Genomic DNA, 72,089 nt, shown 5'->3' with positions numbered 1-72,089 from the left:
AAAAGAAACTAAGTGTTGCTTTCAATCTAGTCCATGCTTTTATTGCTTCCAGAATAAAGTGCATTTTCAAATGAAACAGCGTATGAAACTAAAAGATTATAGTTTTTAAACCAAGAAGACGATTAAAATTGTTTTAGTAAAAAACTTTTTGTAATATTTGAAACTAAAATTAAAAAACTTATTAATACTTCTGGTTTAAATCTATAACTTAGGTTTAAATTTAAAAGATTTAACGTTGATTTTATCGTAACAGATCTTTATCTAACATATATGCAAGTCAAATCAGTCTTGTTTTTTTTTGAAACATTTTTATTATAAACCAGATGCATTTTAAAGTTTTTTTAAAGTTTTGTCATGTATAAAAATGTTTAAAATAAATGTTAAATTAAGTTTAGTATTTCATTAGTATTTATTTAAATTCTTATATTACAAAAATAACATAAACTAACCATGCTAAGCGACATTGAAAATGTGTAGAGATATACTAAAGTCATTGCTCCTTTCTTTTTAGCTATAGCTATAGGAAATACCATTAGCTTGATTGCTAGCAACTTGAAAACATCTGAAGCTGTTAATGATTCAAAAAAGCCCATTGTATCTTGTAAATGTTTTTTATTGTTAATAAAAGTTCCTAATAGATTTTTTAAGAATTACTTAAACTTCTTAACACTACAGAAATAAATTGTAGAAAACAGTTTGAAACTGATAATTCTAAAGTCATACTTATTAAATCTCTAACTAAGTACAAAAAAAAGTAAATTGAAAAAAAAATCATATTTTTGTTATAGGTAGTTCAAGTAGCATTTAAACTTTTATGAGAAAAAAAATCGTTTTTATTATATTGATATAAAAGAAAAAATTTCAACCTCACCAGTTTTGTAAAAAAACTAAACTTTACTGCTCGTTTTTATGAGCTTTTTAAATTATGATTTTTAAATAAAAAAATAGTTAGTATAATTTTGATACATAAATCATGACGAAGTTTAAGTTTATAAAAAAGTTACTTCAGCAATTTAACCTTAAGTGTTTATAAAAATTCCTAATTGAAATTAATAGTTGTCCTTTTACTGTAAAACATGATAATTTTTTTTTTCAAGTATTTAGACTTTCAAAATGTTTTAATAAAAAAATTACAAAATGCATTATGTTGAATTTATCTACAAATTAACTACTAATGAATTTAATCGACTTTTGACTATTCATCGTTAAATAATTTTTTATACTTATCATTCATAACCTTTTATGAGCTCACTTTTCATACATCTTAACTTTTTACAAAAAAAAAAAACTTTTTAAGAAATAAACAAAATAACAAGGTTTATAATAAGCAACTCAGTTTTGCTGAAGTACTAATTTAACAACGTAAATAAACTAAACAAACAGAAAAATACAGTTAATTTTAATGGTTTTATAATTAATTGCAAAGTTGTTTAATAGGTGTTTAGAACTAAACCAGTAGTAAAAGTTAAACTAAGTTTTTACAATTACTCAAACATAAAATAATTAAAATTTGTTATAAAAATATTTTGAGTATAAAAAACATTTACTTCAAATGTTTGTGTTAAGTCTTTTTATGCTTTTAGTTTTTTTTTTTTACTTTACAAACTATATGATTTTTTTTAATAGTTTTATGTACCATAAAATTAAGTTTTCAATCAAATTATCTAAAATCTATAAGTTAAAAACAGTAATCTAGTTAATCGTTGAAAAATACAAAACCATTAGTTTTTGTTATTCAATCTTTAGATAAAAACTTACTTAGTTTCACTGAAAAAAAAACTGTTTAAATCAAAACACATTGTTCTTAGTTTTACTTCAGAATAATCTTATCTACCGTAAGCATAATGATTTATGGACTAATTATACAATTATACAAAAGTTTAATTGTAATAAAAAATCTAAAACTGCTACTTGTTCACAACAAATAAACCTTTACAAATGTACACTTGTGTAAATACAGCAAAATTTGTTGATAAATAAAGTTTTCTCAAGGGATTTATAGTCGTTATTTTGCAGTTGTCAAGTGCAATCAAAGTATGTTGTATTAAAAATAGTTAATAAAAGTAATCTTAACTAAATGTAACATTTTCTAAACTCTCTTTTACTTGAATAATTTGTAAAATTACGAACATTTAAGTTTTTTATAAAAAACATTTTAGAACAATAACTTAAGTTTTTTTTAACTTGCCGTGTTAAAATAAGAACTTCCTTAAAAATAAAAATGTATACTTTAGTACCTTTACTAAAAGTTACATACATTTAAGTGATAGTTCACTTTGTAACTTTAGAATTTTAGGCATATTTATAACCTTAGTATTCTTATTTATTTTGTTTATCATAAACTTTAAACAGTTAACTCAAACCTAAATGTTTTTTTTCTAATCGTTATTAATTACTGCACCCTAAAACTTTTATATACAGCAGGTGCACGAGCACGACTATTCAAATTCGGACAATTTAAACTCCAATAGTTTAATTTTTTTCAATAAGGGTTAAAATTCAAAAAGTAATATACAGTAATTTTTAGTGGTTTTTAAAATTCTTTTTCATTACTTTATTCTTTTTGCAAAAACAAAAAAAAACAAGTATTTGTAAGTACTAAAAAGACCTACAAACTTTTTTTATATCATATATTTTTTTTAAAGCTAATCTTACTGTACAATAAACTCTATTATTACCACGTCATAATTATTAGAAATGTTTTCAAATTCTAGATTTCTGTTCAACAATGTAATAACTTTAGCTTACTGAGGAGTATATGGGGTTTTATATCTCATATACAAAACCGTCGTCTACACTATTGTTTTTATATAATTAAATAAATATTTAGCTCCAATTCAATTTGTCGAGCACTATCGACCAGAACTTCTTATAAAATCTTTTTTATGTATTTATATATATTAATTTTCAAGTTGTGGTCCTATTACACTTTTAAAGAATTTAAATTGTCGGAACTTAAATTATCAAGTAACCATTTACAACGGTGTCTTATTACCACTAACTTTTAATTTATAGTACCTATTCTAACCCTTTGATATTATTTTTTTATACTTCAAACTTAAAGAAACTGTTAAAATAAGTTACTGTTCTTTTAAAAGTTTCACCGGTGTAAAAAATTATCTGCTCGAACATTAAGATACGTGCAAAAATTACGAATAGTTCAAAATGTTTAAAAAAAATATAACTATCCTTGGAAAAGTAACGCTAGGCAAAACACTAAAAGGTACAAAAATGACTTTCTATAACATATTTTGTCGTATAAACACAAAAAATATCTTAAATAATAAAAACATAACTCAATTTGTTAGTCAAAAGAAAACAAAACACAAACAATTATTCAAAACTTACAATAAAACAAAACAAAAGAAGAGTTGTAGAGGTAAAAAGTCAAACAACCTATCAGTTATGCCATGCTTACTTATTTTGTACTTTTCGTCAAATGATTAATGGTACATTAATAAAAAAGCAATTTTAGATAAAAAATTTTCAACAAAATTATAAAAAAAAAATTTAATAGAAACTAAATTATAAAAAGGTAAATTTAACTCCGACTATGTTTTTTAAAGTTTTTAAATGATAATTTCACTCCCATATTGCTAAACTTTTTTGTTAACATTTCCCATAAAAGGTTAATTTTTGAAATTAAAATTTTTCAAATACCATTAAAAAAAATTTTTAAGAGACTATTTAAACTAGTAAAACTTAGAATTGATTGTATTTCAGACTTAATTTGCTTTTCTAAATACTGAATGTCAAAATGTGAAAGGTTCACTTTTGCACAAAGCGTCATAATTGCACGAGGACACTTTTGCACGAAGTCTATTTTGCGCGAATGGACACTATTTCACGGCGAGTCTTTTGAGCAAGCCTCTTTTTAGCACGAGGGGACTTTTTTACACTGCGTTACTCTTGCAATAGTAGACAATTTTGCACGAACGTCACTTCAACACGGGATGATGTCGTCATGCAAAGAAGTCGCCATGCAAATGTAAAGCAGTGCAAAAGTAAACCTTCGTGCAAAAGGGTATCCGTGCAAAAATGACCCTCCGTACAAAAGTGTCCTCTCGTGCTAAAGTGACGCTTGTGCAAAAGAGTTGCTGTGCGAAATTGTCCACTCGTGCAAAATGACACCTAACCGATCAAATAGTTTCTTAAAACTTTATCTTTAAACACTTACGGTATTTCAACTTTTAATTTATTTCAAAGTAGATGTAGTTTGATTTTTAAACAGCAACAGTATTAAAGTTAGATTTTTTCTGTTCATTGAGAGTATAGAAATTAAATAAGTACTCAAAAAAAGTCTAATCTTAAAATTACAATTCTTTTTTTTAAATACTTTGCATTTTTTAAATAAGTATCACTTATATAAAAGAAATTACTAAGCGTCAGAATTTAATTTTTGACTGGTTTCCTTATTCTTGTGCGACCCCTAAAAGTTACTGAAGTAACTGTAACAATAAAGAAAATAACTGGAACTGTTTGACTAAGTAATTTATTTACATATCATTGAACATGTGTTTCTATTACTAAGACAAGTAAACTACTAATTTTGATTAGTACTTTATTATAATTTCTTACTTTTTAAATATTCCGTTATTCAAATTAGTTTCACAGTGTATGACAAATTTTCACGTAGTCAACAAAAACAGGACTTAGTTTAATGTTAGAATTATTTTACTAAAAAGTAAAGAACTTGGTTACTTGTTTTTATTTTGCATTCTGTTTTACTGGTATTTTCAAATTGCTTAAAGTTGGAAAAATTTTATATACCTGAGAAATTTTAGACAGTTATGTAGTAGACAGGTACGTAAATCTATAAAGTGTACTTTTGAAAGCTAATATAAAAAATGTTCTATTATTGAACAAATACGTTGTGCAACCTCCTTGTGAAAAAAGTCTAGACACGCCCTTGCTAACTGTAAACGTAACAGCTGAATGAATTAAACAAAATATTTCTTTAAATTTTCTTTAATTTTTTTTTAACTTTGACAATAGATTTTTCTTAAAGTAAAACTTAAAATATATTTTATTTACTCTACAAGTTTAAGCATTTGCTTAGCTAAACTCAAAGCAAAATATTTAAGATTTATTTTACCTTTTACAAAAAAACTTAAGTCAAAACTAGAAGTACTAATTGTGCATCAAAAGTAGCTTTTGAATTATTTTCATAAACTATTAATTTAACCAATAGAATTATGGTAAAAATTACTTGAAGTTTTTTGATGAATAGATTAATTTCAAAAGTACTAAAATCTTATAATGTTCAAAATAAACTTTGTAGATTTTTTTTAAGAATTTTTGATTGGTGAGTTAAGTTGTTCATGAAAAATTTTAAGACAACTGAAATTTTTACAAAGTTCAGAATAAGTTTTTTTTTATCATTTTGATTTTATCAAAAAAAAAGTGTATTATAAAAAAACACCTAGATAAACAAAAACGTATTTAAAATATAGAAAAAAATTCTAATAAACGATCATTTAAAGTACTCTGTTAAATTTTATTTAACTATTTTTGTTTTATAAATAATTAAAACTTAGTTACTGCAGTCATTTTATTTATTATGTACATTTTTTGCTTTTTATTTAGTGTTAAAAAAACATTTCTATTCTTCTAAAGTTCCCGATAGTGTTGTTTCTATAAATATTGGCGGCTTATTTTGTTTTTTGGCTATATTTTTGACTTTAACTTTAGTATCTTTAACAACATCCACTTTAGAATAAGTTGGTACATTTCTATTCATCGATGACATTAAGTAAGACTTATTCGATTTCAGATTTGTATTTTTGAGGTTTTTAGTAGTCGATAGATTTGCTTTTGTTGTTGTTTCTGTTGGAAAATGTTAAATTTAACATTCTATAAGAGAATAAAATAGTAAGAAATTAAGTTTTAAAATTACTTTTCTTTTCAGTCCATAGACAGTCGGAGTCAAGCCCTTTGACTTCTAAAAATATTAAATGCTTTTATTTTTAAATAAAATTTAAGTATTTATCTATAACTAAAAATACTGTAAAAACTTATTGAAATATTTACTAGTTTATTCCAAAAAAATTCTAACCTGTTATTACAAAACACTTTTGAATACTTAGCTTAATATATTGTATCTTTTTGTAGAACTAACTCAAACAAATAAAAAAGTACTTTAGCTAAAGAGCCATTATATATATGACAATACAAGTATTGTTATTTAGAAACGTTTTTAAGTTGTAATAGTCTTAATTAGTTGTAAATTATTTTAGTGTATTTAAGCTATTTTTTGAAGTTTAAGATATACAAAAACATTTTTTTAAATAAAGTTAGGTATAGTTAACTAAAATATTTGAACAATTGTACTTACTTGATAGTTTTGAAACAACTTCTTGTTTGTATTGTGAAACTAAAAAGTAAAACAGTTAAATCAATCTTTATTGGAATTTTATTATAAACTAATAACGTTTCTTTCAAAAATGTTAAGTGTTTAAAATTGACTTAAGTTAATATTCGATAACAGTTTTTTAGTTGTGTTACAACACAATACTTGCTTTAAAACTAAAGTAAATAAATTGATTAGACCAATATGTTTTGCAACTAACATTGTTTAAAGTATTAGTCAATAAAAAGTATTTTATTTTAGAAGTTTAAAATTTTGTTAAATATTAATTTACAACATAACAAATAAGTTAAAAAAGTACTCTTTAATTTTTCTTAACTATTGGAAAAATTAATCAAAGTTCTTTAAAGTTTTTTATTAATCTAACCGTGCTTTAAATAAAAACTAATAAATATTTTCTATTAAAATTCAATGCTCATTTATATATGATATAAGAAATAATCAATGAATGTATAAAAAATTGTTGTTCACTCCTAAAGTAAAATCAAAAATAAACTTTACTACTATGTATCATTAGAGTGTATTTTGATAAAAATCTATATAAACTGTTAACACTTTTTTTAAATGAAAAACCATGTTTTTTTTCTACTTAGAGTAAATAAACTAAGTATGTTTGTTTTGTAACTTAAACTATAAGCATATATACAGTACTGAGTATTTTAATAAATCTTACTTTGCTTCTCATAAACTCGAAACACTTTTCCTTTTCGTTTCTTAATGCTTTGAAAACATAAAGTTTTCTCAAGCTCACCTAGACCTGTCTAATAACAAAAAGCATCAAAGCTAAAAAACAGTTTAGATTGTGATTTTCTAGAGTAACAAAACTAAATAACTATTACGATTATTTTTAACTTTAATGGTTAACAGTCATCATTTTTTGCTAAAAAGATAATCCTTTCTAAAACTTTTTTTTTCTGTTCATACAAACTATCTTTAAACTTATGCTAAGTATCTCATGAACTAAAAGCAACTTTAGATACCTTTTTTCCTTCAACAAGTTTTTGTGACATTTCGAGCACTGTTTTGGCAACCAAATCTAAAAGTTTGATTATTTTGTTGATGCTTTTTAAAGTTTAGAATTAAATACAAACTTATAAGTCGAGCAATTTGTGTGAGACAGTGGTTATAAAACTTCAGGTTATGCAGCATTCCATCCTCTTTAAACTCATTTGTTTTGTAAATAAGCAGGTTCGCCTGTTCTTTCAAGCTTGCAGCACCGAAAACAAACGATTTAAAGGACATGAAAGATTTTCTAGAAAAATATTCAAGGTTTAAAAAACCATTTTCACAGCTTTGAAAAAAATACTTACTCGTCTAAATCAAACTTGCGAACTTTAATTGACTCGGTAACTGATTGAGATGCACGTCTTTCTTCTAAAATTGTTAGAACTTTATAATAATTAATTTAACCAAAAATACATTAAAAACAAACATATTAACTATATTTCTTTGGTTGACATGCAAAGCACAGTATAAACAATTTTACAGTTGTAATCTAGCATTTTTTAGTAAATAATAGTTTTAATAAATCAGTTCAATAATTTACATAAAATTCAAACTGTGCTGTTCAAACATATTAAAATTTAATAAGTAGCGAACCGGCCGGCGATAAAGTTTGAGCCCAATCATTGTTTACATTTAAATTTTCAAAAAATGAATCTTCAACTGGTTCACAAGCTTGCAACTCATCCAGGCTCAATCTCTAAACAAAATATGTTTACTAATAAGTAATAAAAATATTTATTAAATATTTTACTTGTATACTCTAGTATTTTCTTATAAAACTATTTACAGAGTTTAAGTACAAAAATTATGCAGTACTCAAAGATAAATAAAACTTATAAAAAGTATAAAATAAAAATAGAAAAACAAAAATCAAATGATTTTTTCCAACATATAGTGTTAAAGTTTAAAAAGTGTTTATATGTTTATTTAATTTGGTTATGTTTTCAAACAAAATAACTTTGTTGGTTTTGCAAATACGAAAAAAAACAATCAAAAAATAAGGTAATTAGATGAAAATCAAATATTTAAGGTTCCATACTTTTTACAAACCTTCATAAACTGTAAAAATAAAAATAAAACCTAACTGAGTTTAAAATAAATAACTCAGAATTAATTTCAACTATATTGGAGTTAAAAGTTTTCCACATTTTTATACCTTTACAGACTGTTTAAGCATTCTAACTGATGTTTCTAAATTATTTCCAACTTGCAGAAGTACAAACATAACATCATCTGTTAAAAAATATATAAATTTTTTTTAGAAACTAACTTATTTGTACTTAATTTTAATTTCCAGTTTGTTGACTAAACCATGATATAAAGTTTTTTTTTTATAAGAAGTTATAAAAAAATAGCTGCTTTATGATTCAATTAAAACTCAACAACTATTTTTTTTTAATATTCTACATCTTTCATTTTTTCTAGGTAATACTTGTTATATTTCAATCATCATCTAAATAAGTAAAAAATTCAAACTCACCTAGATAATTTTCTTTACTATTTTTACATACACTTTCGGTTGAAACGAGTTTCAATAGATTAATAGCTTCGATAAACTTTAAACTGTTTTAATAAAATTATAATATAAGCAAAGCAAAAAGTTTTACTTTTACATTCTAATTTAGGTATAAAATAAAGTAATAAAGTATTAAATCCTAGAGGTCTAAACAAGCAAAGCCTGTCGGAAAATGAAAAAAAATATTTTTTACACAAATACTTATTTGACTGACCAAGTTCTGCTTCTCATAAAATATGAACAGTTCTACAAAAGCTAGTTTTGTAAATTTTGACTCTGTAGAGCTATTCACATTTTATGAGCAGCAAAACTTGGTCAGTTTAAATTATACTTTAGTTAACATTTAACACACACGACCATTACTATCAATAAGAAATTATAAAATGAAAGTTGACGTAGAATTATAAAAACTGTTTTATTTTAATTTCAAAAACTTTATAAACCTATAAATTTATAAATGGTTTTTATCTTAGATTGTACAATCCACTGGTTAACACGAAAACGTATGTAATTCACCATATGAATACTCATATACGTTTAAGATTATTTGTTATCTAAAGTTGAAATTATTAGTAGCATTGATAACACAAATTCATGGAAACATTAAAAAACCTGAGTTGTTTTTACCAGTCAAATATAATAAGCTGAATTTCTTAGATATTTAGAATCAAACATTAATAGATTTTGATCATTTTTTACACTATCCCATAACTTTGCACAAAGTATAGCAAATAATCAGTTTTAGATAGCTTTGAAACTTTTTAAGCTAAACTGGTAAAAACTTTCCCTGACTTTATGTATCTTTTTCAACTTAGTTTAAAAAAAAACGAGAACTTATTGAAACTAGACGAAATAGTTGATTGCTTCTGTAGAAAATAAGAACTTTAAGAAAGTAAGTAAGGTATCTTAGTTTCATTGTAAAATCAAAACTAATGCTTTGAAATTGTCTTTAAATACTTTCAAAGCTTAAACTTAATACCAAGTAGTTATTAAAAATGATTAAAAGTAACGATACCTTAATTACGTTTGACAAAAAGTTTTTTTTTCTCTAAATTAACTTTACTATTTTCTCTTACTTTAAATAGGACTCTTTTTTATTAAAACCAAATATACAAAAAAAAATCAGTTTATGACTTTTTTTTTAAATTAAAGCTTATATACCTATAAACTAATACTAAGTCAAACAAGATTCATTACTCTAAAAATCGTAAAAATTCTTATTTATGATTTTGAGTATCTGTAAAACTTCCCTCAAAATAGTTTCGTGACAAGGAATATATTTTTACATTGTAGAATAAAAAGTTTTCTATATTAGTACTTTCTGAGGTATTTCATATCAGTATCATAGGTTTAACTTACTCGTCAAATTGCTTTGGTATACCTGTGTATTTATTAGACAAACTTCGATATTTTGAACGTATATCAGTCATTATACCTCTTTAAACAAACTTTATGACATTAATTTTATAACTTGTTTTAGAAAAATAGTTTTCAATAACTTAAATCGTTTTAAAATAATAATAATCAACGTCATAATTCAACTTATTAACTAAATAAAATTATGTAAATGATGAACAATTTATACTTATCAAAAATAACTAAATAATAATACTAATGCGAATTAATTATTCTGCTTATTACCAGATTTCGGTGGGAAAAATTCCGATGTTGTCAAATATTAATAAGATAGTAAAATGCTCTCTACAATTTTGTTTATCTATTAATATCCTGATCTATTAGATTAAGATTCTACAATATTGTATAAAACTTGTACATGCATCAAAATATAAACAAGTTAAGATGTTGCAATTTCAAAACTTTAAAATTTATAATTGTATAATTGGGTAAAATATGTATTAACTTAAATAACAAAAGGATTCGAATTATTCCAACCATTCAAATTAAATGGAGTTAAAAGTTATCTAAAAGTTTATTTGAAAAAAATTAATTTAAATCAAGTATGAACAAAGCATCAACAAAACTCAAAACCCATGAAAAAGTTAAAAAAATATTTTGTACTAGTATTGTATACTTATTTAAGTCTTATCTTCTTTGCATTTACTATTAGAAAAATGTTTCTATGTCTGCATGACTTCATAATTATGTTCTTTTGTATATGCGATTCGTAACGGGTTCGAGTATGGTAAGGCTTCTTTTAAGCACAACCTGCATGTTTCTTTTACTGATTTAAATTTTTTCTTTTTTGCACTTTCCAAGCTAATTTGTAGTTATTTTTTTGATTTTTCAATTAGTGCATTAGTTTTAAAAATTCTGTGGCTTTTGATGTACTGGAGGTAATTTATGTCATCTGGTTTATAGTTGATTGTGGTTATGTGTGTTGCTATTCGTTTTTTTAGCTGGTTTGCACTTAGTCCGATATATATTTTTGATTTATTTTATATTTTATTTTTAACCTGGTAAGTAATACTTTCTGTCCTAGATTTTCCTCTTTCCAGGGGGCATGTTTGTTTCTTTCTACAGTTGCATGATTCATCTTTATTTTCTTTGTTGTTATTTTCAGTATTTATAAATAGTTTATTTTTTTATTTTTTTAGTTTGCTATTTACTCCAAAATATTTGTTGACAAATTTAAGAATTATTTTTGTTTCTACGGATTTACAGTACAATTGAATCATATAATTTTTCTTTATATGTTTATTTTATGGTCTTACATTCTTCTGTGAAGTTCGTTTTATAGCTTTATCCGTTTAACTTTAAAGCACCATTATAGTCTTTTTATTTATGTTATTGGTTAGGTTTTTGTTACCTGAACTTTTATAAAGTCTGGTCTCTTACATTTTTGGAATTTTTTGAGTATGGTTGGTGGATGGCTTGATTTTGAATTCATACAATTTGTTTTGTTGTTGTAAAAATTACATAGCTTTACTAACAATATTATAGTTTTAAGTATCTCAAATCTTCCCTTGGTTGTGTGATGTTCTTCGATATATAATAGAACTATTGCCTACTGAAGAAGAAATTTTGAAAGTACTTTAGGCAATATAACGAGTACTTATAAATTAGTAGATATTTTTGTAAAATAAAAAAGATTTTACAAAAACTAAAGCTTTACTAATAAAGTTAGATAATTTGCTCGAAAATATGGAAAGTTTTGTTTTGTATGCTTTGGCAATGTATCAATGTACACTAGTATTAATTATCGCAATTTAAAAGCTTCAAAGACTTTTGCTTGACTATCTGCAAATTTTTGCGATAAGCCCAAACTATGTATTTACAAAAAGTCAGCCGTGTATGAGGGTAGGTATCAAATACAGACGAAGAGTCAGTTTTGCACGAAGAGTAACGTTCGCGTGGTATCAAGTTTGCACGGTTGAGTTTTTTGAAACATAACAAAATATTCTTCAATTAGGATAAGTTGAGTTGTAGATCTACTAACTTAAGTGCACTAAATGTTAAAGTGGAAAAATTTAAGCAAGCGCTTAAAACGTAAACCTATGTCTTCAATAGCTGGGTATAACTATAACTATTTTTGTTTAAATTTTTTTAATTTACATTAACTTTAGATTTTCTGATTCAATAAAAGCAAGCAGAAACCTTCGGCGTGATACGTAGTTTTCATCGTGAGAACAAACTAGTGCTAAGCAACTAGCATTGAGCTTTTTTTTTAATATGCCTTTAAAAAGTTCTATCTATTTGATTTTTGTTTTTTGTTAGATAGCACTTAAAAATAATTATTTTAATACAATTTTGCAGTAAAAGTTTTAATAATATGTTCGGTCTGCAAAAGGCTTAGTCTGGTGAAAAATATGACCCGTAGACTAAAACAATTTCCTACAATCTGTTACAGGATTTTACTGATTAAAATAAAACTAAGAATTCTAGTTTACCTTAAAGGTTTTGAAACTTATAATTTTACTGAACCAAGCCGGATCTCAACTTTCAAAAAAATTCTGAATCCAGTAGGTCACTAACTCCAATAGTAAGAAATTACAAAATTCTTCTAAGCACACAGTTTAGGATTTTCATGCAAAAATTTACATGAGGCATTTAATTGGGCTAATCTAATGCAAGTTTACTTAGTAACTTTAAAAGTTTGTATATTTAAAATTTAGTTTAATTTTTGTTAATAACTGCTTTTTTTGAGACAATATAGGAATTTAAAGTTGTTTATTCTAATATGACTAAGGTGTAATGAAGATATGTCGGATGTAATTAGTAAAAAAGTTTTTAGTCAGTATTTGTTATTGTTATGATTATAACTTTTATAAATACAGCCTTATAATCTTTTAGTTCATTAATAATTATTTTTATCGATAACTACTTAAACTAGAAAGAGCTCTCAAAAAAAGTTTTGTAGTTAAATTATTTTTTTAAAGTTCAAAAAACTATTTTTGTAAAAAAATGTACTTTAAAATAATTACAACTTTAAATTTATTTTAACTCATTTAGTAGTTTTAAAATAATAAAAACGTTTTTAAAAAGATCTTTAGTAACAAAAATAAACAGCAACATCTTTAGAATTTTATTTAAAGTTCGATTACAAAAGTTTTTGTTTGCGATAAAAAGTTTGTTTGGATTTTTTACAAAAAGTATTGAGGATTTTGAGGTTTTTTGATTGTTTATAGTTTTACAACAGATAACTTTTAATATATATTTTTATCGTTAGTATGTTTACTAGTAAAATATTAATAAAATAATTTAGCGTGTAGTTTTTTGAATATTAAAAAAAATATCTTTAAAAAAAAAACAACCAAAGCTTGATTTATTTGTAAGGTGACTTCTCATGGACAATTTTAATTAGCTGAAAAATTTCAAAGATTAGTTAAGTTATAAAATAAATTACAACTAAAACTTCTTAAAAAACTTTCTAATTTTTAGGTACATTAAGCTTTTAGTAAGCTTTTTTGTAACTATATTAGCTATAAAAATAGACCATTTAAAATGAAAACTTTTTTATTTAAATTAATATAATTAAAATTAATTCACAGTGGAACATAGTAACAAAAAGTACCATTTTTTATACCTTATAACGATATTTTTGATACTGACTTAATTTTACCAGATTTAAATAGCCCGATGCTCACAAAACAAAATACTTTTTACTTACCTTTATTGTATAACAGTTTTTTAAATAAATTGAAACTCACAAATATTCCTAATGCCTTCCACTGCCTTGTTAAACAAGACTGCTTTGGATAAGTACATGTCCCTGGATACAAATGACCAGATAGTGCAGGCAATGTACGTCTGGATTGATGGAACCGGTGAAAGTCTCAGATGTAAAACCAGAAGCTTGACCGAGGTACCAAAAAGTGTATTTGGTCAGTTCAGTGAAGTTGCTTGAAAGTTTACAATGTTAACTTTTGTGTTTTAGTTAAATACGTTTTTTATAGTTTTATCGCATTTTAAAGATATAAAGAATAATAAGTTTAAACACAAGAAGTTTAAAAAGGTGTACAAGCAGAATCTTTTTTTTTTATTTTTTTACCAGTTAGCTTTTGTTAAGTAACCATGCTGTTTTTAAGCACCCAAGAACACCTTTTAAATATCTGTGTAAGTATTTTATAAACACAGCATTATGTATTATTTTCATGATAAACGATAAACATATTTCAGACCTTCCCTCATGGAACTTTGACGGGTCTTCAACAGGTCAGGCTACGGGATCAAATTCCGATTGTTTCCTGAAACCAGTTGCCATGTTCAACGACCCATTTAGGGGTAATCCTCACAAGTTGGTCATGTGTGAAGTTCTCAACCACTTCATGGAACCTGTAGGTTAGTACTTTGTTTGAATTTTTTTAGTCTTGTTAACTTTTGAAATATAAAAAAGTTGGTGTAAATTAGTTTTTGCAGACATTAATTTAAGGTGAATCGCTAATTTGAATCGGTATGGTAAAAGTTATTTGCAGCGTTGTAAAACAATTATATTTATTATTTAGACAAATGGAGTTTAGAGAAGATTAATAGTATCAAAATAAATCGAACTTTTTTTAACACTAAACCGATTTTAAAAAATTATGTTTAAAAAACTTTTTTTATAAAAAGTTAAGTGTTATACAAACTTTGTACAACTTTCTAGCCACCAACAATCGTAAAAGCTGCTTTGAACTTATGGAAAAAGTAAAGGACTCTCATCCTTGGTACGGATTGGAACAAGAGTACACTCTACTTGATGTTGACGGCCACCCATTTGGCTGGCCAAAACTAGGATACCCAGGACCACAAGGTAGTTTTCCTTTCGTTTATAGCAAAAATTCAAAAAGATATTTTTTGTTTCAAGATAAAACTTTGTTGACCAGACTTTAAAGTTTATTACCATCATTATTCTAAATAATAGATTTATAAAACTTTAAACCCCTTTGTTAAACTATTTGAAAGCAATACTTACGCAGAATTAATTCTAAAAATATTACAATATAAACAAAATTTTGATGCATATATAAAATGTTCTTTTTAGTCAAAATATCTAATGTAATACGGTTACATGGCAATTCGAATGCCAACAACTCAAATTCTTAAAAAAATGTTTAAAGGTCCGCAACTCAAAAAGTAATACATATTATTTAAAAAAAAGCAGTTGTAGGTGTAATAGTCAGATTATGATTGTAGTAATGTAAAAAATACTTAAAATTACTGTACTTTTATGCTTATTTTAGCCATATCTCAATAGTATTTGTAATTTTTCACATATAAAAAAGCGTTTGCAGGTATTTAAGAAACCTACGACCGCTTTTTTATTTTTATTTTTTAACATATATTACATTTTAAGTTGCGGCCCTTTAAAAAAATTAAAAAACTTGAACTGTCGGAATACGATTTATCCGAATTTGAACATTCGTGCACCTATGTAAAACAACTTAAAATATATTTTTAAACAACGTAGTTTTTTAACCTTAATAAACTTTATTGATATTTACTTCTTTAGGACCATACTACTGCGCAGTTGGAACTGGTAATGTTTACGGTCGTGAAGTCGTCGAAGCGCATTACAAAGCTTGCATTTTTGCTGGAATTAAAATTTCTGGCACCAATGCTGAAGTAATGCCAGCCCAGGTTAGTAGTTTAAAATAAAAAGAACATATAAAAAATTGATAAGTAAGTAAAATTTTAGTAAAGGTGTGAGTAACTATTCGATTGCTAATCATACAATGATTAATAACTTAATGTCTGTCATACAATGAATATATAACTACAAGATACTTAATCATAACAAGCTTTTCTGCTGTCTACTAATTACTTATAACCAGTTTTATTTAAGAAAAATAAGCTAATAAATTTTAAATGAGTTTTTTTTTAGCTTATACAACCTTGTTTTTTTTTCTATAAGTCGTTTCGTATATAAGAAAACGTTTAAGAGTAGAGTTTAAAATTATGAATAAACTTATACGTTTGACACGCTATAAAATTTATATTCAAACAAATTTTGTAAATTTTTTGTCGAAAAATATTTAATTTAAAGTTAAATCGCAACCTTGCAATAACAAATAAAAGTACTCATAAATATAAATTAAGTTGTTTATATTAAAAATGCTTAGTAGTTTTCACTAGGTAAAAAAAATGTTAATATATAAACATTTATTTGCTCACTTTTACCAAAAACGCTTTATAACTAGATAATAAATTTAATTTATCCTCCAAATTAAAAGCCAATAAAAAGAAACAGTTAATCTAAATGATAAAATTTCTTAATCACTCTATTAACCTTGTTTGTATAATTATCTAAGTAAACATAACTTTGCAGTTTTCTTACTTTAGTTCTCTTTATATTAGCAAAACAGCTGCTATAAAAACTTCAAAACACAAAAATACAAATTAAAATAGATACTTCATAGTTCTTTATATTTAATATTTTATTCGATTTTTGTTATATTAAAAAATAATATTTTATAACATTGATCAAAAAATTTTAACACAAATATTTTTGATTGTTTAAAGCAGCTAATTAACTAGAAAAGTGTACTTCTTGTAAACATAACAATACGTTTTTAAAATTCAAAGCACTAAAAATAGTATTATCTATTATCAAAGTGGTAAAAAGTACTTAAAATTATTATTTAGAAATAAAATAAAAGTAAGTACGCTAAAACTATTATAAATGATGTTAAAAAAAATCTTTCTCAAAAAAGTGGGAATTTCAAGTGGGGCCTTGTGAAGGAATTGAAATGGGGGATCATTTATGGATGGCAAGATTCATTTTGACCAGAGTCTGTGAAGATTTAGGTGTCGCAGCAACGTTTTTCCCCAAACCAATGAGCGGTGACTGGAATGGGGCAGGTTGCCATGCCAACTTCTCAACTGAAGCAATGAGAAAAGAAGGAGGAATTGCGTTAGTACTTATTATATATATGTATATTATAAACAAAACCTTAAAAAAAAACTTTAGCAAAATTTACTCATTTAAACATATATGACTTTGCATACTAGAACTTAACTGATAATTTATGAACAATTTTTTAAACACAGTTTTTAACTGGCTTTTGTTTAATAACTTAGCATACACAGTTTAAGAAGTATATTTTTTTTTTCTAATCTCTTAAGTAGTAAAAAATGTTAGGCATTTACTCCGTTTTGAAGCTTAGGACTATATGCTACTAGTATTTTTTAAGTTTAAGTTCAAGTTATTTTTTTTCTCAACAGCGCAATCGAAGAGGCTATAGAGAAGCTTTCAAAGAGACACAATTACCACATCAGAGCTTACGATCCTAACGGAGGAAGAGACAACATGAAAAGATTGACGGGACTCCATGAAACTGCATCAATTCACAACTTTTCATCTGGAGTTGCCAACAGACAGGCTTCCATCAGAATACCAAGACATGTTAGTTTTTTTTTATATATATAATATTTTTCCATTAGTTTCCATATACTCAACTGTATATAAGTGTTATATACTAATGTTTACGCGTCTCGCAACCATATGGGTTCCAGTTAATTTAATTATTTCGAATGTTATCGTTATTTAATGAAAACATGCTGCTGTTATTAACCACAAAAATAAAACATTTGAGCGTGATAGATAGCTGTAATTTAATGTAGTTAAAACTCATCGCCCTTTTTATGTCATCACGCGTAGTCACTTATGTATATTGTTTGATTATATTTAAAACGCTACTTTTTAGTTGTGGTTTATAAATTGATTTACTTTAAAGGTATTAGCAGAGAAAAGGGGATATTTAGAAGACAGGAGACCAGCTTCGAATTGCGATCCGTACATAGTGACAGAAGTTCTTGCAATGACGACAATTTTGAACGAAGAAGGTGACGTTTCTCTTGATTTTCTCTGATCTCTGTAATGACAAAATCAATTCTAACATTACCATAGTCACCTTTAGTTATCTTCTCCTTTTATTTATAACTTGTTATATTTCTGTATAAAATTAACAAATTTTTCAGCTTTAGCTTTGTTGAAATATCAACAAAAATAAGCCCTAACTATTTTGATTTGTAAATAACTTAACTGAGTTTTTCTTTTGTAATCGCGTTTTTTGAAATTTAAAAGTAGCGGTTACTGACTCTTTATATTTTTAAATGTCTCTATACTTTTTTTAAACATCGTTTTAGTGTAAAATTTAAAAATTTTATTTTTAATGCATTTATACATGATCAATGATCATTTGCGTGTATATTTTTCTAAAAATTATATTTATTTGCTACTGCTTGAATATTATATGCTTTTAACTTTTTGAAGAAAAGTAGTTTATCGTGTAGTATTTTCGATATGATAAAATACTGAATTTGTAAGAACATTAAATAGTTATTATGTTGAAACACAATATATTAAGTTGTAAACTTTAAACTTCAAAGAACTACTTACTTGACAAAATTAAATTTATCATTGTACTTCAAAAAATAAATTGTTTTAGTTTAGCTGATAAAAGTTTACAATACAGTTATTTAAATTTTGTTTTGCACTTAAAGTTTTTAAATTAATATTTTAATATATTGCATAAAATATATAACACCTAAACGATTATTCATTAATAAACTTGTGATATATGTTTATAGTACTGAAAAAATAAATAAAGTATGCTTTCGACTAAACTTTTTTTTTCTGAAAACTTTGTCTAACATAACTTAAACATTAAAAAAAATAATAGTATTTGTTAAATAAAAAAATATATACAGTACATATTTTACGAACTTAAAAATACAAGTAATTCATGTACAAAAATAATATTTGATTTTGATATACTTCTGAGAACCTGTCTGAAACAACTTAAGTATACTTAAACAAGCTTGTTCAGTAAAAAGACAAGTATAGTTAGTTGTACATAAGCTACACAGGTTGAGAATGAAAAAAAGTCATGTATTTAGCTAAATAACGCTAGAGAATGAAAAAGCATATTTTTTTATTTAAATCAGAATTTACGATTGACTTCCATGTTTATTGTTTTATAAAGTTTAATTTGGCTTACAGTTTAGATTTAATTTTTAATAACGCGTGTCAAATCTTTTAAACTTAAACTTTGCATTGCAAAACATTCAACTTTTATTTGTTCATTGTACCTCTTTAAATACTTAATTTTTTTTTTGTTATTAGTAGCTTATACGGTACATGGAGTTGTTGGATATTTATTACTTTTAAAATAAAATAGAAATAAGTTTAAGTTGTAAAACTAATTCTAAAAGCCGTTTAAAAATAGGTTAATATGTTTTTGTAATCTTTTTACAATTAGTTTTTTTTGCTTAATTACAATTATAAAAACTTTCACGTTTTTAGACGATATAATACTATGAAAAACTAATTTATTTATACAGTAGATATTTATTCTGTTTTAAAAACAATAATGGTCGTTGGTCATTTACTGAAATTAGGTATTTTCAGTTTGAAACGTTTATGGAATTCATTGAGTATTTGATAAAAAAATGTAAATGTTTTAAACTAGTGATCTACCAGATCCAGTATCCAAATCAGGCCGGATATTGCCTTTATGGTGCAAATCTAGCCAAATTTTAATTTGAAAAATGATCCGGATTTGGTAGAAAACTAGCTAAAATATCAAACTAAAACAACTAATTTCAATAATTACTGAACAAATCTTTGATTTTATGTTGAACAATAGATTGCCATGTCTTACTTAGATTAAAAACATTTTAAAACCTAAAACTCCAAAATTTTATTATGATAGTAAATTATTAGTCTAAAGTTTTAAAGAAAGTTTTATAGACGTAAAAATAGTGTATTAAGTTATTTCACGTTCATTATGAAAATTCGATACAAAAGAAATTGTATTTTTAAGTTGTTTAGTTAGCTACTGACAGGATATTTAAGTTACTAAGTTTTAGATTTTTAAAGTTTGTGAGTTGGCGGAGTATCGTTAGTAACAATAAGGTAATTTACAGAGATTTGTAAAATTATGAGTTTTGTAAATTATTTTTTTTGTTAGTGTTAACTACTAGTATTAAAAGTTCGAATTGCCTAAACCACTAATGACTTTTTTGACAGACTGTGTTATTAATTCAAACGGTGTTTCAGTTAAGGTTTATATTGAATGGACCAGTTTTTTATGAATATTTATCAAATAGATATAGATACTTTTTGCAAACATTGGTTAATAGTTAACCTAAAAAGAAATAAAGTTCTTGCCAATTTTTTATTTTTTTTTTTAGTACAAATTTTTGTCTTTTAAAACAGAGGTAGGTAGGCTGAAGGTACTTGCGGACCAAATTTTGAATTTGAAAAATTTTTGCGGGCTGCAGTTTTAGTTTTATTCAGTCTGATTTTTAGAAACACAAACAGAGCTTATTATTCAAAGGTAAAATTACAATTTTTGTCTTAATTAGCTTACTATCTGTCCAATAAGCTAATATTTTTATGCTTAGTAATTTAACTACATTAACCTGCCCACTTGGTATGCACTTCCTAGGTACGAACTACCGGTATGGTACTCAACTTTTTAGCCGAAAACTTTGTTTTCAAAATGCAGTTTTTTTTTCACTGTGAAATCAAAAAATAATAAAAGTAGTATTTCAAAAGTGTTATGTATTAATAAAAATTATACTCTTACAAATTTAAATCAATTAAAATTAAAGGAACCATAAAATAAGCTTTGAACTCACAAATTGTGTATCAGATCTTATATTTAAAAGAAACATATTACTGTATACTTATTTAACAAAAATAAAAAAGAGTGCAGTTTTAATTTGCATACCCCATGATTAAAACAAAGGAATAAAAAACACTCTAGAAATCATACAGAGTTCAGATAGACTAAAAAAATAAAGAGTTTAATTAACATCTACATACCCAAAGATTGAAACATGAAGGTAAAATAAAATTTAAATAAACTAAAATTATATACAAAGCAACTGACTTTATTTAATCTATGACGCAACATAAATGTAAAAAGTTTTTTAAAAAGAAAAATTTCTAATTTATAAGTAAGCAGGAGTGAAATTTCTTAACTCTAATTTAGCTTTATTAAACATACACTATTTAATAAAAGCATGATCAAAGTTTACATTAATCTTTATTTGTTTAAAATTAGTAAATAATTGTATTTACTATGTAAATTTTTAACGTTCAAGGAAAAACTAGATAGATTATAAAAAAAATTGAATTTGAACTTTTTATAAAATACATACATAAATAAATATATTAAACAAGTACTTAAGATTTTTTAATATACGTTCAGTCAAAACTTTTTTGTTTTTATGATATAAGTTTTAGTTTTAGGGAATTTTCCTTTAGTAGTCATTTTTAAATTTTAGGCAATTAAAGACTAAAATTTTCTAGGATTGCACTGCCGGTTGAGTACGCACTTTTGCGCTGTAATGCGTACCTAAGTGGCAGGTTACTGTACTTAACTATCACTAAGCACCGAAACAAACGAGTTTAAAAAGTAATTTTCTGCTATTTCTTTAATTGTCCTGATCAATCTCTTATAAATAAATGTTTTTATAACTTGAATACAATCCTTTTCTACTTAATGTTTTGTAACTTTCAATAACTTATAAAACCTTAACTTTTGAAATCAACAAACTAAAAAAGATAAATAGAATAAAAATAATTACTGGTATTATAAAAAAAGTTAGGCTAACATAAAAAAATTCCGCTTAAACTTTTCAGTAAGCTGTTTATTTTTCAAACTGGGCCACATTTTGAGACAAGAAGGTTAGCCTAAGTAATTTAACATAAATAATTTAAAAATTAAAATAAAATTCATAAAGGTTAATTAAAGTTAATAATGTTAATTAAGTAGTAATAATATTATAACTACTGTGATTGCATAAGTACTCAACTACTTGGCTAGATGATATTAAAATTTATAAAACTGTTTCAAAATAGGGAACTTATCTAAACTAGCTTTAGAAATTGCAATATAAATTTTAAAAGCAATATTAATTTTCAAAAAAAAATAAATAATTCTAAGCTATTCTAGATTTTCAAATTTTTTAACTAGTCTAAATATTTGACAACCCTATCTAATATAAAACTTGAACAAAAGTTTGATGTTATAATACACAAGTAATACAAGTTTAGTGATAATGAATTAGTTGTAAACAACAAAAACTATTTTAAAAAATTACTTTTTCAGTAAACTAACAAAAAAGTAATTATTAACTTTAGAGTAAGGTATAAAAATGTACTTAGTCAAGGAAAAGCAAAAAAAAATATTGAACGTTATAGCAACCCTAATGGCTTTATTTTAAGTAAAGATTTTAGTTTTTTTATCAAGTGTTTTTTTATAATGGAAAACAATGACTGCTTCATGAAATGTAAAAAAGTATTAGTTAATTAAACACAGTGGAAACACGAGCGTTAACTTGGCTCGATTAGCATTTTTTGTAATCTTTTTAAAAATGTCCAAACTTTAGAATCAGTTATTTTCCTTACCTTTAAAGCAAACTAAGACTTTTTTTTTTCTAGAGAACGCTCCTTTGCCTTTAATTTTTAAAAAGATCCATTGGGTTTGGGTTTGACTTTTTGAGTGGGGCCCCTTAAAATTTTTTTTTTTTATTCTTACTTCTCAGTGTTCCCTAGAATAAAAAAAAGTATCTTAGTTAGCTTTAAAAATAAGGAAAATAATTGGGTCTAAAGTTTGGAAAATTTCTAAAAGTTGCAAAAAATGCTAATCGAGCTAGTAGTGTAAACTGCATTTCTTTGAGAAACAAACACTCTACTAAAACTCTGTTGAGAGACTAGAAAATAAGTCTACTTTTTCAAAAGATATGAATGTGGTCACTATCAAAGGCAAGCTATAAGGCTACAAAACTTGTTGATGAAAAAGATGGCTTTTACGAATGTTGAACTCGTAAAAGTATGATATCAGCTGTGGCAATTATTGGTTCTGAAAAGAAAAACTTTTCTAATGTCTGTTTGTCTTCACATACAATAAAAAGATGTATTAAGGATATGTCTTTAGATTTCAAGTAAAATCAAAGAAACTAAATAACCTGGAATGTTAATTTCTCTGTTTAAGATGATGCACTGTCACCTCAGCTAGGAATATTTATTCGAGGTGTTTTTTAACCAATGAAAGGCACAACCACAATCAAAGACATTCTAAAAGCAGTGTTGAAATGCACTAATTCAATGAGTGCTGATGTCAGAAAATTAGTGTCTGTTACAACTGATGGTGCACCTGCGAGGACTGAAAAAGTAAAAGGTTTCACAACTTTGCTAAAAATCTTGGAAAAAATGGTCTTAGTTTACAGAGTTTTATATAAGCTATTTTTTAAAAAGTAACAAAATTCAAACTAGTTTTTAAGATAACAATTTATTCGATGGAAAGTTACATATAAATTTATTGTTCAACATAGTACTTAGTGTGGTTAGAACTAACTTTAAGTTAATTAATATTCAATGTTTAAGTTTACGTTGAGAACTACTAAACTTGCACAAACAAAATTTATTCAATAAAATTAATAGTTTACTAAATCTAAGAGGAATCCAAAAAAGAACAGTATTCCATAGTTTTAACTAGTTAACACTTACATGTGTAGAAAAAGAAAAACCCGGATGTTTTCAGGGTGAAGAAAGATCCATAAATAGACAATTTGTCTTTTTAATTTTTAAATTTACGCGGTAGTATTAGTAAAATAATTTTAACGAGGGACATAAAATGGAATCAGTAAAAATATAGACTTAAACCAAAAAAATCAACTTAACAAAAATGTTTTTAGTGTTTCACATCATCATGCTCGTGGGCCACAAAATTACTTTTCGCGGGCCACGTGTTGCCGACCCATGTTTAAAATATAGATGCAAACCGGATTTTACCAGCATGCGGTATGTTGCCAACTCTTATTATATAACGAAGTTTTTTGAACTGAAAATTAATAAAACAGAAAAGTTTATACAACTTCACTTAATTACTAACTAGAACATAATCAAAGGTTAGAAACGGACAATAGCAGAAGCCTTTGACGTTATACATCATAGTTTTCATCATGAGAATAAATTTGTGCAGAGCAGCTAGCACTGAGCTTTCACAAAAGAAATGTGACAGGCCCGCAAAACGCTTTTCTGGTTAAGATGACACTTCGACTTAAAAAGTTTCCTACAATCTATTATAGTTTATAAATGATCGAAATAATTTAGGAAGTCTTGTTCACGTTTTAGGTTTTGAAAATTCTAATTTTATCGGAACCGAATCCGACCGATCTTTGTTTAAAAAAAGTTCTGGATACGAACGACCGGAGCCAAAATTTGCGAATGCAATAGATCTATATTTTAGATGTTCTTTTGAGAATGTTTAATTTAGTTTGTAATACTTAATTATTTTAAACACTTTTATTTAAAACAATGTGTTTTCGAAAAACTTATTCTTAAGGACCAAAATTTAATATAAATAATAAGTAAGCATCTAGGTTTATATATCTTGATAGGTTAGGTTAAAATTACCATTTAAAAAGGCAATAACCGGCCGTACCCGGATACTGTTAAATCACTAGTTTTCATTTTTTGAGCAAAAAACAAACCTGAGTGACCGAAGCCAGCATGGATAAATGTGGATTAGTCGGAGTTGATTAAAAAAATAAGGGTCACCTCTGAAACTTATTTCACCTTCAAAATTCTATATTGATATTAGCTTAAATCACACAGAGCACGGTTGTATGTTTGTCGACTCTAGGTTTACAAAAGGTTACAAAAACATACTGTTGTAAAAGCGCAAAATTCTAAAAATTAAACACATAGAAAAGTTTTAAAAGTTTATTTGCAGAACTGGTAGTAGTCACTCTTATTTTATACTTTTGTACTTAGTTTTAAAAATAATGACTATAAACATACATTTAAGTACTAGAGAAATAACAAAACAAATAGACTTATAGAAATTAACGTAATCTAAAATATTACATACTAAAAAACTAAATTATTATTTTTAAACTAATTAAATTAAATAACTATTATATATTATAATAACTAATTAAAAATTAAGTATATATAATATTTTTCAATCTTTTAAAGCTTCATTGATAGACAAACAACCTTTAAGTTATGCACACTTTTTGCAAAATTATCTAACTGTTTTCATTCTTATGAACAGTTTTTATTAATAAATACAAAATTTAAGATTTTAAAGACGGTACTATAAAATATGCTTTTTAATAAGTGTCAAACTAACTATTGTAAAAGATTTATTGGTAGTAATAAAGATCAGATGTTTTTAAGTTACTACAGTTTATTGTATGCACAAAAAAAAACTTTAGAAACCATTTTTCTAATTACATATAATTTATGTATAAAAATTTTTATTTCTAAATTACTTGGTCTGCATACCATTCTATTAATAAATAGAAAAAATAATAATAATTAAGTAATACAATTTACAAAACAAATTTTTAAATAGATTATATAAGCTAAGTGTATAACAACAATAAATAAACTGATCAATTTGTAACTAAATTTACTAATAATTAGATTTGAATAACATTTAATATCAATATAAAGAGCTACTTAAATTTTTATTAACCGTAAAGCACAAAACTAATAATTACATATATACAACAAGCAAAAACTTTCCATAAACTTTTAGGAATATATATTTTGTTAGTCAAAACAGACATTTTTAGTATACGACGGGTGTAGATTTTAATAAGCCAAAAATAATCACTATCTGTAAATAGACTGCAGTAAACCGTCGCACCTGTCATCAAACAAATTTTCCTAAAACAAGATGACAAACGTCGAAAATTAGCTACTTTTTTCTCCCCTTTATTTTCCTAATCCACCTTCTTTGAAACGCCCACCTTGGCCGCCCTCAGCGTCCTTCCCTTCAGCCGGTAGCCGATCTGCTCGACGTGGGCCACCGACTGCGGCTCCAAATCAGCACTCGGCACCTGGAACAGCGCCTCGTGCAGGTTGGGGTCGAACTTGTCGCCCACTTGTGGCGATAACACCTGGCAACCGTTCCGCTCGAACACCTTGTGCAGGTCCTTGTACGTCATCTCCACCCCCTCATGGAAGCTCTTTTGAAGTTTTAATGTTAAACTTTGTTCTCACAGGTTATTACAAACAATACAATGTTTTACTTTTATATCAAATTAAAAAAGGTCGTCATTTGTTAAAATAATTTTGAATTAAGTTTTCGAATAAATTAATAGAAGGCACTATTAATATAAGGTATGTACTATTAAAAAAAAAACTAAACAAAAAATTACGGGTATACAAAATACTGAAAAACTTATGGTTTAAAATATCGTGTTTAAATTCAAAAATATACAAAAAAAATGGAAATAATAAAATAAAATACAATTCTTCTCATTAAAGATTCTCTAGTAGAGAACTTTCTATTGTTAAGTTTAAAACAAATTACAATATCATAGCTTTTATAGTGCAAATGAGTTAGTTATTTTATAAAGAAACTACTCGTTTTCCAACTTAGCTGTGAATGACTAAAACAGTAGTAAGCATAATTTTATGTAAATATTAAAAAAGTCTAGTAAGAGACAAAATTTTAGATTCTATGATCTTAGTACCTTCCACACTGAGTCGTCAGTATCCTGCAATTTTTCCACCGATATGCACTTGACGGCCATGTCCATGGTGTCGGCCACTGTTAACAGGTCCTTGCAGAAGGACTGGATACCGAACAATTTGGCGTCTTCTATCTGTTTCGTCATCCTCAGTCGCGTATTCTCGCCTTCAGCCAGCGACCTCAGGTACTTGTCCTGAGTAAATGTTTTTTAATTGTTCTATTTAGAATAAAATATACTCCATTAAAGAATGCTTTACTTTTTTTAAAAGATATATATAACTAAATTTCACTAAATAATTATATTTATGAAATTTTTTTTGTTCATCATTTTTTACGCTAGCGACCTCAAGAACTTGTCTTGAGCGTTTTTCTATTTATTCAAATAACAAAAAAAAATATTCGTTTAGTAATAATCTACTTTTTACTAATAATATAGTTATATTTTATTAAAAAAATTTATTTTTGAATATTTTTTTAGTTTAGTTTTTATAAATTTTAACTAGCAAGAATTCTTAATAAATCAATTGGAAGAACTTTTTCCAGTACAAATATTTAAAGTTCATCTTTTTTTTAATTCAAGCTTGTTGATTTATAAAGAAATAAAATTATGTTTCATTAAGTAATCACTAATTTATTTTAGATAAGGTGTGTGTTTATTATTTAGTAAACTTATTTTTTTACTTTTTTACTTGTATTTTTAAGCTTTCAAGTTTGCATAATTTTTTAATATTAAGTTTAGATTATCATTCGACTGACTGTTCATCTTACATATTTTATATGAGAAAGGAGGAAAGTGAAATTATTGTTTTAGTTTAGAAGTTATAAATATTTTTTTATGTTTTTATTAGAGGTACAACTTAGCCTACAAAACATAAATAAATGATAAATCTGATATGTTTTTGAAAAATTTAAATGTAAACAGCAGGCAAGAAAATAAAATAGTTATAACACGCTAAACCAGGGTTTCGCAAACTGGGCCTTTGGGGCCATTATTTATGGGGCCATGAGCAGCAAAGAGGCCAAAAGGAGGGCATGAGCAGTAACGGAGTCACATGGGATCCATGAAGTAATAATTTGAAATTTACACTAGATATTCTGAGGTTGATGATGAAGAGCAAAAAAGGTCTTAGGCGTTTTTAATGGTAGTTCTTTGAGAAAACTTGTTGGAGGGGCCATAGCTTTTTTAATTTCTATAAAGGGGGCATTTTTTAAAAAAGTTTGGGAAACCCTGCTCTAAACAAATCATTTGCAGACTAAAAATTTATTTTAAAAATCAAAACCAAGCTTTTCAATGAAATTAAACTTTTAAAAATAAAAATAATAAAAAAACATCGATTTTTTTTTTATATTATATAAAAACAAAAGTCAAAAATTTACAAAAAAATAACTATCACAAAAAGTTTAGTATTTATAAAGATTAAGTATTTCATAAAACCAGGTCTGCCAGTCTACTTCTGAAAAGTCATCCAAGGAATGTTTGGTTTTCTAAATTCTAAACTATTTTAAGTTTATTTGCCTTCACCACTTTACAAACGTTTAAGCAATATAAGGATGTTTAAATATTTATCATTATTCCTTTTAGTTTATTACTTTTTATTTTTCATGCGCCTCAAATTTACTTTTAGATGAAAAAATTATATATAGTAACTATAACAATTGCAACATAAGTAGTATGTTAGTTTCAAAAAAAAATCAAACTTGTTGAAAATGCTTGTCAAATAACTTGAAGTATACCAGCTAAAACGTTATAAACAACATTTTAGAGTAAATAAGCTTGTTATCTCTTATGACATCTATTTTAACATTTCAAGCTTTATTTTTTTTTTATTACTATTTTCAAATTCATATTCTTCACTATATCAATTAAAGGTAAAATAAAATTATAAAAATTTGAACAAGTATTTTTTCATTTTATCAATTACTACAATATTTAAACATTACTAAGTTTAAATTACCTTAATTCAGTTATTCGTAAAATATTTGTATTATAAAACTTCTCAAAGTTTTGTAGTCATCCAAAGATATGTACATTAATAAGATAGTAGTTACTTCTTTTTTGTAATTTTCAGCATATTCCAATAATATTAACATAAGTTTTTTTTTTTTACTGCAGCAAAATAAAATAATTTTTTATTTGACATATTAATTATTTTTGCAGTTAAACAGTATAAGTTAAATAAAGAAATAAAAATTAAGTAAAGGTTATTTTAAAATGTTAACAACAATATTAAATACTTTAAATAAAATTATAAATGAAATACCATCAAATTTGTAGAATCCAAACCTTAAAATCAGACGAAGACTCCTTTTGTTTTTCAAGTTCTTCCTTTAATTCTTTTATTTCTTGTTCTAATTCACCAACTGCCTTACTTTCAGCTTCCTCTTGTGGGGCATCATTTAAAACCTTGATAGTTGTAGAAAGGGGGGCTCTGTTTTATTGTTTATAAATCAGATTAAACTTAAATGATTAGTATAAAGTTAAAGATGTATTTAAAAAAATGTTTTGTTTTTACAAAAATTATAATAAATAAAGGTATATAACTGTTTAACTTAAATTAACTGAAGTACTACGGAATATTTTGATATATAGTTATATAGAAAAAAAATATTCAAACTAAGCTTTTAAGTTAAACCTAAAATACTTCAAGAATTTATAAAGAATTATAAAGCTAGGCAAAGATATTTTTAAAAGTTAGCCAAACTCTAAAAAATATGTATATCAAAAACCAACATTTATTTTATACATTTATAATACCTAAATAAAATGTGCAAAGACACTTTTGCACGGAGAGTAAAAAAATAAATAATTTTAAAATAATTATAATTATAAAATAGTTATAATTAAAAATTTACCGACCAAGGCTTAATGTTTGGGGTAACAGTAAAAGTAAAAAAAAAAAAAAGTAACTTATTTATAAAATAAATAAATAAAATAAATTTAAGTAAGTTTCAATCCGTGCAAAAGTCTTTTTGCAAAAATTACCCCTCAGAAAGGGTTCAAATAGAATTGAAACTGCTGTAGTTTTGTTTTTGTATTTAAAACATAGAGGTATATCACATTTTTTACAATTTTATCTTATTTTTTAGAAATGTATATTATTTTTAAGAGTTTTAAAAAAACTATGAATTAATTTCACAGATATTTAATATCCAAACTAATTTTTGAGATAAAACTGGTTAAACTTGGAAATGAATAGGTTCTTTATGGGATTAGAAAAATAAAACTGTGGAAAAATTATGTACATTAAAAATCTATATTCTACGTTATTTGAGATAAGTACCTAATACTTATGAATGTTTATTATAATATATAGAAAAAAATCTGTTAAGGAATTTTTAACTTTTAACTTTTTTTAACAAAAATAAACATCTTTTTTTTTTGTTTTTGGTTATAAAATTCTTACTTTTCATTTTGTCAAACTTGTTACTACAGATTTTTCTATATATTACTGCTCCCTGTAAACTCCCTGAAAATTTGGAGATATTTATATCAAAAATGTTAGACGAAATAGGTGCTTTTTTGTTCAGTTATTTTTATCTATTTAATGTTTTAGTTTTCCCCTCCTGTAGGAGCTGATTGTACTTTCCAAGTTTAAGTGTCTATATCTCAAAAATTTGTATAAATATTTAAAAGCTGTTTGAGCAACTTATAGCTTAGTTTAAACTCTACAAAATAAAATAAAATTGTAAAAGTATGTGATGCAGTCTCAACTGTTGTTAAAATTTCTTGACCCTTTTACATTCTAACAAAATATTTTTAGAATGGTGTTTGATACCATAAGTTACAACCCTTAAGCAAAGCATTGTATTAATTTTTTATAGAATAAAAAGATTATCATTAATATTTTGTAACATATTTCTCATCACCATGTATGTTCTTGAAATTGAACCATCTAAAGTTACAACCATAAATATATTTGCAATACAAGTCAAATTAAATTAAATAAATTGCATCATCAAGTAAATTATTAATCATTTAAAAAATAATGCATCTGAACAACTTAATTATTGAGTATTACAAAAGAAGCCTTAGTGCTTACTGTTTTAGATAAGATTACCTTGTACTTCTTTTATTTTTGTACCTATTTAGTGAATGCTCAGTTTTTTAAGACTCAAGCAGATAAAATTTAAAAGATTATGTAAATAGTAACACTACTACACCAAAGTTTTTATGCTTATTTGTAATTTTTTCTTTAATTAGTCAAGCTAAACTATTTTGCTTCAATTATATTTCCTCCTAATAAAGAAAGAACATTTAAATACACATTATAAGTAGTAGAAGCCAATAGGAAAACTAAAGTAATTATAAGTTCAGTAAAAATAAAGATTGAGTATTTCTAAGTTTTGTCTTTTATAAGACATAATATTTTAGACAGTTCTAATTTATTTTTTACACCTTAAAGTAATTAATTTTCAGAGTTTCTTTTACTTTAATTCAACTATTGTTTTGTAACTATTTTAGCATCAAATTTATAGTTTTAAACAATCGCACCTATTGAAGTTTAGAAAAAACAAGTTAACGTATACAAACAACATTATATGTTTTAATTTTTCAAAAACTAATAAAAGATCTCAACTTCTAGAGAATCAATTATATTTATTAAATTCTTTCAAGATATTTTAAAGCAGACTCAGTTTTGGTCAAAGACAACAACTTTAAAGATTGTTATAAGAACATTTATTTTATAATTTCTTTTAACGATATTGTTATAACACTTCAAATATAAACAATGAATATAGGGCTTGAAACTTTTTTTGAGTAAAATTTATTTTTGGCTCTTATGAAATCATAGTATAATATAAAAAAAATTTAAGTTAAAAAAAAATTAAACACTTGTGAACATGAATTGGTTTTAAATAAAATGTTATTGAATTTTCGTGAAAATAAATAAAATTGTAGAAAGGGGTAAACTTATGTATTTTCAGAACATCTAACTATAATCAAAATTGCTTAAGATTGGATTAATTTCACCAGATTTATATTGATGATAATTCATACCAGTAGTTTTGTTTCTTTCAGTAGAAATATTTCTTTAAAGTGAGGAGTTTGTAAGTTACAGTTTCTTATTAACAAAGGTTTTTGTAATTGCTTAAAGTATTGTTTAGGAAAAGATTTTTATCTTTATTTCATTGATAACAGTAATTATTTATTCAACCACTTACATCAACAGTTTCTTACAAAGAGAGTTTTTTATTTAAGGTTTATATTGGAAAAATGTTTGTTTTTACTTTCTTTTTATTTAAATTTACTTTTACATACAAAAATATCATTATATGTAAAAAAATTCTAGCCTTTACAAATTTAGTTTTATACACAGTTTTGAATTACTACGTCACAATATATTTTTTCACTATTATTTAGTTAGGTGCATAAATGTGTTTCAGTTCTATTAGTTTATCATAAGTTTACTGAAGACGGATTTTTGTCTATAAACTTTTTTTTTTGAATTTAACTAATATGCAATAAGTTTGAAGATTTTTCTAAACTATCTTTTGATTTTCTTAAATTGTCTAAAAACGCGTAAAATGTGTTTTTGTGATGATTTCTACTTTTAAAAAACTTTTTAGCCTAAAACTTTAAGGTCAAATTTTTAAGGTCTCATATGATTTACATAGGAGTTGTTTTCAGAAAAATGTAAATAGCATGACGGTGGTAAAAGCTAGAAAGCTAATTTTTATTTGTTTTGTTTTTTAAGTGATTTGCCCACACAAAAAGTTAGACTAAGCTTAACTCTAAGCTCGGTGCAACAGATTCACCCTAATGCACACTTTAACAATTATTTTAAACAAAATACAACTATCAAACCTTGACAAGGTTAGAGAGCCTTGTTTCCATAACAATGAAATATTTCTTGAAGATGAAAGCAAACCTCTATTAATCATTTCTGTATAAACGTTTCTGCAAACTATTTATTTATTCATAAAAACTTTTTATTTTATTGTAGTTGCAAATTTATAAACTTTTATTATGTTAATTAGCTATATTTTTAGTTTATTACTAACTGCTAAAGTAGTCTTTAAATGTATAAATGTAGAACTAAAAACAAATATACTAAAAATTAAGTTTGCTTTACTGAGAAAACTTTGAAAAAAAACCAATTTTTCTAAAACCACAAAAATTAACTTTTTTGCCAAAAAACAACCCACATGTTAGGACCAAAGGGAGTCCTTTTTTTTTTACTGAATTTACTATCTAAAAAACTTTTTAAGGGCATAGGGGGGAGTGAAACATCTTTTTCACATCACAATTTATTCTTATTTTATTGAGTTATAATAAAGCTTCAAGTTGCTTTTTACAGATTTTTAAAACTCAAAATAATTTTTGAGATATAGCTGGTCGAAGTGGAGACTACAATAGATTTCTTATGAGAGGCACAAACTAAAACAGCAAATGACTAGAAATCACTAAAAATCTATCTTCTCCTACCTTTTTTGAGATAACTACCTCAAACTTTCAGGGTATGTTACTTGCAATATTCAAAAAAATCTGTCGGAACAGAAATTAAAAAAATTAAAATTTATGACAAAAAAAACAAAAAAAAATGTTTTTTTTGTTTTTTTTTTTTTGTTTTTTTTTTTCTTTTAATATTTATAAAATTCCTTCAACAGAATTTTTTAAATATTGCAAGGAACATTTCCTAAAAGTTTGAGGTATTTATTTCAAAAAACGTAGGAGAAAATATATTTTTAGTGAAATAGTCTTTTTTTGCTGTTTTAGTTTGCGCCTTCCATAAGGGACCTATTGTCACCTCCTATTTTGATCGCTATATCTCAAAAACTATTTTGAATTTTTTTAATCAGTAAAAAGCATGTTGTAGCTTAGTTAACAATCTATATAATAAATCAATTTATCAAAAAAGTCATTAAAATGATGTAAAAGCATGATAAAACGTTTGTAGATTGACAACTACAAGTTTTTTGGATGGGATTGACTGATGAGTCCTAGTAGAGACAAAACCGGTCTCAGTCTACCAAAAGCTTGTGGTCTGATGATCGAATTGGCATGATCAACTCTTTGTTAAACTGGAGCTTGTCTCACAGCAAACAAAAGTCTAGGCTTCTGCTCTGTAGACTTTTGCCGATTTTTTTGATAAAGACATCTTTGAAAAAATTTACAGCTACAAACCACACTGGTTTGTGATTATTTTCTCATAAGTACAAAACCTAATTTTTTCTATTTTAAGGCCAGGAACTTCAAATTTTCAGGGAATGTTTCTTAAAACACTAAGAAAGTGTATTCACAATGCTTTTATATTTAAACTAAAAAAAATATGAGCAGAAAATCAAAAGTTTTTTTTCTTAATTATTAAAAAAAATCAGTTAAAAATTTGAAAATACCTTTCAGCAGACTTATTTAATGCTATAGGGTGGCTATTGGTTTTTATAATTTTTTTTCCCAGTTTTCTAGTCCCATTTATACTGTAAATACAAGACAAATTTTTGAGGCAATAAAGTCAGCCTGAGTGACCAAAAACTAGCCTGAGTTACAATAAGCTGGTCTAAGTTAGTTTGAAGTAATAATAACAAATCAAATAGTGTTATGAATTGAAAACTGAAAAATAGCTGTTAATCAAGTTTAAATAACTAAAAACAACAAAAAAAACAAAGTACTTAAAATAACCAAAAACTTCAAGAAAGGTATTTTAGCTGTAAAAACTAGCTTGAGATTTATAAAGACTGTACAAAATAATCTAAGTTCTGAATAATAAAAGAAACAAGCATTAGTGTTTAAACAAATTCTAAATAGCCTGATTTGGTCTTAATTGCACTAATTTTTGAAAGTTTTCAAACTAGTAGGAGTTATACTGAGTAGAATGAGATATCCTGAACAGCATGAGTGTGTGGCAATCCTGATACACCACTAAATATTTTAAAATTACTATTAAATGGTGTTTACATAAACTATTAATAAGAAAATAAGAATAATCAAGTCCTTAGGTGGGTCTATAACTTAAAAAAAAAAACATTACCTTCACTTGAAATCTCAAAATAAATACAGGCTTGACACAGATCAAGATAAAAAAAGATAATTACCTAGGATGATGTCGCACTAATATCAAACTGATAGTATACTATATTTGATGTCTTTTTTAACCATTTTTTAGTCTAAAATATATATATTATAAATACATAAATAAAATTAAACTTATTTATCACAAACTAACAAAAACTAAATATTTAATCACTTTTATTTGACAATATCAGGGGTCGGCAAACTGCGGCCGGCGGGCCACATTAAAAAAAAAAATTTCAACTAGTTTAATGTATTAACATTCTCAGAAAGTAAAAATTAAATTTTAGTGTTATCTTTAAAAGATAATCTATCGCCTAAACTTTTTTTGTCCAAAACAATTATCTTTAAATATATTTTTTAAAGAACGCAAAAAGCGTTCCTTTGTTGACCTGCCGACCACTGGACTATATCAATACAATAACTTATATTGATTACAATATTGTAAAATAAAGTCAATTAAATATTTCATTTTTTCATAAATAATTTTATTCTTACTATGTATTTGTATAGCTTGTTTAAAACAAAGTTTTTTTTAGAATAAACATATTTAACTTTAAACATTGATTTTTCGCCTATAATTATGGTTAAAAAAGACTGAATATAATATATTTTTAGTTTGATATTGGTGCAACATCATCTTAGGTAATTGCCAAAACAAATTTCAGACTTTACAAAATCATATTTTTAATCAAAATCGATTCAAAAATACATAACCAAAAACTTGGAAGGTTTTAATTTATTCAAAAAATTTAATTTGACCCTGAAGCAAATTTTTTAAATAACATTAGCAAATTGCAGTTTTAGTGACAATAAAATTTTGATAATTTACCAAAGATGATGTTGCACCAATATCAAGCTGAAATTATATTACATTCCTGTCTTTTTAACAATAATTTTGAATAAAAGTCAATGTTTTAAGCCTAATATGTTTAATCTAAAAAAATACATTGTTTTAGAAAAGCTATATAACTACATAGTAAAATTAAATTTAATTATTTTAAACTAAAATATTTAATTAATTTTATGTTACAGTATCATAATTGATATAACTACTAGGTAATTACCTAGGACAGGGGTTGGCAGGTCAAAAAAGGAACGTTTTTTATGTGCTTTAAAAAACATACTTAAAGATAATTTTTTTTGAACAAAAAATATTAGGCAATTAATTATCCTTTAAAGCTAACACTAAAATTTGATTTTTGTTTGTTGAGATAATTTATAAAATAAACTAACTGAAAAAAAAAATTTTATGCGGCCCTCGGGCTGTAGTTTGCCAACCCCCGACCTAGGATGATGTTGCACCAATACTAAGCTGAAATTATATTATACTTGATGTCTTTTTTAACAATAACTTTAAGCTAAAAATTAATATTTTATAAAAACATAGTTAAATTTAAACTTATTTATCATAAACAAATAAAACTTAAATCAGGGGTGCCACTGGTTTTTGACAAATTTTCTTCAGGTTTTTAAAATTTAATTCAGGATTTTAGAGTCTATTTTAATTTTTGGGTCTATTCTTAGTTTAAAGTTAAGTTTAATGTAAAAAACCTGTTTCAAATAGTACAACAACATTTAAAAGATATTGTAAAGTTACTTTAAATGTGTTTTTTGATATAAATTTTCTTGATAATAACAAAAAAATTGATCTATAATCTATATGATAGATTTTTTGTCTCAAATCAAAAATTTACTACTTAGCATGTTAAAAATTTCAGGTTTTTCCAGGTTATTATAAAATTTTTGTTCCAAATTACAGGTTTTAAAAATTATTAGCCTAAATTGTCAAATTCCAGGTTTTTCAGGGATCCCTGGTTTTGTGGCAACCCTGTAAATATGACTACATTTGTTGGATAACAATTTATATTTTTTATTGGTGAAGGGTTTAGATTCTGAAACTTTAAACTTCTCAGTTTTTATATCATTGTGACCCCTAGACCACTACTTGAAAATATTTTTAACACTTAACCAATTGGAACAATCTTTTTTCTAGGATTATTTAAAACTCAATCCTTCTATAAATTAAAATTCACAAAATTACTGTTTCTAGAGTGTTCATGAATGAAAAAGTATTAGTTGCATTATGCTTTCATAAGATTTCATAAAAAATTCAAGAACATTCATTATTAAACATTTTTTAACTTTTTAACATTACCGATTCGAAAAGTAACGATCAGTCCAGAGTAATTGCCATATTTTAAGAGTTCTAAGTTCGAGCGGTTGTAAACACAACGCTCTGTTTCAAATAAAATGTTATCCTGGCGAAATTTCTGAGAAGAAAAATAAACAGCCGCTATATTAAAAAAAAGGTAAAAACTGCTCCGATTTAAAAACAAAAGCACTTTTAGCTATTAATCTATTGCCATATTTTGAGAATTTGAAACTCAAGCAGTTTTAAGCACAACAATTTTTTATAACGTACATATTATCTTAAAAAAAATTTTAGAAGAAACAATAAAATTACAGATTTTTTTTTAATATTTGTTAAATACATATAATAGTATTCTCCACAAGAAGTTGTAAGTGCTAGGCCAGAATATGTTATTTATAAAACATTAAGTTTTTTTTATACAATTGTTTCCCTATCCTACTCAATAAGTCAGTTCTAAATAAATAGTTCATCTCATCAGTCAGCTTATACTTTTTACGTCAAAGCGCACACAAAACTATAATAAAACTTTTATTTATTTTTATGTCATCAAATTATTCAGTTTAAAAGATAGACACAATAAATTTGCAACAACTTTTAAAATTTTATAAGTAAGAGTTAAAAAACTTTGACAATTACCAAAAAGTTTTTTTTTCTTTTATCTAAAATTAAACTGAGTTTAATTCTTACTCTTATGCTTTTCTATATCACCTAAGTCCAGCTTTGTTTTTAATTAAATTTATTTTTATTCCGAGCTTAGATATCTCTGTTAATAAGTCTTCAGTTCTGACTTTTAAGTCCCGAATATATTTTGGAAGAATAGTTTTAAGTTTGTGTTTGCAGTTACTAAAGGAACATTAAACCATTTGTTTCTACTTTCAAACGAAGAACCTAATGATCCAGCATATTGCTATAAGTAGTTAAAATATTACGTATTAGATTCTTAAACAAACGATTTTATACTTAGTTAATGAAAATATCTCTTTATATTTTAGCCTTAGCTGCAAGAGTACTTTTCACTGCCTTTAAATTTTGTAGATATAAGACTTATATCATATAATCTCTTAAAAATCAAATAAGGTTCAATAGTTGAATAAATTAAACGACTATAGAATCTTTCTATACGTTAAAATTGCTATTTGACTTATAAATTGTGTTTGTATTAAACAGAACCATTGTTTAAGATCTGTTTCAATAACAATAATAAATACTTTATAAATAATTCTAGTGTTTTTTAGACTAAATAGTCCTGTATTATTTTTTAGATATTTATCAATGCACAGCATATTTTCAGTATAGTACACTGTTTTAGTGATTCGACTTTTATAATGTTCATAAGCGTTAACCACAAAATTATAAATAATATACCAAGAAACAGTATAGTTAGATCTTCTCATATAAAAAAGCTTATAAAAAAGACGTATAAAAAAACAGTTTGTACAGTAATCTTCCTTTATTGTACCAACATATGTTTCTGTGTGTTAACGAATCAACACACTTCAACTGGGTTCTGTAAAAAAAATATAATTACTGTAATGAAAGAATAAAAGCAAAGAGTAAACAGGTGTGTAGATATTTTTTACTAAAATAAAATAAGTACTACAGATAATAGTTAATAATAGGTAAAATACTTAATATTAAGTCCGACTGTTATAAAACTATATAATATTTGTAATTATTAAGTCTAAAACACATAAAGTAAACTAAAATACACAACAAAACAACAAATCATAACACAAACAAAGCACTCACGTTAATGGAAAGAATAACTGATTCAAATTTACTGTTGTTAATGAATGAACGAAATACATTCATTAAATCTAATAATTACTAATAATTTGTTAGCAAACGATTAAACCTATATTTTGGACAGTTACGTATAAAAAAAATATAGATTTAAAAGTAAATAAATTAACTAATATTAAGTGATGGAAATTTGTAATAAAATAAACTATTAATAGTTAACATATACTGTTGTTTATTTCTTATTGAACAATAAAAAAGGGCTAACAATAATTGATCCTACGACGTAGTGTACAAAAACCCTTCAGTTATCAAGTCGTTTATCATTTGAATACAGTTTAAAATTTATCCAGGAAAAATTTAAAGTTATAAAATTAGTAAACAAAAATGAGTTATAAAAAAAAAAATGTTTTAATAGTGCCACCACAATATAGTACTGTTTATCTTTAATTTGCAGTTATCGCCTTAAAATTGTTAATTGCTAGTTTCGTAATAAATTTAATAGTTTTAGTTAATACTTTTCGATACAATTTTATCTAACGATCCTAATTAAAAAAAAATATTCTTTTAAAAATACTTCAACTCAAAACTTCTTTATAACAGTTTCATAGTATAAAGTTGTTTTTAGAGTTTAGATTTTAAATAGAGTTTTATAATATTTAAGACCAATAAAACTTAGAAACAGGATGATGTTATATCAAATTAATTAATAAACATATGATTATAAATATTTCATACTCGCATTAATGAAATTAAGTATACAACTAGAAAAAAGATATTTCCAAGCTCTTTTTTATATCTAAAATTTTAAGTGAAAAAAAGTTAATAACTATAAAATTTAAATTTAATTTTTAATATTAAAACAGAAGTTTAATGAACTAAAACCATTAAAAGTTTATTTTAATTTATTTATCTTTAAATGTTTAACTGATTTTACCAAACTGTGCTACATACGATCCTTGTTCTTCTTTTTAAATTTGATTGGTGAAAAACTATTTAAATGTTTTAAAATTAAAATGTTACAATGTTTTGTAATTTTTTTTTTCAAAAGTCTTGAAAAAGTTACATAAACTTTAAAGAACATAAAAGAACGTAGCTAGTTATTTAAGTTAATCGAGCATTAAACACTTAAACACATTTAAGATTTTAATTGCATTAGAACCCAAAAAAGATCTGCGTAAACATTTATTTTAGTCATTTAGTGTTAAAATTTATTTCAAGAAATTGTTATTCCATATAGATAGAGTGAAATAAAAAGTTTTAAAGTCTGCGTGCTGAATCTGGCTTGCGTCGTATAAGGTTGGCTTTTTCAGAGTTAATTAAATTGAGCTTTTTTCTAGCAAATACTTTGTAATGTGCAATCAATTTTGTTTTTTATATGCTTTAGTTCTTATTTGATGATAGTTTCGTATCAATTTAGCTTTTGTAGAGTGTTTTATGATTATTATCTTTCAATAACCTGCCACCTAGATATGCACTTCCTAGGTACGTACTGCTAGTATGGTACACACTTTTTAGCCGAAAAACACTGTGTTCAAAATGAAATATTTTTTTATTTTAAATAAAATTCTAAAAGTAGCAATACATAAATAATATATTTAAAATTAATATACACAGTATTGAATTAGATAGACTAAAACTAAAGGGACCACAAAATAAGTTACAAACTTACAAGTTGTATATCAAATCCTATATCTAAAGCAAACATATTACAGTTTACTTAGTAAACGAGAATAACGAACAGTACAATTTAAATTTGCACACCCCATGATTAAAACATAGTAATAAAAAACACTTAAAATGTTATACAAAGTTTAGATATACGAAAATAATAAACAATGCAATTTGCATTTACATAGCCCATGATTGTATCATAAATGCAAAAAGCGACATTAACAGAAACTACAATGTATTATAAGCACCACACCATATCCTCCTAAGAACATCACATCATAAAATCCTTTATGTTGTGTTTTTTACCAAAACAACCAGTTAAAATGTAAAAAATGCTAAATAATAAGTAAGCAGGAGTAAAATTTAGTTCTTTGAATAAAACAGTTTAATAAAACCATGTTCAATGTTTATAAATCTTTTTTATGTAAACTTAGTAGTTTATTATACGTACCATGTGAGTTTTAAAGGTACAAGGAAATACAACATAGATTAAAAAACTTTGTGGGTTGAATACAAGTATACATTAATAAATACTCACATATAAATACATATATTAAATAAAAGTCTAAATACTTTTAATACAGTTTCAACAAACATGCTTTGTTTTTATGGTGATTTTTTTTGAGGATTTGGCTTTAATAGTCATTTGTAAACTTTGAGTTTGTACTAGGCTTAATGAAGTTAATTAAAGACCGAAATTTCTTAGGTACTCACTGCCGATTGGGTACGTAATTTTGCACTGTGTTAAAAGTGCGTACCTAGGTGGCAGATTACTGTATATAATTTTTCAAAATTATGCAGTAAAACTTTTTAAACAAGTCGGGCCCGTGAGACACTAGTTAGTTATTGTTTCTGGCATGTTAAGTGTGCCTTATTATTACAATTTTTTCAGATTAATTCTGAAAATATGCAGTAATTATAAATTTATGGTTTAATGTCGTCGACTTTCAAGTTCAACGCATATATACTTCTAACAAAGTGTATTTAGTTACAAGCGTGTTTAAGTTTTTAGTTTTTTGATAGTGATGTACCGTACTCACTATCCGGGTCCGGGTCCGGCCGGATATTGCCATTTTTGTCTGATATCCGGTTCCGGCCGGATTCTAATTTGAAAAAAAAGTCCGGGTCCGGTTCCGGCCGGATTCTAATTTAAAAAAAAGTCCGGATCTGGGTCCGGCCGGGTCCTAACAGAGATCCGGCCGGACCCGGATGTAGTTAGTAAAAAAGAGCATACTGAAAAGTATTTTTTCATAAACAAACCCTGTGTAAATTAATAAGATTCATTTTCGTCAGTTAAACATAAACACCTACCGTGATTGGCTCATTTTGTACACGTGACTAATTTACATTTGTTTACATTTAAACTATGAATTAAATATTTCATTAAATGCAACTCTTTACATATTTTGTAAAATTGAAAGCTTTGGAATGAATACTTGCACTATTTATTGTTTAAAGTTGAGCTCAGAGAATATTTAGAGTTAATACTGTTGAATGTACGAGCCAATGAGAATCATATGATGAAGTTTTTCAAACTAAATACTGATGTAACAAAACATCAGAACATGACAGGCAGTTTATATGTAAGCAGTTAGTTAGTTTGGTGTGTAGCTTGAAGCAACAAAATATCTTGAACGTTTTTGTGAATGCTTATTGTAAGTAGTGTTTTGTTTTAAAAGTGAATATTTCAACAGGTGTTTAATTGTTTAAATATTTAAGCCAGGTTTATAGTTTAATAGTTTATTAAAAATTTTACAGTTTCTTGTTTACTAAAAGTTTTATTTAATTTTTAGATTTTTGTTTTAAGTCTTTTGATACAGATTTAAATAGCTTCCAGTTTTTAAAGTGTTACCAAATTAATTAATAGTTTTGTATATGCTAGTATTTCTTGTTGTGTTTTATATAAAAGATTCATCACTCAAAACTGTCGTGTCTGATTATAGAAAGTAGTCCCAGTTAGAATTTAGTATTTGTTAGATATTAAATAAATAAGGTAGGATTTAATTATGATGGGTAGTACTAATAAGTTAAGTGTACCACAATCAGTCTACAACTTTACTACCAAATTGTCAACCTTTGCTAGCTGTTCTACTGATTATTAGATTAAAGTATCTTTTTCAGTTTTTAAACCTCATTCTGACTCAGGCTTGTTTATACTCACTCTAGCTAGTTTTATTGACTTAAACAGTGGCAACCCTGCTAGTTTGAAAATTTTTGGGAATTTTAGAAAGTCTTGGACTGCCTCAGGCTAGTTTAGTTTTTTATAAAAGCTCAGGCTAGTTTTATTTTAGATTTTGAATGAGTTTGAGCTGATCCAGTTTTCAATATTTTGTAATTTTCTAGTGTATTTTGTTTAAGAACTTGATTTCAGATTTTAAATTGTAAATAAGACCTAAATTTGTAAACCTTGTGGCTAGCTGTTCTACATATTATTAGATTAAAATTTTATTTTTTCAGTTTTTAAAAGCCTCATTCTGACTCTGGCTAGTTTATTCTAGTGATGTACCGGACTCACTATCCGGGTCCGGGTCCGGCCGGATATTGCCATTTTTGTCTGATATCCGGATCCGGCCGGATTCTAATTTGAAAAAAAAGTCCGGATCTGGTTCCGGCCGGACTCTAATTTGAAAAAAAAGTCTGGATCCGGTTCCGGTCGGATTCTAATTTGAAAAAAAAGTCCTGATCCGGTTCCGGCCGGATTCTAATTTGAAAAAAAAGTCCGGATCCAGATCCGGCCGGACCCGAAATTGTGGGTCCAGTACATCACTATTTTTTAATTAGTTTATTTTTTTCACTCCTATTTTAGGGTAAAATTTGTGTTAGGTTCTTTAAAGTTTTTCAATTAAATCACATTGATTAAGAACACTTTAGTAATTTAGATTTACTAAAAAAAAATAGTTTATACTTCAAATGATTCAGTAATTTACATTTGAATAACAATATTTTTTTTTGTTGAATAACTTATAAACTTTTATTTACTTTTAAACAAGAAAAATTTGTTTTCTAAAAATTTTAAATTAGACCATTTTAGTAATATCTATCGTTTAAAATTCTAAGTTTAAGTTTAGCCAAGACTTATCATTTATTAGTAATTACTAAAGCAACAAATATTTACTAGCTCTTAATAACTTTTGATTCGACTAACGGCGTTAGTTGGAATAAAGTTTTGACACAAAAACATCTGTGGTATATATTCTGATAAGCTTAACTTATAAGGATCTCCAGGATTTAACGCCTTTTAACGTTAAATCTTATAACTTTTGATTAGTAATTAAAAGAAAGACTTTTTTTTTGCTTAATTATTTACTTTACCAATAATACCAGACGATTAAGATTAAGTATAACTTAAACGATAAAAAAAAACTTATATAGTTGTACTAAACTTGATAATGAGTTTTTAAGCCTATAGCACCTTTCTTTAAAAATTTTTAATTTTATCCTAGAAACATTACAGCTGGTTAACATTTCTGCACAAAAATAGACTCTTAGCTTTACACTACTAGCATGTATAAACTTTAAGAAACATATATGTAATATAACTTTAGGTCAGAGTTATAAAAGTTTTAATGTTGATATGTCAAACATTTGTTTGCTTTATTTGTTTAGTTTTAACTGACTGAAACTTGGCAACTTTGACTTAAGTTAGTTTTTTAACATAAAAAAATTATATATATATAGTTTATTGAGCAACAAAAAAAAGCGCTTAAATTATTTGGTCCTAGGACCCACAAAGAACCTTTCGTAATCGAGTTACACACCACGGATACCTGTTAACGTTTTGTCCAGGACTAAAATGTTAACTAAAAGACATTAAAATAAAAAACAATAATCAATATAAAAAGAGTAATTAAGATAAATTCAAATGTAATATAAGTTTTCGTAACTATGAATTTCGAAACTGTAACTGTCGTAGTTTAATTCGAAATTAATAGTAATTTGAAATGTCACGAATTTAGTTCTCGAGTTAAAATTGTTAAACTTAATGATACTAAACTATATTTTGCTGATACTTAAAATTTGGTAGTTTAAAAAAAATAATTTAAACAAAGAAATTCTGCTGGAATTACTTTATACTAAAGTATAGCAGGTTAAATCTTCGTATGTTTAAATATTATAGATTTAATTGTCGAGTTAGAATTGTCGTAATTTTAGTTTAAAACTAAGTTCATGACTAGTCTGTAAAATTGTAATCATTAATGAAAAAAATTCTTTCTTCTGGCCTACCACTTGATAACTGAAAAGTTCTTTCCTAAATCAGGATCTTAGACGAAACTTTTTAAGCGCTCTTCTTTGATCAGCCAATAAACAATATTGTTATTTTTAAACTTATTATCACCTAGTTTTTACCATTAGTATTTATGTAATGCTATAAATTCAGTGTATAGTAAGTTTATAGTACTTTCTTTATAAAAAAAAATGGTAAAAGATTTAAAACTTTCGTAGTTTCAGTGTTGGATTAGTTAAAATATATAGGTAAATTAGTTAAAGTTTCATTACTGATTTTTGTCCTGCTCGTAATTTGTTATTTCAGTTTTTATGTGAGGCTTTTTAAATATTAATGGTTAAATTTAATTTAAATCTATGTATGCGTGCGTCAATGGCTAAATAGGTTTGGAAATTCTAAAAATAAAATATTATTAAAACTCGTTTTAATTCAAAAAAGGTAAAAGTTGTAGTTTAACTTGTAAAAATACTGTTCAAGAAAAAGAAACAGTTCTTTTCTTATAAGCTTAAGCTTTTTAGTTTTTTAAAGTGTTTAATCGTTATATAAAAATATAAGTTTTTACAAGTAATATCTGGCATTTTCATGCAGTCAAGTTTGTTTTTAAAAACAAACAAAGTTTTGCTTTCGTTTGATTTTATTTAAAAATTTATTCATATAACTAAAGTTATTTCCCTAACTGAATTTTTAAACTTTTGAGAATTTTAAAATAATTTACATACCAAGACAATTTAAAACATTCAAACAAACTACTTTTGATTTGTTATACTAAGTTGTAGTTACCTTGTATCAAATCTAATACTGTTTTTTTTTTTGTGTTTTAAGTTTTACTTAAAACTAAAAGCGATAGATCTCAAAATACTAGAAAACTAAAAAACTAACTTTAGCTTAGTTCAAAATATAAAACAGTATATAAGACAAACTTTATTTTACAATTTAAAGTTCAGATTACTCTAAATTTAGTAAACATTTTAACAAGTAATGAACTAAATCTGTTTTATTAACATAAGAATACTTTTAGTTTTTAAATACATACGTTTACTTTTAGCAGTTAGAAGTATACGGTATATTTTAATAAAATTAAGTTCAACAAAAAATTAAACTGAATTATTCTAGGATCATTAAAACAGCTTATTACTTAATACATGCTGAACCGAAAATTTTATACCATACTTATTTGTCGGTAAAATTAAAATTTTCAATTCTAAAACTTTGAAGTATTGCATTTAAAAAAATAATATTAAAATTTTCATTTACTTAAAAAAGACAAAACTCAAAACTACTTTTATATGCTTTGAAAATATGAAGTACTAGTTGAATGATAGTTTGAGGTTAAAACAAATTTAATTTTACAACTAAAACCTTTTTTTTTTTGATCGGTCAAATTAGTTTTTTTAAGACAAAGAACTATAGTTTTAGTTTTATTTTTTGAAACAAAATTAACTATTAAAAATAAATCTTGTTGTGAAAAACTTTTCAAAGATTAAAGAACAGTGTTTTTTAACTAATCTTTTTTAATAACGTATTCTTCAAAACTCTTTAATTAAACTTCAACCAACTAAAATAAACTTTAGTTAGTAAAACTTATTTGCTAAGAAAAAACAGATATATTTATAATTAAAAACTTTAAATACAAATTATATTGAAATTTACATCAATTAGCATTTAAAAGTCTTAAAGCCATAACTTAAGCCTAAGTTGTTTAGTTATAGTGCTAAAATAAGAGTTATGAGTTTTAATCTAAGTTGTAGTTCAAAATTTAAAAATTTCAATGTCTATAAAAACTCACAATGTAATTACTTTTACTTAATTTAAAAACTTATTAATCTTTTCCTTGTCTATGTCTATACAAAAGGTAAAGTTTTATAGTAAAGATTTATTTGAAATTGAATAAATTTTATTTTAATAAAATATGTTACCTATCTTACCTACAAATATTTTTTTTTTAATTATACGTTACCGCTTATTTTACTAAAAACTATTTTAAAAATTTTCGAAAATTTTATAAACTGTAACATATTCTTTTAGTTCAAGAAAAATGTATGTTTGTTGTAATAGATGTTAATAAAAACAGCCTAAAGTGTTTAAAAATATTAACTTAAAAAGTGCTGGTTATTAAATTTCAAAAAAAAAGTAATCTAGTTACGTAGTAAGTAGATAAATTTTATACTTAGTTTTCATATTCGAATCTTGTAGTAAGGTTTTATTGAATAAAACTTTGGCTTAAATAGTTTGCATTCAATTTTAATGCAGAGCCGAAAATAAAAATATTGTTGGCAAATAAAGTTTGTGAATTCAAAAAAAAGTTTTTTTTTAAAAATTTACAAAGTATGGCAAGCAAGCTATCGATAAAGTAAACTGTAATACTTCATATATAACCGTAAAAAACAGTTATGTATTACCAACAATTTTAGCAGTAATACTATTTTAGACATTAAAATTAAACTTTATCGATTGTTTTAAACTAAAAAAAACTTATACATCTTATATTTTATACATAAAAATAACAAAAGGACTATGTTTCATTATGCTAATTAAAATAAAGTAATTATATTGTTTAGTTTTAAAAAAGTAAATACATTTAAGTATCTTATATCATTTTAAATTTTAATCTAGTTCTAAATTTAAAAATATATATGTTTTATTATTACTAACTTCTTTAACAAAAATAAACAAAGTACAGTTTTTAATAGAAAACATAAGATTTTAATATCGTATCAAAAATTTTTATGATATTTTTATTTTACAAATGTGTTTATCGTATATAATTTTTTTGTTAGTTAAGCAGGTTGTTAAATTTTAAAACAGGTTTTGAATTCAAACATTTATTTTAAATAGTACTTTATAATATAAGACAATGTTTGGTAAGTTTTTAAAGATCTAAATTAATATAAAAAATGAATGATAAAAGTTAAGATATAAAAATCTAAGATTTTTTAATAAACTACATTTTCTGTTGAATAAAAGACTAAAGTTTTTTTTTATAAGTTACTTTTTATTTTGTTCTGTGTCTAGTTTTTAAATTTTTCTATACGAAGTGATTCAAATAGTGTGTTTTAATCTTATGAAAATCATTTTGTTAATCGTCAAATTTGTTAATAGTTAAACAAGGTTACAAATATTTAACTTAGTACAAAAAATTTAACTCCAAAAAAAAGTTAAAATTGAACCCTGCATAATTATAAAAAAAATTCTTTGAATTAGAAACATTAAAACTTAAAGCTCAAGTTGAGAAAAGATAATAACCTTAGAGAAAATTTTACTCTAAATAATACCATTTTATAAAGTTTTGTTTTCATTTGAAAAAATCAAAAACGATGGATTAAAGGTTGAAGTCATTAGATTTTTATGATAATTTTATTGTCTCACTCTTTTAATTCGAATAATAGCTTAGGAACCTTTAAAACATGATTGTTTACATCTCAAAAGTTATTTAAATATTTTTAAAGTCTAATAATAGTGTAATATTTTTTTATATTAAACTATGAAACAAGACAAAACTTGTATTACATCGGTAAGTAAATAAAACTTTATACTACCGATTTTTTTTATCAAAAAATAACATTTTGAGATATGTTTAACTTCTAAAACTTAATGCTAAGTAGAATACAGTTTTATATAGTTCTTTTTTAATTATTCTTTTAACTTAACAGTATACTGTAATAACTTTTATAATTTTCAATAGAATTCTCTTTAAGAATTTAAGTTTGAAAAAATATTAAAAGTGAGTTAAACATATTCAAAGTATCTGTTTCAAGTTTTATTTAAGCTCTAGAAATTTCATAAACATTACTCAACATAAATATTTCTAATCAAAACATATATGAGTATTCAATGTCTGTATTCTTTAATATGCATGTTGACAGATAGCAGCATAAACTTTGAAAACTTTTAGAGGACTTCAAACTTTTATTTATTGAATACAACTTATTTTAAGCTACTATAATGAAATTACTGCTGAAGCTTTTTTTAATGTCTTAGAAAATAGTGTTTAATTTAAAACTAAATAGAATATTTTGTTGAATTTGGCTAAGCTTAGCCTTTAAATTCTATTTATACTGACCAACTTACGATAATAATATTTTTCGCTTTGCTTTAAAGTTTTGTTTTAATAATGTTATAAGGTCGTATAAATCTTCTCTATTTTAAAGATCCAATACATAACTATAGGCAAGTTAATTTAGCTCATATGTTTTTCAACACAATTTTTTGTATTTAAACAAAATTTTTAGTCAATTTAAAATAAAACTGTGTAAAATTTTGTCTACATCTTAAAAAAATAACAATAAAAACTTTAAATATTTAAAAAGTTGTTGTAGCAGTATATTTTTAATACGTCGAAATTAGAATTTTACAAAAACTTTTTACCAAGAAGAAAATCAGTACATACCAAAATAATAAAGTTTTTAAATAGTTGAAGTGTTTGTTAATGATAATTATAAAATACAAATCTAGCCTCGAAATTTTCAAATACGTTTTTCACTATAAATTATTCATTTGCATATCACAAAGGTAATTGTGAAAAAACGATCCGTTGCTAACTTTGCTTTCCGAAACCAACGACAGACTTATATTTCATTAAACCCTCGCCAAAAATTACTCAAGAAAAAATTGATTCGAAACTGAGTAATAAATGTCGTGAAAAAAGAAAGAAAAAAGTTGCGTAGTAGCCCTGCCGTGCGTCGAGATAGATAATAAAGCAGACGAGCTGCAGAATTTATAGATTTACAAAACGTTAAGGTAGTGTTAGTAAGTTGATGTTTTAGACTGTGTGTTAGCGAGATAAATGACGATATTTGTGTATTCCCTTGAGAGTGCATTCGTCTTCAGAAGTATATGTTCGGTTCAGCTTGAAAGTTAAAGTTTTTAATTGAACCAAATGTGTGTTGCTATTTGACCAAAAAAAAAAAACAAATTGATACTGTGAAAAAGAGTAGAAAGTGTATTGATTACTTATTGAAATAAAAAGACATGCTTTTACGAAAAGTAAGAACTTTATTAAAACGAATATTTCAGTATAAAAGTTCAATTGTTTAATATTATAGTATGTTTTTTAGTGACAGTGTAAAACTATTTTGTAGAAATTTAAGAAAACTTCTAATGAACTAAATCTTTATACATATAATTTTTTAATCACAAAACAATAAAACTATCATAGTTTGTAAGTATGTGTACAAAATTAACTTTAATAGAAAGCAATTTTTATGTTACATAAACACTTATGTGACAATGATATATATTTAAAACTAAACAAAATAAAGAAGCACAACAATGCTTTATATAAAATCGTTAAGGACGAAATAAGCATTTCTTGTACGTTATACAGATAATGTTAAAAGTTACAATCAAGCTAACCTTCTGATTAGTATAAATTTATTTATTTTTTTAAATAACTTAAGGTATACTTTAAATCAAAAAGCTAAAAGTTTATTACCCTAATGAATTAATTAGGATCATAGGTAAAATATTTTATAGGATACAGTTAGTTTTGAAAAGTAGTTTTACAGCGTTCAATATTTTAAAGTTTAAAATTTCTAAAGTTATTTTTTTTAATTATAAGAAAGGAAAATCAACACATGTATGTTTTGACTTCAGTTTTACTTTTGTCAGCAAGCTCATTGTCTTCAAACTCTTTTTTTGAAAACAATGAACGTGAGCTTGTCACAACGACCTACTTGACCATCTTTCAATACGTCTACTTAACAACTTAACAAAACTTTTTATAGAACTTAAATAGTTTTAAGTAGTGTTGTTTTTATTCTTTGAAGTTGTAGTGACATTTTTTTTACATGTGTAAGTATGTCACGTACTCGAAGTTAATAGAATTATATCGTTTTAGCTATTGTCGTTCTAAATTTATTTTTTAGAACAGTTAGTAACATTGTTGCTTAAACAAGTAATTGCTTGTTGTATCAAAAGTGTTTAACTTTACAATAGTCAACTAAAATACGAACCTTCAATGTTAAACAGGACTTTGTTTTAATACTTGAAGATTAATAAAAAATAAACACTTGTACAGAACTAAAGTCACATTAAAAAAAAGGTTAGTCTTTATCTGTTTGATAATGTGTAGTTTTTATTAAACTTAAAAAATTATCATTACAGTAAAAATCCGTGGTTGACTTACTAAGACTAAAATGCAAACTTTAGTTTTCAAAAAAGTTGATAAACTAATAATAAATGATAATATTTAAGTTGTTCTTAACTTTTTACTTTTTTAGTGTTAACATTTATTGACTTAGTAATTGTTTGTAAATGGTGAGCACCCGGTGAATCTTATTTTATGAATATAATTTTGTGTTTACTACTATTTAGTTTATAGTTAGTTGTCTTATGTGACAGTTTAAAATAAATATATCTTGTATTGTTCTAAATAAATAGTTGTAAGCTATAAGCTTTCTTAATACTTTTAATTTTAGGTAGCCCTTACAAAAAACACCACAACGTACAACTGTTAGCTTTAAAGAGAAACTTAAGTAAATACTTTATTTTTGTAAACCAAATAAAGTATTTTTTTACTTAGAAACATCATGGCTTTAATTTTTATTTTGCTTTAATTTTTATTTTGCTTTAATTTTGTTTAAAAAACTAAGTACACAAAAATATTAGTAACAGGTATAATTAACTACATTTATTTACAGTTATACTTAAAATTTGTTTTTAACACCCTTTAGCAACAAAAATTTTTTCAACTTGAAGAACTTAAAAACTTACAATTTTAAATTGTTTTATAAAAATTGAAGTAGTTAGTTTTAGAATACTTTTTTTATGGTAAAGCAATTCACATATGATAGAACGATGACCGAGAGGTCTTTTTTACACTAGATCATTTAACTACATTTAAGAGCGTCGATTTGTCTTTTTTGTGTTTAGGAACAAACTTATTTCATTAAAAAACATTTTTATAAATTTAAAACAAGGTATAAGTAACGCTAATCAGCAGTATACTTCGTATAGATTTTGCATAAAATAATGTTTGTATATCTTGACTTGGAGATATGTTGAAGTATTGTGAACTTCGTAGTTAGTAATGAGACTTTGTTTAAACTTATCAATACAACATTTTATTATAATTTGTTGCATTTCTTGTTAATTTTTTGATATTGCATATTATAGTTGTAGTTATAACTCTTAAAAACATGTTTCCGGTAGATTGTTTAGGGTAGTTAATTGTGTTTCGTAGTTTATATAAATTTATTTTCTAATTGAAAAATCTTCAAACAACTAAAGTTAAATACAATGTTTAGACTGCAACAATTCTTAAAAATGTTTATTTTAATTATTATGAACTTTTTGCAAGACTTAAGTACTTAACGTCTCAGCTAATTTATATTCTCATTACATATTTATAAGTAGAACTTTTAGCTGTAAAAAAGACTTATTGTTTCGAACTTATCATAAATATTAATAGTCGAAACATGAACACTTAATATGTAATACTTTAAACTTTAAAAGTTAGAAAAGAGTGTGCCTATTGAGTTTAATCAAGCATAAGTCTTAAATTATAATTTGTTACGTTATATTCATCAATATCAGTTACTAATACTTTTTTTTTATAAAAGCTTAACAATATTAGAATAAAGGTATTTTATAACTGATAGCCATATTATATTTAGATTTAAATGAACAAAACTAGAAAACTAAATTATATTGTATTAAAAAATATCTCAGATCAGTTCAAAAAATTTTTTCGAAAGTTTTTCATATTCACTAAATGGCAAAAGAACAAGGAATTGCTAACAGCCCCAAAAAGTTAGTTAAATATTTTATAATTTTCACATGATTTATTCAGAACTTGTTTTTACTTAGAAGCAGTAGTAATGTTTTATGTTTGATTAACAACATATTATTTTAACAGAAACATTTTTGAGACATCTAAATATTCATTTTTTTTACTTTAATCTAAATTAAAAAAAAAAGTCTACTTTCTAAGTTGTAAATTTATCAAATGCTCATATTATTTAAATGCTTTAATTTAAAAACATACGAGTAGCTACTAATTTTAATTTTTCAATCTTCAATGTTATTTATTTAATCAAAACGTAGTAGTTAGTTTGAAACAAGATTTTTTTTTCATCTTTTTTGGTGTTTTATTTATTTCTAAACCAGAGGTCGGCAAACTGCGGCCCTAAAACAAAAGTCTGCGGCCTGCGAGTAACTTTTTAGCTGAATAAATACCTTTTTAAAACGGTAAATATAAAAGGTTTTGTAACAAAAACTTAGAATTACGCTCTTAATTCAATAAATACTCTTTACTAGTTCTTCATATTGCTTATTTTATCATATTTTTGGTTGAAAACAGTATTTTATAGTGATTAATACATTTTTTTGAAATAAGTGCGACCCTCGAAGGCTTTTTTCTAAATAGTGCGGCCTCCGAGCAGTTTTTTTCTATGGAAATTGACCCGCGAGTCACAAAAGGCTGCCGACCCCTGTCTTAAACTCAACTTTTAAATTACACGTCGGTTTACGTTTTGTACTTTTTATCAAACCACAATAGGTGAAACTTGTTTATGTAAGTAACTAATTATTTAAGCAAAATACTCTATATATTTAACCGAAAAATATTGAGTGCCATTTTTTAGAGTTAAAAGCAAACAGTTATATTTGTAAACTAAAATATTCAAAGTAAATAAAATAAAAGCTGTATTTTTTAAGTATTTTTTTACTTATTTACTTTTTGAATATTTTTATTTATAATATTCTAAACTGTATCTAAATTTAGTAACTGTTGTTATTGTTGTACTTTTTAATGCTTAAACTAATAGATTTAATTCAAAAAATTATAAGTAAAATAAAAACTTAACAAGACAATATTAAATTAATTTTATCAAAATTAAGTTTAAAAGTTTTGCTATGTTTTACTGCTAAAGATAAAGCTCAGTTTTGTATGTATTGCTCACTTTAAAAAGATTACGAACAATTTAGTGTTTTAAACGTCACTTATTTTTAGATAAATTCGATAATGAAAAAAAATATAATACTATTATGTTTAAAGTAAAGATAATGAGTTTTACTCAAATAAAACTTTGCGTACATATAATAAAATGCCAAGTAAAATTTTTAAACACCGCTTCATACAATCTGAATAACTAAATGAGTAAAGTATATACTTTTTCAATAAACATGTTTGTTTTATGATAAAAATTTGGTTAGCGAATCGCCCAACTTACGTGAAAAATGGAAGAAAAATATAGATTTTGTGTTCTCGATCGCGGGAGGATTTGTCGGACTCGGAAACGTATGGAGGTTCCCTTACTTGTGTTACGAAAACGGAGGAGGTAATATTTCTAAACAATAAAAAAGTTGCTTGTAACATACACTGAATTTCTAGAGTAGGTTTTGCAAAACTGAAATTATATTTTTTAAATAGTTTCACATACTTAAGTCTTTTTATCATGTTAGGATAAAATTTATTAAATGTGTTTATACTCTAAAGTCTAAACCAATTAAAGAAGTATCGTTTAAAGACTTACTGTAAATCGTTTTCATCTAAACAATTCGTTTTTGTTTTTCTAAACCATAAAAGCACATTAAACACATATAAGGTCCGACAATTTAAGCAAAAACTAGTTATACTTAGTGAAGTAAAAGAATATTATTAATATTATCAACATCATAGAAGATTTTTTCAGTGTTAAAGCGTTTGTTGTTAAAGATCAATTACTTTAAAAAAAATATGTAAAAAGGTTTATAAATTTTAAAACTGTAGCGCAGAGTATTATTAACGTTTTTAATTTGCCAAAACAGGAGCTTTTCTCATTCCCTACTTCTTGTGCGTCGTGACATGCTCTCTTCCCGTCTTCTTCCTTGAAGTCATCATTGGTCAGTACACCAACATGGGGTCATCTCTTGCTTTCAACTGCGTTCCGTTCATGAAAGGTGATTTTTGAAACTGTCTGAGTTAATTTCATCAAGTTTGCAGATATTTTATAAACTTCAATTGTCTAAAGTAAAAATAGTTGAAAGTTTTGAAAGGTTATAAGCTGCATTTAATTACGGTTGTATCAAAATAGTTAGAGAAAATAAAAATATCACTTGAAATATTTGATGCGGCGGTTCATATCAAATTAAGTTTAGTTGTTTCAAACCGCCGGTGCTTTAATTGTTTTGTGTGTACTATAAAAATTTATGAAAAAATAAATAATTAAAGTATAGATCAAGAGATTATAAAAAATTTTTTTTTAGTTACAACAACTAGTTACTAGTTACAACAAGTACAACTAAACTAAACTTACGGATAAACTAAACTTAAAACTTTTAATTTTTTTGTAGTGAATTAAGATTTTAAGCTTAGATTCTCTATTAAACTATGACGTTTCATTTTTATTTCAAATAAACTAAAAGTAAAATAAATATCAGTTTTCTCAACAACTAATCTAAATAATCGTTCATCAATTAATAGAACTTATTTCAAACGATTGACAAAATGTCTGGCAACAGTGTTATAGTTGATATTAGACATTAAAAGGCTCTTATTAGCGGTAAAGCCGCAAATATAGCTAAATAAAGATCATTACTCTGTGTACAGTAAAGGCAGTATATATGTTAAAAAAGGTTATAACTAGTTAGTTTCTCGCATTATGAAGTTTTAACACTGATTAAAATAAAACTATTTTTAAGTAATTTTTTTTTGAATAAGTAAAAAGTTTATAAGCGTTTACAATGTTTAGAAGTGATAACTGAAAGTTATTAAGCATGTAAGTATGTTTGAAACACACTGACCAACTGTCGATACGAAACTTAGTTTTATAACAGCTGTTGGGCAGTCTAATCGAAGTTACATCATCTTAGCGTGTTACAAATATAGTTTAAATATGTTAAATTAGCTACATTTTTAATGAATTATGTTGAGAGGTTGATTTGTTTTATAACTGCAGGAGATACTTTTTTACTTAAAACGTATTAAACATATTATAATTACCTAACTAAAAGAAAATAAGATACAATTCATGCTTTATAGAGCTTGATCATAGTCTTTGAAGAATACAGATTGAAACATCTTGTGATTGACTCAGTATTATGTTAGTTCTAAATCAAAACACATAACAATACAAAAGTTTTTAACTAAAAGTTGATAACTACTTTTGAGCACATACCTGTGAACTACATAGTAAAAAGATTTTTGCTTTTATCCATAAGTTTTATTCAGTTTATATAACAATATCGAACTACTTTTATTAGCTTATTACTTATATACTGCTAATGCAATTTCTGTTTTCTTTAAGTATCGTTTTTTACACATATAAAACACTTCTTTGTGAACATAAAAACTTATAGTTTCTAAAAGCGTTTTCGAAAAAGGAAATACCTGTGCTACAAAAAATTTCATTCTAATATAAAATTTCATTAAGTTTACTTTGCATAGTTTTATTATTAGTTAATAGCATAATGTAGTCTGGAAAACTTATTCAAGGCATGAAAACTTTATTAAATTTAACAACATTATTAACTTTACTTATAACATAACTTAGCAGGAGGTATTTACTTAGCTTTTTGTGAGAATTCAGTATTTAGTCACGCTAACTACCATATGCTATACTTAAAATAAGTTATAAATAAATAAAATTTGAAAATACTAAAAGTTATAGACTAATAAAAGCTTTTAGAATGTTTTAACTATGAAAAGAAGTACTAGAATTTAAAATTAAGCTTAAAAATGTTACGAATTTTTAAAAATTCAACGAGTAGTTAAACTTTGTCAAGTTGTTGAAAACAAAAACTAACTAGTAAGCGTATTATAGGTTAAGAAAGTTATTATATATTTAATTTGCTAGTTTCAAACTAAAAAAGAAAAAGCAGCTTTTAATCAGTTTCAATCAAGGTGTTATCTAAAACAACTTTTTACTTACTTGATTAAAATAGCTTGTTAAACATTCATAGTATTGTATTAAAACAAACACATTATTATTAGATTAATTGTTATGTACATCATACACTTTTTAGTATCGAATTTTTTTTTAAATATAAGCTTGCATCAAAACATACACTTGATAGATTGTTTTAATATTTTATACAACTTCTTGATACACCGTTAACTTACAAAACAATTTCAAGGAATCGGAATTGCAGTGAACATAATCAACTTTCACTTGAACACGTATTACGCGGTGATATTGGCGTGGAGCGCCCGATACTTTTTTGCCAGCATGAACGAGGTGCTACCGTGGGCGACGTGCGACAACGACTTCAATACTGAGAGCTGCTTCGTTTTCGGTACAAAGTCTGAAAACGTTACTTCGAAACCTTCGGCTAACCTGACGACCACTGTGTCTGTTGCTGCTCTGTCCAACGTGAACGGCACGGTATCGTCTGTTGAGGAGTTTTGGCAGTGAGTATAACTTTTAAAGTCTATTGAAATAGTATCTTCGCGTATGATATAAATAATTTGCTATCAAATAGCAATAAGGTTTTTTTTAGTTTATCAAATCAAAAACGGTTTTTCGACAAACACTTTAAATGCCTCTTGATTTCTTAACTTAATAGATTTATTTTTAAAGGTTAAATCAAAACGGTAACGGTATAAAAATAAGTTTATAAGTAGTTATTATTTAAGTAAAGTTAACAAACTATACTAAAAAAAAACTTTCTAAATTTAGTTAAAATTGTATTGGGTTTGGATTATAAATTTTGTTTTTATGCGATTAAGTCCGAAAAGCTTAATAACAACGATGTATAAATGTACACAAGAATAACGTTGTGTGTTCAATAAGTCTACATAATTGTTTTGTCATAGCAGTATTTATTATAAAAATGACTTTCTATAAGTAATATGTGTAGTCATTCTTCATTGTTTAACATTTTAGACGCGGAGTTCTAGCAAAGTCCTCGGGCTTAGAAAACATAGGAAGCGTGCAATGGGAGCTTCTGTTGTGCTTGCTGCTCACCTGGATCATAATGTACTTTTGCATCTGGAAGGGAATCGGTTGGACCAGCAAGGTAACGAGTTGTGTTTTAAGTGTTTGCGAAGTTTAGTATTACTCAAAATTCACATGTGTTAAGTTGTTATATAGATATTTTTCAATGTTATTAACAGAAACAAAAGTTTAGTTTTTAAGCAAAACTGTTTATTACAGCTTTTATAAGCTTAATTAGTAAAATTAAACGAGGTTTAATTGATTAAATAAAATAAACCTGTTCCGAATTATCAAATATTTATCATGTAACTAATCTGATTATTGTTTTAAAGGTTGTGTACTTTACTGCCACTTTTCCGCTTCTCTTGCTGTTTGTCCTGCTGATCAGGGGTCTCACACTGCCAGGGGCGATGGATGGCGTCGCCTACTATCTCAGACCAAATACTACAAAACTTCTTGAAACTAAAGTGAGTATACTGGCTGCCATATTTGCCATAATCTAAATTTTTTTTATGAATTAGCATGTAAGTTTGCATAAGCTCAAACAAAAAAGCTCTAAATTATGACAACCATACTGGCTGCTCTGTTATACATTTAGCTAACAAGTATTAAGTGTTTATTTTGTATATATAGTTTTTTTTTCTTTAAACACTTTAAAAGTAATAAATAAAAATTGGTGGTAAAAGCTTTAGTTATTCTATTTAGGCTAAAGTTTAGTGCCAATTTTTAATCAGCACAAATTTTCAAAATTTCAATCTTTTATTTGATTTTTCATCCTTTTGGTATACAACTTATTTTAAAGTCACGGCTGAAAAGTACAGCACTTACCGTATAAAATACTTTGATTCCTTTCAATAGTTTTAATTATTAACTCTTGTCATGTTTTTACATTTACAGTTAGTAAAGATAAAATTTTTATTTTCTAACTATAAGCGTTAAACACTTATTTGTATAAATAAATAAACAAGAGTATTATTTTATATGTTTTGAGTTTAATTTTAAACCAGTTTAAACGTGTAATCTTTAAACTTCTCTTTAGTTAGTATGAGCTAAAAAAACAAAAAAAAACTTTTTTGGTCAAAATATTAGTTTTATATAACTTTTTTAACATTGTACTTTACTAAATTCTGTTTACTTAATTTTTTTATTGTTATTTCTAGTGAAAAAAAAAAATTTCAAATGAATACATTTATATACAAACCCAAGCATTAAGAAATATCCTGTTTTCGGTTTTAGTATACACTAAAATAAAGGATCATCTTAGTTAGGCTTTAATATAAACTAAACTAATGTTTAATTTTTTAAATTATATTACTTTGAAATTTTTAAAAACTGTAGGTTTGGCTTGATGCAGCGAACCAAGTATTTTTTTCATATGCCCTTTGTAAAGGAATGATTATAACAATGGGAAGTTACAATGGTTATAAATACAATAGCTACAGGTAAAAAAACTTATTATCATTTACTTTACAAACAGGAACTTAATTCAGTAACTAAAATTTAAAGATTTAAAATTTAAGTACTTGTGCTTAACACTTTTTAATATTAATTTAGACAAACATGTTTTAATTTTTTTAGAATTTTTTTTAAATTATAAATAAAAACTTAAACTACAGAACAAGTTTAACTAGTTATTTTTTCTTAAACAGGGATTGTATTTTACTGTCTTGCTTGAATAGCGGTGTTTCCATAATTTCTGGTTTCGCCATTTTTTCAGTTCTCGGATTTATGGCAAATGAACAAGTAAAACGTTTTCTTCATAGACAAACCTTTTTTACAACTCTATTTGTTTAATACAATGTTCATGTTAACAGAACGTCACAGTGGCAGAGGTAACAAAGTCTGGTCCAGGCTTAGCATTTATTGCATATCCTAAAGCGTTGACTTTAATGCCTTGGCCGCAGTTTTGGGGTTGCGTATTTTTCTTTATGCTATTTCTACTTGGTCTTGACAGCGAAGTAAGAGTAGTTTTGTAATAAAAACAAAATAAGAACTACGTTATGTTTTTTTTTAAATAAGATATTCAATTTTAAATAACTGATTTACTTATTTTGCATGACAAACTATGTGATTACAAATATATAATGTAAACTTAAACAAAAAAAATGACAGTTTGTTGGTCTTGAAACTTTGATAGCTGCTTTCGTTGACTTGTACCCGGCCTGGTTTAAAAAGAAGTGGAGAAGAGAGATGGTTCTAGCCCTTCTCTGTCTCGTCCAGTTCGCCATTGGCATCAGCATGGTCACTAATGTTAGTTGAACATTCTACCTCTTATTCCAACAAAAAGTATGTTTAAAACTTTTAAATTTATTTCATTTACTTTTAACTTTCGATTAAAACTTAGCTTAAACCTAAAAAAATAGGCAAAACGTTTTTAGTCTTTTTAGAATAAAACTCTTAAAATGCAATGAGTTTCTTGTGAATTAGTTTTTAGTACTTGATATTTTGCTGGTATATAATATTCTCAATTTCTATTGCTGTTAAATTTATCAGTATTTTTTTTTGTATTTTTTGACTTTAAAATTATAAAGTAAATATGAAGTTTTATACATTTTTAGTTTAATGTAGTGGTAAGTTTTTCAGTTTGTTGTGTTTATTTATTTTCACTTCTGAATTGCGTAGTTTCTTTCAAACATTGACATCAAAAATTGAAGTTAATCTTTAAAAGTCTGAAATTTTTAAAATCTAGCTTCTACAGTTTTTGGACTTTTTTGTTAACTTGTTTGTACAGGCTATTGTTTGTTGCAGATTATTCTAAACAGTAACTAGATAAAAACTTTAAACAGTTTAGTTTTAACAATTTACAAAACCGATGTCACGTTTAAAGAATCTATTTAAAACAAAAGTATGTATACACTCGGGCCTTTATAAACGCACTCGGGCCTTGGCTAGTTCATATAAATTGAGGTATTCGTTTATACATAGATTCGTAGCACCAAGATAGAGGTGCTCGAACAATTCAAAGGAAAACATTCCGATCCCTCCCAACAAACTCACCACAAGTTTCCGATCTTTACACCCGGAAAATGCAGTAACTGCAAAAGTAAGTAAATTGTAGAAGACCGCAGTTACTGCATCTCCACAGTGACTTAGACTGGCATGACTGTGAAATGAGAGCTTTGTTTAGTAGATTGTGAAAGTTTTTTATTTGGAGAAGTTTGAGGATTTTTTGGTATCTCTGAGCCTTCTAATGGGCTCGGCGGTTAGTTTAATTAATACTTTCTATCCATAAGGTTGCTAACTGGCTGTAGACTAGCACTAAACTTGGCTTTTAATTTTCGACTTGAATTAAATATTTTCTATGCTTAGGGATATTACGTTTGTGTTTGGAGAAGTTAATAAAATAATTGGATAGGATGCGTCGGCTTAAAGCATTAAATTTAAAATAAAATTGCAAAAAAACGACTAAATTCGAAATACTAAGAAACAATTCTTGAGGGTGCCGCCATATTTTTTAAAACAAAACAACAACTTAGTTCAAAATTATTTCAAACATAGAATTTAAGTCAGATTTTTACTTATTTTTCAAAAAAATTAAACACATACAAGAACATAACAGTTTTTTTTTAAATTCATACAGTAATAAAAAGAATAGGTTATGAGTACGGCACACACACAGTCAATTACCTTTCACGCACTCTAACAAATCTAAGTAACAAAAGCCAAGCATAGTACTAGCCTGCGTAAAACACATCCACTTTTACAACAACCAAAACCTAAACAAAACTTTATGCACTGACAGGGGGGTATATACGTGTTCCAGATGTTTGATAAGCACGCCGCTGCAGGATGGTGCCTGCTCTTCCTCGGTTGCGCCCAGTGCGTGTGCATGGCGTGGTTCTTCGGAATCGACAAGCTGTGGACCAGTGTTATTGACATGATCGGTTTCGAGCCCACAATACCCTGGTTCAAGTGGACATGGATGTGGATCTGTCCTATTTGCACGACCGTTAGTTATTTTTGTATCAAAAATAAGTAAAGATTTGATCTTACCAACTCGTCCATCAGACAACAAGCCTTCGGTAGAGTGAGACCCAGGCTTCGTTCTCATTGAAACTCGTCAGTCAGCCGCAACCTCTGCGTTTCAGCTTTTTCAGGTTGCGGCTGACTGACGAGTTTCAATGAGAACGAAGCCTGGGTCTCACTCCACCGAAGGCTTGTGGTCTGATGATCGCATTGGTATGATGAAAAATTTATGTTAACTTTGAGCTTATCTCACGGCATACAAAAGTCTAGACTTAGGCTCTGTAGACTTTTGCCGATGTTTTTTTTGATGATATAAAAACGTATATATAATAAAACTTAACTAAAATATTAAAATTTATAACTTATACTAAGTAGTTTTAAGATATTAGTTTAGAATTTTTGACACAGAATTTATTCCTAATAAAAAACGCAACACTTTTATTGTAAATCTTAAATAAGTTATATAGTTTTTTAATTAGCTTTAGCTTAATTTTGTACTTTTATGAAGGTTATATTTAAAGTGAAAAGTTGTAGAAAGAAAAATTTATTAGATCTACTTTCATTTTATGAAAACAAAATATACTAAAGTTTAAAATCAACAAACGTATACCTCTTTATAAATAAACAAATGTAAGATAAAAAATTAACAAATTTTAAATACTTCTATCAACCACCTACATTTAAAAAATAATGTGTTCTAAAATAGTTTAAATAAAAATTTAGAACACTTTAAAAATACTCTAAATAAAAGTAATGTAAATAAGTTTTAGTATTGATCAATTTACTATGTTGTTCAAAAAAACACTAAAATACTTATTTCAAAAAATAGTAGGTAGTTAGAATCAGATACTAGAAATAAGGTACTGTATTAGACGTATATATACAACATACAATAACATTGTAAAATATGTAAAACTATTAGCTTTGAAACTAATGTATGAAGCTATACTTATAAATAGAAAAATGCATAGCTTCAAAAGATTTTTTAATAAAATTTATAAACTTCTTTCTACTATCACGCAAGATCTAAAACTATGTAAAACAAAAGTATTATATTAGATTTAAAAAAAAGATTAGTTTTTGAAATGCGTGTAGTTTGTTTTAATCGACACTTAAGTATTTTTTTAAGCTTCTAAATGGAATTAAAATCAAGTATTTTTTAATTTCAAAAAAAAGTCTTCAAACTCCTTTTAAACAACTAAAATTTACTAATTTTTTTAAAAAGTAAAATAAATAATTATTTTTGCATTCTAATAATTTTGCAATTTTTCTAAACCTTAATTTTGACAATTTTTTTAAAAACTTTTAGAAGTTTTATTTTATATACTTAATTAAGCATAGTAAAATAGCATATAAACTATCTTGACACAAAGCAGTTGTTAGATAATGATATTCTGTAAACAACTATCGGCAGTTAATGACGATTAGATAAGTAGAGTTGTACCAGTAGTTTTCCATTCGTACAAACGCACTGCAATGAGTTTACTTTAACTTTCTACCTATATTGTATACGCTGCGCTGTAATCACTTTAGCTCGATTTTAAAGTTTACCTGTTTTTGCAGAAATAGAGAATACCTTTTACCGTTTTTGTTGCTTTCTAAGCACATACAACCTGTGGCAAAAGCTAAATTTAAGCCATACCTGGTGTAAATTAGTATCGATTTGACGCAAAGCCGCAGCAAATTGATTTTTTTAAATGAATTCAATCTCTTTCTGTCCTTATGCGTTTGATTGCGTGCAAAAATTCAATAAGCTTAGTGTTTCTAATGCATCAAAAACCTTTTAAAAGATTAGAAATAGTTAATAAATGAACTTAGCAAGTTTCACTTTGCAATCGATACTTAAATTTATGCATCTTGAAAATTGAAAAAGTTTATCGATCAAAGTTTATTTTTGTTGCATAATATGTTTGTTGTAAAAGTAGTTTTAATTATTTTTAGTTTATATTTCTTATTTATTACTTTAAACCACAAGCAAAACTTAAATTCTTAATCTAAAATGATCAAAATTCATTTTCTATTTGCATTGAAAACGTTTAAATGTCTTTTTTTAACAGTTTAGATTTTTTATAAGACAAAAAAGTTTAAATACAAAATTATAAACTACTTTATTTAAATTGTAGGAAAAAAGATTATATTTTTTAATATACTAAAGTTCTTAAACTTTGATATAATAGATAGCTTAAAAAGTATGACAAATTGATACAGTTATGCATTTACACTTTAATAAAACTGAACAAATATTAAAAATAATTTTTGTTAAAAAAATCAAAATTAAAACTTTTATCACATTAGAATCATAAATAACAAATTTATACTAACTTTAGGTACTGATGGTTGTCAGCTTGTGCTTCTACAAGCCGCTGAAGTACGAAAGCTTTGATTTCACTTACGTCTACCCTGATTGGGGGCTGGTCATTTGCTGGCTTCTCACCCTTTCCTCAGTCATGTGGGTGCCTGGCTACGCTCTCTTCTACTTTTTGTGGAAGACCAAGGGTGATCTTAAACAGGTTTTAGTAGCACCCAATTGAAGTTTAATTCATTGACTAAAATCAAAAATTTTTATTGAATATGGTTTTATTGTTTTTTTAATGTGTTGTATAAAATAAAATAACTTCAAATTTTAATCTGGAAAACAAACTAAACGATATTGATTTTCATCTCAAACGAACAAAAATATAAAATTCTTTAAGTAAAGTAAGAAAAAATCGTCAATATAAAAGTATTGTGAATAAAAGCTTTGAAAAACCATAAACACGTTCAACAGCGTTGGATGCAGTGCGTCAGGTCGAAAGAAGAAACTGTCAAAACACTGAAGGGAGATGGTAAGTTTTATTAAACTAAGTTAAACAGACAATTAAATCAATATTATGGATCAAATGAATTTATATTTTAACCACTTTTGCTAAGATTTAAATGTTAAAATAAAAAATACACTTCAATGAAAAGTTTTAGTCAAAGGATAAAAATTTGGCAGCTATGTAGTCAATTTTATTTTATTTTATGCTATTATTCAATTTTCAAAAATACTTTTTTGGTATTTGAAATTATTTTACAAGGTTAAACTTGTTTTTGTGCTTTCTGACTGAATAGGTCTAAAAATAACTAACCCTTTTTTTTCTTTTTAGTTTTCATATAAGTTTTATTTTTATTAAGCTTTCTGATAGAAAATTTCCAATTTTATCATAATTTTTATTCTTATGCTGAAAATATATATAAAGTAAAATACCTTTTTTAGCTGTCAAAAAGTGGTTAATAAAACAAAAAATCAATTAAAAAGCTGATAGTTCAGTGTTAAAAGGTTATTCTTCGCATAACTTATTAAGTTTATGACATAAATATTATAAATTATGATTTATAAGTTTTTATAAGGATTATTTAAATTGCAACTAAATTAACTAGCATTTAAATTAACATAAACTTGAAGCTTTATAGCAGTACGGATGAATGCAACATTTGTAACTTATTTTCAAAGTTTTTAAATATATTTAAAAATGTATATGAAAAAATAGATTCATGTTTTAGTTACTAATTTTTAAGTAATGAGCATAACAAAACATAGTTCAAAGCACTCAAAAATTAGATGATTAACGAATAACAAGAATTAAGAAAGTTTTTAAAAATCCATTATATAACAACTAAAACCATTTTTAAAATGTAGAAATAACTAAAAGTAAATTATAAAACGATTTACATATAAAAGTTTAGTTTGTCATATTTTTATCACACTAAAATACAAACAATAATCAGTTATAATTTTTCATTTGTCAATATATTTCTGTAAGTGAAAAATCTATAAAGGTCTTCTTTGAATTCGTTTACAAAACTGTATAACACAAAAGTTTTTTTGTATTAAACAAAGTTTTAAAAGTGTATGTATAATGCATGAAAGGATAGTTTATTTTATTCTGTATTTAAAGTTAAATTTTTTTAATACTCTTCAAACTTCAAAAAACTAATCTTAAATATAACTTTGAAAACTAATAAATTCATACATTTAATTATACATTAGCTTTTGTATTGGTAAGTATAACTTTAAACATTTAAAACAAAATTATTTACTGACCTTAAAAATGTAGTTCTTTCAGTTCCATTAGCTTTGCAAAACAAAATTTAAGGAACTGAAATGGAAGAAATGGAACCGTTTTACAAGGAAGAAGTTTTGGGAGACGGCGAAACGCACAATCTGAATGGGATCAATCCTCCAAAGTATGACGATCTCACCCGCAGCGTCTAATGTCGTTGCGAATTAGAGCACGTCATCGTGATACACTCTTGTTATTTTCTATACTATATTTAATAACCTATTGTTTTGCTTTTTTTAAGTTTTGAATTTTGTAGTTTGGTGTAACCTTATCATCGTTGATAACATAAGTTATCAAGTTTTGCATAAAAGCTTTATGAGTCATAGATACAACATTTTTAACGTTATCCGTACGTGTTGTAAATGTACATCATTATTCTGATTAGGTGTTTTTGATCCAAATGTTTTGGACTTAAGTTATAAGGATACTGTGAAAATAACTAATGGTCAACAGCATTAATCATCTTTATTGACTAATTTTTCAAAGGTTTCAAAAATACACTTCACTTAAACTTTTTTTTGAACACCTGAATAAGAGTACTAGTTGGGCTAATGTAGACAAATAAATTTATAGAATTTAGTGACTCAGTTAACCTTGATAAGCGGTACTTAAGCACTACTTACTGCTTAAACTATGTTTATTTCAAGTTCTACTTACACTAAGTGTAATCTTTATAGCTGTAGTACCAAAAGATGCTGCAATACTTATGAAAGAATTTTTTAATTGCAGACAATGAAATGTTTTACTAATAATTTTTAGCTTTTACTCACATAATTCACAAACTTTCTTCAAGTTAGATATTTTTGTGCTTTTTAACTAATTTTTCCTTGTAAATTTGAATTTTGAAAAGCTTTTATAACACATGGTTTAGGATTGGTATCATGAAAAAAGGCTGTTACATACGGATAGTTAGCATTCCAAATAGGAAATTGGTTTTAGAAAATGTAAATGGTTGAATGAAAGATTGTAAAAATAAAAAAGTACATTTGTGCAAAATATGAATAAATAATGTTTTCACTTAGTACTTTGACTATTTATAGACGTTTCGAAATAAACAAATAAAAATGTATTTCATTTTGAGTAGTGTAGTTTTTTGTCTAATTAAACTAAAAGGAATTTTTTTCTAAATTCTTAATGTTGTTTAATAAATTAACAATAATAAACTGTACTTGTCTAAAAAAAACAATAACTGATCTATTAGATAATTAAACAAAAGTAACTATGCACGCAAAACTATATTAAAATGTTACGTATATCATACTAGTGAGAATATTTTGTATAAGTTTAGTTATAATGTAATATTAAAACAAAAGCAGCTATACTTTAAAATAACTCAGAACGACTTATTTTTCTATTTATAACTAAGCAAGCTTTTTTTCAATATATGTAATTAGATACTTAAAAGTTTGTTCGATAAAATACCTTTAACTAATTTTAATTTTAGATAAACTTATAAAATATTTATAACAATAATATAAAAAAAAAAGTTCATTATGTTTTTTAGCCAGGACTTTTGAAAAGTACCATATATCTAAATAGGTTTATTTTAAAAAGATATATATATTAAAAGATGATATAACTAAGGACTGTTTATAAAATCAAAAATAGCTAACCTTTTCCCATATTGGAAATTGATACAAAATTTTGAAATTAACCCTTTAATAGATTTAGTCTAAACATAATCTTTTATTTTAGTTTAGTCTTACAATTTTTAATTTTCAAATAAAGCTACCAAAAGTTAAACAAAATGAAACTTAAAAAATTAAAGTTTTAAGTCAAATTTTCTAAATTTTACATAGAAACCAACACTATTACGTTTTCTAAATCAGAAAAAAATTAGACTATGAATTATATTTCAAGTTTTAACTGGTATAAAAGCACTAAATATGAAACGTTAAATGTGTTATTACTTTTAACTATAATTGTTAGTTTTTATAGATACAAATTTTAAGTTTGAAGAACAAATTAATTCTTTTTTAATCATGATGTAAGTTTTTGTTCTATAAACTTATACATTTGTATCTAAAATTGTAGCGTGCGTAATAAAAATGCTATTTTTCGTTTATTTTTAGTAGCTGAATGAAGCCGGCTTCGAAAATATTAGATGTTAGTTTATTTAATATACCAAAAAAGTTAAACTGTTTCTTTTTTTTTTTAATGTTGATCGTAAATATAGTCGACATGAATGATTTTTACTTATGGTAAATAGGTGTAACATTAACTTTATTAGATAACAGATCGGCCATTCTTGGTGGAACGAAGTGTTACCATAAAGTTCGTTAAAATAAGATTATTAAATGACTTTCACTTTGAGACTTCTAATTGGTTTGTTAATAACAAAAACTTAATTAGTAAATTAGCAAGTTAAGATTTTGCTTACGCATTAACATAACATATACGAAAACTGCTTAACATTTGTGTTAATCTCTATGCATCTAAAAAGTAGCATATTAAAAAGTTTAAAAAAAGTTTTGGTCGATAGTGCTCGACAAATTGAATTGAAGTTTTCAAATTTTAAATTTATGTTTAACAATGTAAATAAACTTTAGCTTACTGATAAGTATATGAGGTTATATATCTCATATACGAAACAGTCGTATAAACCTATTGTTTTTATATAATCAAATAAAAAGTAGCATATATATATATTTTGAATTTGCCTTTTTTCAAGTAAAGAATATTTTTTAATATTTTAAAAGCAAACGCAAACCTTTATTACCCAAAAACGTTGTATTACTAAAAAAAGAAGCTAATAATCTTCTGTCGAAATCAGCAAGTTGTTCCGCTCCATTATTAATCTTTACTCCATAGTGATGTCATAACGTAGAAACTACGGCGTGTAAGGGGGCGGAGGGGGAAGTCCTGCGGTCGAATCTTCCGCCGAAGGCTCGTCAAAAACGACGTTGTCCGCAACGTAAGTGGCAGGTTGCCTCTGCTGCTGACCGCGGCGCACCAAAAACGCAAACAGGCTGCTGTCGTTGCTCCTATTGGCCGCGGCGTCGATCGATGAAACGTCATCTTCGCCATTTCCGTCCTCGCTTTCAAACGCGGTCCTTTTCGAACCGAATTTAATTGCAAGAATGATGTAGAAAGTAAACCCGATCAAAGCCACAACCACAATGCCAAGCTGAAGAAATTTTTGCCCGGAGTTTGAGCTTTTTGACTCTATCTTTTGCGGTTTGTAGCAGCAGAAACCCAACGGACAGCACAAAGTTTCGTCGTCGCAAATGTGGCAGTACTGTTTGTTCACTCTTCTGGTGTCGTTGAGACAACAAGATCCAAAATTACAGCAAGTTCCGTTGTCAGCGCAGTTGTTTTGACTTATCTGTCTTTTGCATATTTTATCGTTTCGTCCAGCTTGATAGAGCAATTTTGGATTAGTTTTGTTTAGTGTTTGTGCCTTTGAAAACGTGACCATGAAAACTAAAATTGCAAATACAGCTAAACAATTAGTCATTTACTTTATCAGTATTACATTATTTTTTTTGTTAAACATTGTTAATGACCACACATTTCAAAATAATAAAATGGCATTTACATACAATTTTTCGACTATTAAAAAAATGAATTTATTTAAATTCGTACCTGTAGTCATGGTAATTATAAAAAAAATATATAAAATAATAAGTAATTATCAAGGTATGGTACTAAAATTAATAAAAGAATTATCTAAAAACTTATACCGTGTTTTATTATAGTAGTTTCGGCAGCAAAAGTTTATCTTAACTTATTTCTGCTTACGTTGAAGCGGTATTAAGCGATTAAAAATAACATTAAATTAACTTAATATGCATCTAAAGTTTTTCAGCTTATTTTACTAACTATATATCAGTTATCTTTATTTAAACGAAATAAAAAGTTAGACTTCTTTGACATAAAACGTATACCAAGTGTCTTAACTCTGACATACTATATTAGAATGTTTAAAACTTTTAACATCAACTTCGTTTGGTAAAAACATATATAATGTAGTCAAGTTTGTTATGCAAAATAGAAAATTTTAGTTTTTTTTACTTAGATATTATACGTTTTTTTTTTTCATTTCATCTTAACTCTAAATGTAACAGGTATGAATACTATTGTGTACAGAGACTATAAGATTTTGTTATTCAACTAAGAATTTCGTTTAAAATATTCAAAACGAGTGAAACATTGTTTTGACAATAAAGTTTTAAAATTTGAGATACATTTTTTTACCTTTAAAATATAAAACTTTGTGTTATAGTTTACTAATAAAAATTACTAATATTGTATATTATTAAAACGTACTTTATATTTTAATCTGTTTTCCTACTTAAAGCATCTTGAAATTCTTGTCATTAAATTTGCCATAGAAGTTTAAAGGTACAACGTTATGTTTTAATTCTATGTATCTTTCGAGCTTCAAAATAAAAAATCATTTCATTAGCTTATTTTTCTTCAAAATGATATAATTAATAATTGTTCAAAATATAGGTTTAATCGTTTGCTAACAAAAGATCCTAGTGAAGTAACTTTACTTAAATATAAATAAAAACAAATTGTACAGTAATCTTCCTTTATTGTACCAACATATGTTTCTGTGTGTCAACGAATCAACACACTTCAACTGGGTTCTGTAAAAAATAATTACTGTAATGAAAGAATAGAAGCATAGAGTAAAGTAGGTGTATACATGTTTTCATTAAAATAAAGTATTTTCTACAGATCTTAGTTAATACATAATAGTATAAATAGGATACTATATAGTTTTATAAGAGTCGGATTTAATATTAAGTATTTTACCTATTATCTGTAGAAAATATTTTATTTTAATGAAAACATGTATACACCTACTTTACTCTATGCTTCTATTCTTTCATAACAGTAATTATTTTTTACAAAACCCAGTTGAAGTGTGTTGATTCGTTGACACACAGAAATATATGTTTGTACAATAAAGGAAGATTACTGTACAATTTATTTTTATTATTAATAACGTAATATATCATTCTCTGAAGTTACAGTGATAAGTTGTATTACACCAAAATTTTGTAAATTTATAAAACACAAATTTAAGTTAAGGTTTGTAAGGCGGGGGTGGTCTGGGAGGTGGAATCTTTTTAACACTCATTTTTACAGCAGTCAAACCGGAAGTGGAGCCTGGAACCTGTTCTGCTCGCGAAGAGCTTGCCTCACCGTTTGCAAGAACTTTCTTGCTGATGTCGTTTGCCTTTTCTTTTGTCAGCTTGATTCCTTTCTGAAAGTACTTGTAGGAAGTCTTCATGTATTTGTAAGCATAAGAGTCACTCTCATTATTTTGATAACTGCAGTGTGGCCCCCGTGATGGGATAGTATTTTTACTTGCAAAACTTTGCTGGTTATCATTGTTATGGTTGTGACCGTGCAATTTATTAAATGGCTTTGTGATGTCCACAAACAAGCGGGAGATGCCGTTTTCACGAGGAAACTTTGTTTTTGCAGTGTCTCTGTAAGTGGTTGTTGCTGGGGGAGGCACTACACTTGTAAAACGCACCGTTGTAAAATCGTGTCGTCTTCTTAAGCCTAATTCGTCAACAGCTTGCTTTTGACATCTGTCTATGTTGTACAGAGTTATTCCAAGCAAAATTAGTACGAAAAGAACTAATCCTACGTAAAGTAAGCTTTCTAAAATCTCCATAGACTGTGCAGGATCTTTGAATTTCCTTTTACTTTCTAATTACATTTGATAACAATAATTCACGTTTTTATTATTCAACTAATCGTTTATGACGTTGATATACAATCTTATGCTACGATAAAACATTTTCAGGTTTTATATATTTTGTCTTATTTTTTTAATTTCATTTGAGATGTGTATATGTTAGATTTTGAACCATAAGTATAAAGCAGCGGTTGGCAAAGAGCGGCTCGTGGGCTACATGCGGCCCATGAACAGTAAAAGTGCGTTCCGAAACCATGTTTTTGTTTCAAATTGAACTCAGCCGATCAAAGGTACAATCTGCAGCCTGCAAGTATGCAAACGATATTTTTTAAACTTACACTAGATATTGTAAGGTTTGAGGTGCAGAACAAAATTTAAGTTTTTAGGTAAAAATTTACGGGAAATTCGACATTTGCATTTTGGGCCTGCTCTAAAGATTAAAAACATAAATTACGACTGCGGCCGCGACCATCAAATGTCTGCCGACTTTTTTATTAAGTTATTTTTATTACTTATCAAAATATTGTTCTCGATAGTTTATTTAAGCAAAGTAGTACAAAATTTTTTATCAAATAACAACTCGGTTTAGAATTTACAATTAAGTTTGAACTTTTTTTAATTTATTCAGCTTTTTTTTTTTGAAAAATAAAATACATACAAACATCCCTTTTATACTATCAGTAAATACTTAATTTCTAAAAATTAAATATGCACAGTGGGCTGGCAAGTCGCCATTGACTATTTTTGCGACTAAACATTTAAAGCAATATTTTTATTTAATTGTTTAGAGCGGGGTTTCGTCTTTTAAGAACCTGGTTTATTTCTGTTCTGCTTAAAGTATACTAAACGTTATGTAAGCTTAAATGTAGCCAAAGTTTGCTTTTTTAAGTTACAAAAAGCCTCGAAAATTGCTTAAATTTTTGTCAAAATTAAGGTCTACATCT

At 25.7% G+C, this 72,089-nt stretch overlaps 3 protein-coding genes across 4 annotated transcripts; 2 read left to right on the top strand and 1 right to left on the bottom strand.

The window, feature by feature from the left end:
* The first annotated feature begins 14,007 nt into the window (after positions 1-14,007).
* On the top strand, positions 14,008-18,136 carry LOC145832040 (glutamine synthetase-like). The gene is made up of 7 exons (XM_082939407.1): positions 14,008-14,170; positions 14,466-14,627; positions 14,932-15,078; positions 15,778-15,905; positions 16,979-17,178; positions 17,490-17,670; positions 18,002-18,136. Exons 1-7 carry the CDS (start codon positions 14,008-14,010, stop codon positions 18,134-18,136), a joined length of 1,116 nt encoding a protein of 371 aa, XP_082795533.1.
* Positions 18,137-25,567: 7,431 nt separating this feature from the next.
* LOC145831493 (grpE protein homolog, mitochondrial-like) lies at positions 25,568-32,675 on the bottom strand. The gene is made up of 4 exons (XM_082938767.1): positions 32,580-32,675; positions 29,058-29,202; positions 26,775-26,966; positions 25,568-26,264 (listed from the first exon to the last, which is right to left on the bottom strand). Exons 1-4 carry the CDS (start codon positions 32,654-32,656, stop codon positions 26,019-26,021), a joined length of 660 nt encoding a protein of 219 aa, XP_082794893.1. The 5' UTR covers positions 32,657-32,675; the 3' UTR covers positions 25,568-26,018.
* Positions 32,676-50,463: 17,788 nt separating this feature from the next.
* LOC145831630 (sodium- and chloride-dependent taurine transporter-like) lies at positions 50,464-66,552 on the top strand. Of its 2 annotated transcripts, none has more exons than XM_082938939.1 (15): positions 50,464-50,618; positions 52,247-52,327; positions 53,732-53,856; positions 54,326-54,457; positions 56,633-56,906; positions 57,382-57,514; positions 57,765-57,899; positions 58,771-58,874; positions 59,082-59,175; positions 59,247-59,390; positions 59,545-59,682; positions 61,175-61,381; positions 63,726-63,908; positions 64,166-64,223; positions 65,487-65,623. In XM_082938939.1, exons 2-15 carry the CDS (start codon positions 52,290-52,292, stop codon positions 65,513-65,515), a joined length of 1,794 nt encoding a protein of 597 aa, XP_082795065.1. In that variant the 5' UTR covers positions 50,464-50,618; positions 52,247-52,289; the 3' UTR covers positions 65,516-65,623. The 2 variants fall into 2 exon arrangements, with proteins under 2 accessions (XP_082795065.1, XP_082795064.1); XM_082938938.1 differs by having other exon boundaries at positions 50,465-50,618; positions 65,517-66,552.
* Positions 66,553-72,089: the final 5,537 nt, after the last annotated feature.

Source organism: Thalia democratica, chromosome 3, assembly GCF_965202585.1.
Source record: "Thalia democratica chromosome 3, ktThaDemo2.hap1.1, whole genome shotgun sequence".
In the NCBI taxonomy this organism is placed as follows: Eukaryota; Metazoa; Chordata; class Thaliacea; order Salpida; family Salpidae; genus Thalia; species Thalia democratica.
This window is presented reverse-complemented; position numbering and strand designations above follow the sequence as displayed.

Coding starts and splice junctions, on each gene's coding strand:
- LOC145832040 (XM_082939407.1), top strand. CDS start 14,008: ATGCCTTCCACTGCCTTGTTAAACAAGACTGCTTTGGATAAGTACATG. Junction 15,079..15,777: donor AGGATACCCAGGACCACAAG/GTAGTTTTCCTT, acceptor TTACTTCTTTAG/GACCATACTACTGCGCAGTT. Junction 17,179..17,489: donor AGAAAAGAAGGAGGAATTGC/GTTAGTACTTAT, acceptor TTTTCTCAACAG/CGCAATCGAAGAGGCTATAG.
- LOC145831493 (XM_082938767.1), bottom strand. CDS start 32,656: ATGATTAATAGAGGTTTGCTTTCATCTTCAAGAAATATTTCATTGTTA. Junction 29,203..32,579: donor GGCTCTCTAACCTTGTCAAG/GTTTGATAGTTG, acceptor ACAATAAAACAG/AGCCCCCCTTTCTACAACTA. Junction 26,265..26,774: donor CTGACGACTCAGTGTGGAAG/GTACTAAGATCA, acceptor AAACTTCAAAAG/AGCTTCCATGAGGGGGTGGA.
- LOC145831630 (XM_082938938.1), top strand. CDS start 52,290: ATGGCAAAAGAACAAGGAATTGCTAACAGCCCCAAAAA. Junction 57,515..57,764: donor GAATCGGTTGGACCAGCAAG/GTAACGAGTTGT, acceptor ATTGTTTTAAAG/GTTGTGTACTTTACTGCCAC. Junction 64,224..65,516: donor CAAAACACTGAAGGGAGATG/GTAAGTTTTATT, acceptor ACAAAATTTAAG/GAACTGAAATGGAAGAAATG.